The sequence below is a fragment of the Chroicocephalus ridibundus genome, chromosome 14 (assembly GCF_963924245.1).
Source record: "Chroicocephalus ridibundus chromosome 14, bChrRid1.1, whole genome shotgun sequence".
In the NCBI taxonomy this organism is placed as follows: Eukaryota; Metazoa; Chordata; class Aves; order Charadriiformes; family Laridae; genus Chroicocephalus; species Chroicocephalus ridibundus.
In genome coordinates, this window is record NC_086297.1 from 13,207,275 (window position 1) to 13,268,366 (window position 61,092).

A 61,092-nucleotide genomic window follows, 5' to 3' on the forward strand; every position below is an offset into this window, starting at 1 on the left:
AAAAGCCATGCCCAGGAAAGAACGAAAGTGCTCACAGAGCCAGGGCTGTGATATGCCAAAATCCCTTTGATTTTGGCGTGGTCAAAGCGGCAAAGGGAGGCAGACTCGTTTTTCCAGTGCCTATGTATAGAGCCGTGAGCTCATAGTTTCCAACGGCGGGGAGCATTCAAAGTATGGGAAACAGGAATTTCCACCCCGCCTTGGTGCTGGCAGAGAGCAAACTGAAGCTGGGGAGATGCTCAGCTGCCCCAAATCTGCTCTCGCTGGCCCAGATCACTCATTCAGCAATGGAGATGTCGGTGGCTGCAACCCTGGCACCTCCAGCAGCTTCAAGGAGGGGCCAGGGAGGGGGATGAGGATGCCTACCCCAGGGGTGACTGTGCAACCTCAGCCCCGGCACGATCTGTCTGGAGAGGTTTCAGCCTCAATTTCTGGACCATCCCAAGAAAACTGGGATAACGAGTGGAGTGGCTTGGTCCCTGATCTTAAGCGGGGGGTGTGGAAGGTGTTGACATGCTCCGGGTCTCCTTGCAGCGAGGGACAGGGCTTCACGGCTTGAGACATCCCCCCCGGGGCATGTCTCCCACCATGGGTGCTCTCTTTTGGCAGCTGCCCCAGTGCACGGGACGGCTCGGCGGGGCTGCACCTCCCCTGCTCCTTCCAGAAACCAGCCCCATGTTGTAACTGCTGCAACCGCTGCACCCACGAGCGACTGATACTGCTGCCCACGCCTGCAGCCCTGCCGCGACAGCCAGCCGCACGAAACCACCCCTCCTGCCCATAGAGGAACTCCAGGGCCCATCTCACTGGGGTTTGGGTGCCAGAGGTGCATCTCCTCTTCTGCCTGCCCCACGGATCCTGCAGAGCCCTGGGCATCTTCTTGGGGCGGGAGGACCACAGGGCTGGGAATGCTTGTGCGGAGCATCTCTCTGCCCCAAGGCAAGACTCCCCACTATGTCAGGGTTCTCCGGAAGGCTTTCCATGATGGAGACTCCAGGCCCTGCAGGGGCCATTGGGGCCCCTTGATGGTTCAAATCCAGGTCCCGTGGCTGCACTGCCACAGCCAGAGCTGGGGAAGGCGTGCAGGCGGGGCGCCTTGGGGTCACTGTGCCTGCTCTGGGAATCTCATCCTCACATCCCTGTGGAGCCGCTCAGCAAGCCTGAGTGTGGGCTGGCAGCCCCGTGGCCACTGGCCGGGCTGAGGGGTGGCAGGGGTGGCTGGAAAGAGTCGAGACTGTGGGAGGAGTGACCCACCCCGTGGCAGTTTTTTCAAGGTTTTGCAGGGGAGACACCTCTCAGCTTCTCGCCTGGGGGTCGAGCGAGGGATGGGCAGCACCCTGGGACACATGTAAGGCCACAGGGAACCTTCTCCATGTGTGTTTCCAGCCGGCACCTGGCCAAACAGTGACTCATGAGCCACCTGCGGCTGCTGAGATGGCCAAGCTCGGGGCTTCTGCCTGCCCTGAGCCCACAGGGCTCCTGCCGCTGCCTGGACTGCAGTTCCCAAAGATGCTGGAAACCCCCTCCAGGGCAGGTTCAAGGCAGCAGTGGCCCTCGAGCCTGCTGGAGTGTGTTTGCTGGGCTGTGTGCTGCCACACCGGTGCTTGGGTGAGTGTCTGATGGTGTAGGGCGGGGAGCGCAGGGCTGGAGTGCGGAGTGTTTGGGGGATGAGGAGAGGAGGGGGCGTAGGGATGAAGATGTGGCCAGGGCAAGGAACAGGGAGCTGTGGCGGCTGGAGGCAAGAATTGTTTGGCAGGAGCCCAGCCCTGGTGCAGGGTGCTGCCGGTCACCCTGCTCTGCAGCAACAGAGGGAATTTGGGCTCCCGACATCCCCTTTAGCGACTGTTTCATTGGGGTTTGAGCTCAGGGATGAGCCCGACTACAGGTGCCCATCACATGAGGGAAAGCAGGCAGGACCGTGCTGCCTGTCCCTGCCCTCTGACGCCTGACACTGGCTCCTCGCCCCCTCCCTGGCCAACCAGGCAAATATCAGGCCTTTAAAACGGGGAACGAGTTCCTCCGCATTCAATCCCCGGGAGCTGGCCCTGTCCCTGCTCCAGCTTCTGCGCAACGCGCCCGCATGACACGCGCAGCCCACACCTCCGTGTTAGATAGGTGTCCCAGTCCTCTCCCCAGCTGGTGCTCGGTGCTGGGGCACGGCCAGCCCCGCTTCTGGGGACAGCAGTGGAGTGCATGGAGGGGCTCCTGCCCTGGTGCCCTGCAGCAGGTAAGGGGGCTTTGGGGGCACAGAGGAGCTGGTGCACAGGGTCAGGGTCTCCTTCTGCAGCACGTTGGGGGACCAAGTCCCTGATCCCTCTTAAAGCAGAGCAGGAGCCTGCATCTTTCTTCTCTTTGATTGGGAGGGGATGGTTTGTTGTGTTCTTGTGACCGTCCTGGCGCAGGGGATGGCTCCCAAGGAAGAGGAGGTCAGCCAAGGAGGGGATGGCAAAACCTCCAGAGACAGCTGTGAGGATGCCCATGGGCACAGTCATGCGTGAGAAAAGGGGTGCAGGTTGGGTCGGGTCTGACAATGCTGCAAGGTCTGGAAAAACCTGCAGGTTTTATGAAGCTCCAGTTTTAAGAGAAAGGAGCTGAGCTGAGCATCCCTCCTCCCCTCTCCCCTCTCTCCTCTCCCCTTTCCCCTCTCCTCTCTTCCTCCGCCCTTCACCCATCTCCCGCTCCCTTCTCCCTTTTCCCCTCTCCTCTCTCCCTTCTTCCCGCTCCCCTCTCCCTTCCTTGAGCCGCCGCATGAACGCTCCCTGCCCTGGGAGACGCATGGCAGAGCTTCAGACCCAGCCCAGACGCGGGTCTGGGGATGCCAGCGGCCCCGCGCTCCCCCTGGCGCCCCAGGCTGGGGCAGGGGCCAGGCGGGATGGCTGGGCTCTGCCCTCCCCGCTCTGACTAAGAGGAGACGCCGGGCTCCGGGGCTTGCTGACCGCACCATGCTCCGGCGTGAGGAGCACAGCCTGGAGATGGCTGTGGCCTGGCCACCAGCCTGGGACATCCTCCAGCAGCCTGGAAGGAGCCTGGCGTGGGTGCTCGCTGCCTGCCCCGGGTCCAGCACGCCCCCTCTCCATCCCCGGGGGGTCCTGTGCTCCCACCTGTCCCACTGCCCTGGCCTCCCCCTGCTCCCGCTGGCCCCTCTGTGTCCCCTGGGATGGGAGCATCTCCCTTTCCATGGCAGGTTTCTTTGTGGGATGGGAGTTCCCACCTCCCGTGCACCTGGAGCTGGCAGCAGTGCACGGAGGCACTCCTGACACAAGCTGAACCTGCTTTATCTGTACCACGTGCTGAGCAGGTCCATCCAGGGGCTCGTGCATGTGATTTTGCAGCCGGGGATTGTTGCCCCCGCTGGCTCTGGAGTTGGGGTCCTCCCGTCTTGCCCCAAGGGCCACACTGAGAGGCGTAATGCTCCTGAAAATGCCCTGTCTTGTTGAGAGGATGCCTAGTAGCTGTCAACTGCATCTGTTAGGGGCAAGAGGGCAAAAGAAGAGAGCAGGGAGGAGGAGGAGAGATGAAGAGATGGATCATGCTAATTGTTTCAACCTTATTAACCCATCGTGCCTCTTCCTCGCAGCTGGGGAGCGCCTGTGTCCGACAGAGCAGGGATGTCTGAGGCCTCGTCCAGCAAGGAGGGACCCCCGGCCGAGTGCCCCGTGTGCTACGAGAAGTTCCACCCGCTGGAGGCCATGCACCGCCAGCTCAGCTGCGGGCACACCTTCTGCCACGACTGCCTGGTGAAGTGCTTGCTCTCCGCCAAGCTTGACGGCCAGGTCCAGAGCAGCATCATCTGCCCCATCTGCCGCTACGTGACTTTCCTCAGCAAGAAGGCGGCTCTATGGCCGCCCAAGGCAGGCACCAACCTCCGGGCCCTGGAGATGCCTCTGTCACCTTCCTCCTTGTCCCATCTGACCAAATTGGAGGCCAGCAACACCTTGGTGGTGCCCAGCCATTTTGTGATGCTGGTGCAGAGCTTCGACCGGTGCTGCAGCACGGGGAACAGCCCCATGGACTCGCAGGGGGTCCCAGGAGAGCTGGCGTGGGAAGCCCACATCTTTGTCATCAGTGACCATGGGATGCCACTGGTGGGTGTGGACTGCAGCTCCCTGGGGAGGAGAAGCAGAACGGAATCACGAAGCTCGGTGTCATCCAGCTCGGCCCTGGGGGTGAAATGCTGCCAGTCGCCCATCGCCCTCGCCGTCCAGCTCGTCTTGACGGTGGCCATGCTGGCGGCTGTGCTCCCTCGGCTGCTGCTGGTGAAGAGGGACTCGTAGCAGGGATGGGATCAGCTCAGATGCTGGAGGTGTCACTGATGCTGGGACAGAGCTAGGGCTGGGACCTCTCTCAAAAGATCCCATGAGAAAGTCCAGAAGCAGCTCCAGGTGAAGCTCTCTCTCATCTGGCCAGGGACTGAATGGACTTTCAGACCTTTCTGCAGATCTCCGGGTGCTCACAGTGTCGTCGCTGGCATTTTCTGCCTCTTTTGGTTAAAATGTGGCTGGTCAAACCCTGCTAGTGGGTTCCCCTAGTGTCTTAGCAGAGAGCATGGTTTCTCCTCCCGCACCCTGTTGAGGAGAAATAACTGGACTCCAGACGATCCAATGTGAATCAACAGAAGCCGTTTATTAAGCACCGATCATCATCTTTTATACCCTGTGTTGTAGCCGTACACGCGACTCGCTTATTTCTGATCAGCGAGTTACACTGTCCACATGCTGTGCATGCAGTTCGTTCACACATCAGATTGGTTACAAGAATTCTCATAGTAAATTGCTTAGTCATTAGCACAACATGTTTTCTACCTTCTCAGTTCCCGTTTTTCCCATGTACTAATTCCATCTTCTACCGCCTGTTTTGCTCTTAATCTAATCTCTCACAGTAGGGAGGCTGGCTCACATGGCCATTTTCTCTCAGATACATTCCTACAATACCCCCTTTTTCTTCTTGAGCCAGCCAGACCTTATGCATGGCATTTTCTATCATGTCAGTCACTTTGCGGAGAACACACGAGGCTGCCATAATCAATAATAATATAACCAACAATAGCATGAGCCCTTGCTTTAGTAAATCTGATAACCATCCCGTTATACCCCACGAGCTTAACCAATCATCTAAACTGTTTTTGACCACTTTTAATTTGGACATGTTATCCTTCAGCTCCCGTAACTGCTTATGAATGGATGATGAGTGGTCGGAAAGGTTCATACAACACATACCTTCAAAACCTTCACATCCATGACCCTGATCTAACAGCAAAAAAACAACAGCCGCTCAATTTTGCAACGTAGCATGCCGAATGCTATCAACATCAGTCAGCAAGCTAGATTTGGGTTGCCCATTGACGGTGCTGGGGGTTGTCCAGGCAAGGGATCAAGTTGCCCAGCAGAGGCACTAGGATGCACGCAGTCTGCACTGACTTGCCCAGGGGTGGCACTGGGTTGCCCACTGAGGGCCGTGAGTTCATAGGATCATAGAACGTCTCAAGTCGAGAAAGACCCATGAGGATCATCGAGTCCATCTCCCTGCTCCTTGCAGGACTACGGAAAACCAAATGATATGACTAAGCCACTCAACAGTTGCCCAAAAGCTGCAGCTGGTTGCCCAGGGGCTGCAAAACCTGCCCATGGAGGGCAGTAGGTTGTCCAGGGCAGGATCTAGGATGCCATGTGAGGGTATTTTCTTGCCCAGGGCTGGCCCCGGCTTGCCCATCCACAGCAATGCGTTGCCCAGCGGCTGCATCGGGTTGCCAGAGCGGCTGCAGGGAGTTGCCCGCGTAGAACCCGGTTATTGAGCACCCTGCGCCAGCGGCAACGCTGCCCTGGTTCTGTGACACAGAGGGCACTGGGGATGCTGCAGTGTCTGGCAGTGCTGCCACCCAACCTGACAGCACAGCACTGAGTAGCAGCCCCCCCCGCACACCCCCAAGCCTCTGCAGGGTGAGTATGTCCCTGAACTGGGAGGGAAAAAAACAGGTCATTCTCCTAATCACCCTCCATATCTCTTCTGTCCTCTAAATGTACCCAGATGAGGTGGTCGGGGCTCCTGTCGTGTGTCCGTGTTCAGGGGTGGCACAAAGTGGGTTTTTCCCTCCCTTTCCTAAACGTGTGTCTGTCAGTGTCTGAAAGGGCAGAGTTTATTTGTGGGGGTTGGAGCCAGGGAAGCTGCCTCCCACCCTCCCAAGGCTGTTTCTCAGGTATAAAGCGGCACGGAGCTAGGGAAAGCGCCGTCATTTATCCCTAGCCGGGACAAAAGGGCTGAAGGGAGCGGTTTGTGGGAAGCGGCACACACGGTGGTTTTTGTTGGACCTGAGCGCAGACATTTCGTCCTCGGTTCTGCCAAACTGCCTCGGAGGGTCGTGTTTGCGAAAGCTTCTTTTTCTGCTGCATTTGAGGGTGTGAGTTTCCCGCTGCCTGTCCCACAGCCACTCCCATCAGGGATCTTGCTGTAGCACACCCGTGTCCTCATCTTCCCCTGGGGCTCCGAGCCAGGCTGGGAGCAGTGGGGACGGGACGGTGTTAGGGGAAGGACACGTCAGGCTGGCTACAACAGCCGTATTGAGGGACTTATTCCTGCCCCTGGGTGACACTTGTAACCTCACAAGAGCTTCGTACCGAGCACCACGTACCCCTCCGGAGTGTTTGTCCTCAGATGAGTTGTGTTTGGTGGCCCCCTGCCTTATCTTGCTGATAACCATCGATTGACAGCCTCAAGCTGGAGAGGACAATATGCAATTCTTGGTAGCAAAATCTTCATGTGTGGCCATTCCTCCTAGGGCTACTGCAAGGCTGGTGTTTCCCAAGCGCTCTGAAAAGACTGTGGGCCATCTCCTTCCCACGCACACTGATCTTACACCAGGTGAGCCATCGACACCTTTCCTCCTTTGCAAGGCAAGAGGCGGCCCCTCTTTTGAGGCTGAAATAGGGGTGTGTGGGGGTCAAATTTGGATATAGTCCTGCAAAGCTCAGCTCACCTGCAGGCTCCTCACTCCAGCATTTAAGGCAAGGGAAGATAGAGGGGGTGAGGATGGAGTCCCTCACCCACCCACAAATGGTGCTGGGCCGGTAGCAGATGTGTGTCCAAAAGGGACGCAGCTCTCGGGGCTGGGAATGGAACTTTTACAGAGAAAATGACCTCTGGAGTATCAGAAGATCAGCAGATACGCCAGCCAAAAGAAACAAAGGAACAGCAGAGAAGGAGCAACTCCAGTTTGACTGGATTGACAGATTTAAGGAAAAGGAAGGCACGGTATCTGTCATTCTCCTTACGGCCGTGATTTGTTTTTCTCCGCCTTCCAAGACCTGATGCTAGATACTAACAACAAAGTCAAACGCTTTTATATACAAATGTTTGGGATGCTGTCAGGAGGGATTTGTTTTCAAGGGGTTTAGGCCTGTTCAGGCGCTGTGAGGGCGCTCTGTGCGTCGCTGTTTGTGTTTGCAGTTGCGGGTGTTGCTGTAAGAAGTAAGGCAAGTGCAGGAGGTTGCTGAGGTTGTCCTCTCTCTCCTCCTCTGTGCAGGACACGGACGGGACACACGAATAGCAGCGGTCGAGCATGGAGTCTGTCGGCTCTCCCTTACCAGCAAAGTTCGCCCATCCCAGAGCCATACCCACCAGGTTTCTCCCTGCCATCCACACCACGGCGTCAAGCTATAAGAACCGATTTCCTTACCGCCCCTTGCCTCAGAGCTACAGCCTCCCCTGGATGCCCAGCACCTACTACAAAACGGCTGCCAGCAAACCAACTTTGGCTGCCTTTTCCAAGAGTTCCCAGGGGATAACTGCCAGTGAGAAGCTTCCATCTGTTTCCACCAGAACGACCGTCTTCACCCGCTACACCCCTGAAGACTGGTACAAGTCCAACGTGACCAATTACAGGGAGTCGGAGACCTCCCAGAAGAACGCGGAGCGCCTGAGAGCCGATACCTCCCGCTTGATTGACGACAAATACCGGCAGACCAAGAAAACGCAAGTAGAAAGCACCAAAAACCTGGGAGTGCGCGCCAATGACATCGCATTTTGGAAATCAGAGCTCTGCCACGAGCTAGATGAGGTGATCGGGGAGACCAACGCGCTCACAGAGGTGAAGACCAGGCTGGAGAGAGCCTTGGCCGAGGCGGAGGCCCCTCTCCGGGTAAGCACCCGTCCCGGCGCGCTGCAAGCTGTAGCCTACTGCGGAAACATCTGCAGCCCTTCAAACGTCTCATTAAGTTTCACTGCAGCTCCGGAACGTCTAGAAAGCTTTTATTAAGAGGCCATTAGTTAAGTTAGTAGTAACCAAACCCCCTTGCCATCTGCTGGATCCCCTATCAGCACAGGCTGAGCACGTCAGAGCAGTGTTTGCTTAACTCAATATTTTTAGACGCGGTACATCCAGAGTCCTGATTTGGGAGACAAAAGCCCGTGTCTTACCACGAGGCTCTGGCGAGGTGGGCGTCAAGGCTGACACAGGTCCCCCGTTTCAGCTGTGGCTGCACCAGGGACACGTCTGCTCCCTCATGATGGTTTAATGCTGATGTTGCAGCTCGGCTGCTCCTTGTCAGCTAAAACAGCTGCCCCGGGCCACTTTTTTCCCCCTCTTGCATCTCCGTGCCCACCTAGAATTTCTTTTCTCACATTACTGGAGATGGGGACGGTCCCCATAGAGAGCCCTGCCCCTGCAGCCAGCGGTGATGGCGTGTCCCCAACAGGTCGCTCAGGAGTGCTTACTTCACCGGGAGAAGAGGATGGGCATCGACCTGGTCCACGACAACGTGGAGGAACAGCTCTTAACAGTAAGTTGGGTATCTCAGATCATGCGTTGAAGGTATTTTTACTGGATTTCAAAGTTATGGGATTTGGAGCACTGATCACCTGCCTCCAGCAGCCGGAGCATCACAAAGGCAATGGGTTTGTGCTGAAGTCAAGTGAGCTGAGAGCAACACGCGTCCTCCGGTGGAGCTGAATGTGTCTCAGAAATTCAGCCTGGGCATTTACACCGAAGTCAAGTCCATCTCCTCTTGTCCCGTACGGATGGGATTCCTCCTGGGGAGGAAAACATTTTGGGAGCAAAAAGGGCAGGTGCTGATCTGGGGATGGAGGTGTGTAGTGGTCCAGGGAACTGCTCTGCCTGTCCACACCAGGATGTGTCCCTATCCCTGCAGTGGGACTAACCACCACTTGACACTGAGGTCAAGGTGAAAAAATCCTTATTGACCCACCCTGAAAGGGAACGCAAAGGCCGTGGCTGCAGCCACAGCACCCTTCTGTCCCCTCCAGGGCGCTGGGCGCAGGCTCAGCTGCGAGTTTTCCTGCCTGTTTGCTTTGGGCAGGAAGACAAGCAGGCAAGTTCTTGCTGTGTGCAGGGCTGGAGAGGTCCAAGGGGAGGAGTGTGACCAGGACGAGTGAGTATGGACGCTGATGGGGTCCTCTTTTGCCTTTGCCCAGGAAGTCGATGTCATCAGGTCGTGCCGGGAGAAGATGCAGCAGGTCCTGGACAAGGCCAAAGCCCAGATCACGTAAGGAGGAGCTCCTTCTCTCATGTCGTAGGGCTGATGTGCATTTGTGGTCACAGCAGAACCCCAGCAGAACCCCAGCAGATGTGAATCCCCAGAAGAACCCCGTCTCTCCCCATACCCCGCAGGTGTAAAGCCCATGGAGGCTCCATGGCATGCGGGCGGTGATGCTCGTGGGAGGACAGAGCTGCGTGGCAGGGCGGGAGTTGCTGTGGGGAGTGGAACGGGGAGGAAGCCATTCCACCCGTACGTCCCCACCGATGGCTGCTGTTTGCATGTTGAAGGTCCAACCGGGCGTCCCAGCACAACCTGGAGAAGGATCTGGCCAACAAGCAGGTGGCCCACCGGATCGACGACAGGTGCCACCACCTGATGAACACCTCCCACGGCATCAGTTACTACCGAGGGGTGGAGCAGGTCGATGCCACGTGAGTGCACGCTGTCGGTCCCCAGCAGCAAGCTGTCCCCGGGATACGCGGTGCCTCTCCCTGGCAGGGAGCTGCTTGTCCCCAACCCAGATCCATCCCGCCTGGAGACACCTCCCTCAGAGCGGTCATTTCTCTCCGCTCCCCGGAAAGGGAGCACAACCCTCTGCTGACAGTTGGATGCCAAACATCCAGAGGGTGAAAGCCAGTCCCACCTCATTAAACATTCTACCAGGGGTTGAGAGATCAGCCTGCCAATTAATTCAGCGGAGCACCTCTGCTGAAACAGCTCACTAAGTTTATGCATATTTTCAAAGATGTGTCTTAGTTGTTGCTAGGCGATGTTTATACTTTTCAAGGACTCTTTTCAGCTTCCCATAGAAGTGAGGAGGAGCATAGGCAGAACAAGGGAAAGGCCAACGGAATATTCCGTACCATAGATGCCATGCTCAGGATATAAATGGGGGTTGGTGCGGGGTGGGAATATGCGGTCGGGGCTCGGGAAGGTGCCAGTTCACTGGGTGGTGAGAGTGACTTCTCTCATTATTATTATTATTATTATTATTGTTCATTTCTGTTATTGTTCTATTAAACTGTCCTTATCTCCACCCACGAGTTTTTCCCTTTCCCTTTCCCCTCCTTTTCTCCCTCTTCTCCCTTCTGGGGGGAAGCGGGAGAACTGCACCAGCGCATGCGTGGTCCTGGCTGCTGGCTGGGGTTAAACTATGACATACAGTCCAATTAAAAGTGTAGATTTAAGCTATAGTGAATCCACGCTGCTCCCTGGCAGGGTCCATGCCTGCCCACATCCAGCTTACCGGGGGCCTCTCCTTTTCCCCGCCAGGATCTCGGTGCCGCAGTCCTGGGCCAAGTTCACCAACGACAACATCCTCCGCTCCCAGAGCCAGCGGGCGGCCTCCGCCAAGCTGCGGGACGACATCGAGAACCTGCTGGCGGTGACGGACAGCCAGATGTGGCGGCAGTTCAACGCCGTGAACGTCGCCTTCACCAACCGCATTGCCGAGACGGCCGATGCCAAGAGAAAGATTCAGACCCACCTGGCCAAGGTAGCCTGAACCCCTCCCTTTTGGTGTGACACTGTCACTTCCCGGTGACACCTCCAAAGTGCGACCCTCCCCGCAGACCTGGCCCCAGCAGAGGAACGGTCACCACAAGAACCTGGTTATAGCATCATTTAGAATCATAGAGCCATAGGATGTGTTGGGTGTGAAGGGACCTCTCAAGGCCACCTATTCCAACCCCCTGCAGTCAGCAGGGACATCTTCAACTGGATCAGGTTGCTGAGAGCCTCATGCAGCCTGGCCTTGAATGTCTCCAGGGGTGGGGCCTCCCCCACCTCTCTGGGCAACCTGGGCCAGTGTCTCACCACCCTCAGTGCAAAGAACTTCTGCCTAATGTCTCATCTAAACCCGCCCTGCTCTAGTTGAAACCATTGCCCCTCGTCCTCTCGCTACATGCCCTTGCAAACAGCCCCTGCCCAGCTTTCTTGGGGACTTTCTTCTTGGAGCAGGATGAGTTGGCAGTGTAATTTCATCCCAAGGGATACTGCCCGTTGCTCATCCCAGCTGACAGCCTGCTAGCACAGGGATTTCCAGCAGAAAATGCCAGCGCTACTTGCATCAGCGCTAGTTACTTAGAGGCGCTGGCTGCCCTGCAGAAGGGCTTTACTGGGAGTCTGCTGGGGTGTCTGCTGTGGGGTTTGCAGATTTGCTGCTCCTCCAAGGACGTGTTTTCGGTCTCAGCACTCTGTGGTTGCTGCACAGGTATCGGTGTGTTTGCTCCGCCAAGCAGATGAAGTGGAGATCAGCGATGGGCAGCAGGCTCGCACCACTGGCTCTCATGGAAAGCTTCCTGAAAAGTGCTCGGCACACATTAACCGAGCAGAAACTGGGCTTGCAGCATCGCGGGCTGGTGCCACATCCTTCAGCGAGCAGCATCCACCAAAAACCTGCCCTCTGTTAGTTGCTAGTGATGGACGATCAGTTCCTGCAAGCAGTAATTTTGGGGAGCGGGTAATTCAGTAGATCCATCACTGCTCCAAAACCTCCTCTGATGTGACAGCAAGAGCAAAGAGAGGCTTTTCCCCGCAGAGAAATGGCTGCTGGATCTGTGCCTCCATCTATGGCAGAGTGAGAGCAGTCTGAGCCCGGGGTCTGCTGATTGAACTTGGTTTTTTTCTGCAGATGGATGGCAGAAAAGGGAAATCCCGTTGCCGCTGGAGAATATATTTTTTAAATTTATGCATGTGTTTCTTTCTTACTCCAGACACTGCAGGAAATATTCCAGACGGAGAGGAATATAGAAGCCATCCAAAAGGCCATTAGGGACCAGGGGCCTCCATTAAAGGTGGCTCAGACCCGGCTGGACCAGCGCACTCGGAGGCCAAACATGGAGCTGTGCCGGGACACTGCCCAGCTGCGGTAAGGCAGGAGCGCGGGGCCGGCGGGGACCTCGAGGGCTCACGGGTGGTAGCACTCGGGAGCATCGCTGGATGACAAAATTAACCATGGGGGGTTGGTTCTTTTTCCTAAAGAGTCCTTCCAGAAGTGCAGCGACATAATCAAAAGCAATGAGCGGGTATCCCAGCCTTTGGGTGCTGGGAGAGCTCTGCGCCCACAACGGAGGCTGTACCCCATGGCCGGGGGCGGCCTGATGCCACCCCATGAGGGGCTGGATTTTTCCTACTTGCGTCAACCCCGTCTTCTCTCCTGCCTGCTTCCCGGCGGCTGGATGGGCTCAGGTTTGAAGGACAAGCCCTTTACTCTCCAACAGGCTCATGCTGAGAGCTCTTAGGTCCTTCCTTTGGGGTAACCGCAAGGGTGCAGCTGCGGTGCAAGGTGCTGTGTCCAGTGCTGGGCTCCCCGGTTCCAGAAGGACAGGGAACTGCTGGAGAGGGGACAGCAAAGGGCTACCAAGAGGATGAGGGGACTGGAACACCTCTCTTGTGAAGAAAGGCTGAGGGATTTGGGTCTCTTCAGGCTGGAAGAAAGACGCCTGAGGGGGCACCTTCTCAACGGTTATCAATACTGAAAGGGGGGGTGTCAGGAGGATGGGGCCAGGCTCTTTTCAGTGGTGCCCGGGGACAGGACAAGGGGTAACGGGCACAAACTTGAGCATAGGGAGTTCCACCTAAACAGGAGGAGGAACTTCTTTGCTGTGAGGGTGGCAGAGCCCTGGCACAGGCTGCCCTGAGAGGTGGGGGAGTCTCCGTCTCTGGAGACATCCCAAACCCGCCTGGAGGCGTTCCTGTGCCACCTGCTCTGGGTGACCCTGCTCTGGCAGGGGGTTGGACTGGGTGATCTCCAGAGGTCCCTGCCAAGCCCCGCCAGCCTGGGATTCTGTGCACCACACGGAGAAGCAGTGAGGGCTGTGCTCACCTCCCCTGGGGACACTGGAAATCCTGTCAAGGACAGAGGGAGCTCTTTGGCATTGCACCCCGAGGGGCTGGGGAGGATCAGGCACCCTGAACTTCACACCTCCTCCTGGGAGCCCGCTGGGTGAGGCTCCCTGGGAAGCCTTTTCAAAGCAATTTAAACCCAGCCCCAGAGCCGGTTTAGCATCTCTCACACCATCCTTTGTTCCATCCTCCACTTGTTTCACCTTCGCTTTTAGCCTCTCCCAGCTGTCCTCTTTCGCTGCGTGTGCACCCGTGGGTGTGGGGAGGACCCTTGCCCGGGAAAATCCAGGAGGGGGAGCCAAGAAACCCACAAAACCAAACAGGAACGGGAAACCACAGCTGCTTGTCCCTCTGCTTGGTGGCACCTCCTTCTCTGGCAGATGCGGCTGCGCGTTGCCGAAGCCTTCGAGCAGATGTTCACTGAGCGCGGTGAAGGGGGAAAACCCATGCCCCAGGGGCCCATCAGCAGCGCCATGCTAGAAACCACCCGCGTGACGGGACTTCTAATGAGGGCTCCTTGCTGTTTTCCAGCCTTGTCAATGAGGTCCGTGACATCCATGAGACGGTGCAGACTCTTCAGCAGCAGCTGAGAGACAGCCAGGACACCTTGCAAATGCTGGTTCGTGCCAAGGCTGTCCTGCAGCACGACCTGGCCGTCAAAGCCAACTCCCTGTTCATCGATGAGGAGAAGTGCATGGCGATGCGCAAGACCTTTCCCAGCACCGCGCGGCTGCTGGGTCCCATCTAGGCTGGGCTCAGCCCACCCCACGGCATCCCTTACCGGAGTTATCAGTTTTCTCTATATGCTTTAAATACTGCATGATTAACTTTCCACTTCCTGATGGAAGCCTGGGTAGAAATTAAATTATCACTTTGCATGTCACATGGTCTAGCAGGAGTATTTTTTTTTCCCTTTGGTTTTTCTCTTTCCACTGCTCTTTCACAGCGTGCCAGAAAGTAACTGAAAATATCCTGGATGCAACTAAGAGTAAATCCACCCACGGGGATTCATTCCTACCCATTCGGTCTGTGATTTTAGGAGAAAAAGTGTCGTGTCCTCCTCCTTTGGAGTCTGATGTGGAAAAAGCACAGGGTGAAGCCATGTCTCGAATCACCTCCTTGTCCTCCATGGGCCTTAGCGTGGCTTTTAGGAGGATCTGCCCCATGACCTTCCCAGCCACAGAGGTGACGCCGACAGGTCGGTACCCTCCTTCCACCCTTTTTACAAATGGGTGCAATGTTTCCCTTTTTCCAGTCCCCGGGGACTTCACCTGATGCCATGACTTTTCAAATACCACCTTCTTCCAGGAACACCCCTTGATTCCTTTGGGGTATTGCACTGGTGTTTCCCTCCTGGCTCCTGTGACCTCAGGAGCCCCCGGCTCATCTCTCCAAGACTTCAAGTGTGAGGCAGCGTCACCAGCGCGTCTCAGAGCAACAGGCCCTCGCTGGCACCCCGTCCCTCCAACCTTGGCATCTCATCCCACAGGGACAGCCCGATATTGTCCCCCTCTCCCTTCAAGCCTTGTTTAAAGCTCTGTCAATGAGCCCCGCTACCTCCTGAGCAAAGACCCTCTTCCCCCTTGGAGGTGGGTGGGGAGACCCTGGCCCAGGTTGCCCAGAGAGGTGGGGGAGGCCCCGTCCCTGGAGACATTCAAGGCCAGGCTGCATGAGGCTCTGAGCAACCTGATCCAGTTGAAGATGTCCCTGCTGACTGCAGGGGGGTTGGACTAGATGGCCTTGAGAGGTCCCTTCCAACCCAACGCATTCTATGAGTCTTGGATTCTATGAGAGGTGAACCCCATCTGACACCAGCAAGCCTGGTGCCGTGTATGTCATCCCATTACCATAAAACCCAAAATGGTGTTGGTGACACCAGCCACGGAGCCACGTATTAATAGGCTGGTCCCACCTGTTCCTTCCAATGTCATTGCCCGCAACTGGGAGGAGAGGAAAAAACAACCTGCCTCCCAGATTCCCTCACCAACTGCCCCAAGGCCCTGAAGACTCCTTTGATGGGTTATCAAGCATTGGAACAGGCTGCCAGGGAAGTGTTTGAGTCACCAGCCCTGGAGGTACTTAAAAGATGGGTAGATGGGATGCTGAGGGACATGGTTTAGTGATGGTTTTGGCAGTGTTAGGTTGATGGTTGGACTTGATGATCTTAAAGGTCCCTTCCAACCGAGACAATTCTATGATCCTATGATCGAGACCCCTTGGATTACGCGTTGTGGCTTCATTGCCACCCACACGGGAGAACAGTAATGGGTAGTAATCCAAGGGCCATACCTCTTTTTGTTGCCTAAGAAAACCTTTGTATACGCGAAACAGTTTCAGTCACCTTTTCTGTCAGATCTCTGCCAGCAGAGGCACGGCTTTCCCGTGGAGGCCGGCTCCGTGTGGATATGCTATGATATGGGCAATGCTATGATTCTGTGATTCGGTCCGCAGCTGCAAGAGCTGGGAAAAGGAGAGGCGACGGAAAACAGCTATGAGAAGACAGAGGTGTCAGCCTGGCACGAGCCATTCACACAGCTCACAGTTCATCTAAAGCGGTAAAATGAAGCCAATGAGAATGTTTCCTCTGGATAAAGCGGGACACAGAGGTCATGGCAGCAGACTTGATGGGTATTTTCAGAAGCTGGAGAGAAAGCCCCTTGGGTTAGGGGGAGCAGCTGTGCTAACCACCCCCGGCTGGGCTGGGCTCCTCCTCTTCCAATGCCTTTTCTCAGGCTAAAGCCTGAAATAAGTGGGGAAGGACCCTCTCCCAGGAGAAGTTCCCAGTGTCACTGGTGCACGGTGCCCTGGTGCTGCGAGAGGCTGTGCCGTGGTGGGGCTGCTGGGGACACCGTGCATCTCCTCACCAGCACCCCCACCATGGTCTACCTGCCTGCCCCAGCGAGCCCTCTGCTCGCCCACGGGCTGGCCCAGCAGCACCACTGCCGCCACCGCCTTGTCCAATGAGGGCACCAGTTTGCCCAGGGGTGGCACTTGGTTGCCCAGGGGTGGCACTCAAATGCCCAAGGGCTGTTTGGGTTACCCATTGATGGTGCCCACTGAGGGCCGTGAGTTCCTAGGATCATAGAACGTCTCAAGTCGAGAGAGACCCATGAGGATCATCGAATCCATCTCCCTGCTCCTTGCAGGAGTACCTTGTTGCGTGAAAAGGGGCCAAGCGGTTTTGGCAGAAGATAAACCCCCTTGCGTTCTAAAACTCCTCACCCAGGTGGGAGGCCAGGTGCGTCTGGGTTTCAATTCTGAGTGATGTCCAATCCAGCACTATCAGTCCAGTCGCGTTTAATATGTATTAAACTATTACGATTTGGATACACTAATAGTGGACTGCACCTTCAGTCTAGTCGTGCTCCTGAACCAGCACGGCCTCTCTCTAGTCTTTGGTCGCGTTCAGTGAGAAAGCGAAATGACTGGCTACTTAAACAGCGTGGTTTATTTAAACAACAGATATACAGGTTCTTTAGGATTGCCGGTGATAAATACACAGTCTGCAAAGCACATGCCAATAAAGATATTGTTAAGTATACAAAATGCGCGACAAAATTACAAAGGATCCAGCCTGGCTATAAATGTAGGGTAGAGATTCTCTAGAGAAATTTCTAAAGTCCCCGAGAAAGCACTCGGTGTCATCGAAGTCTTACCCAAAGGCGTCCCTATGGGGGGGAAGAAAGGCTCAGCCCGTCGACTGATCCCCGAAAGCAGCGATGGAAGAGCTTAACCGAGTTAAGCTTTTCATCATAATCCAAAATCAAACGTACAAAACAATTGTCACAGCAAAGCACAATACAGTGAGTACTAGTAAAACGACAACAGGATGGAGCATCTTGTTCAAAAGTCCTGTAGCTGTTGGTGACCATCCAAAAAGGCTGTCCCACCATTCCTGTCCCCCATCTCTCTTGACCCTTCCCAGTACGTGGTGTATTTCTTCAACATCACGATGGACAGTAATCAGAATTCTTTGTCCATTTTCTTGGGCCTCTTTCAACAATCGCTTCACTTCATCGTGTTGCAGCAACTTTTCACTAGTGAGAGATTCATTCCGATAGGGGTGGGCAGCAAATCTCGAATCAACGTGTAATTAGATTGTAGCAATTGAAAAGATGTAACAGGAGCTGAAGAATTGAAGTCACATCCAATGACATTAGTAAAGTTACAAACACAAAGATTTGAATGATTACTTCTATCTACGCTATGTCAGCTACGCATACAAGAGTACAGGGAGACCTCAGCAAACACACCCTTTCCCAATATATACAAGCACAGTTTCTGGGGTTTCATCGGGATGTATCTCAAAGTGACAAACATTCTGGTTGGTGTCAAGACAAATGTCTTGTGCCTTGAGAGTATTACTCTCACAAATGAATCCTTGTTGATCTCGTGAAATGCATGCTTCAACATCAACAGTTTGCCATTTATTCTCATGTTGTTGTGCCCACACTCTGTGCTCTACCGGATGGAGTATGGCTCCATGGTGATTCAACCCCAGGGTGATGACTGGGTATATGGTGTACACTGAGGCAGTGCGTATCGTTAAGACAAAAGCTGTGGCCTTGCTTGAAATTAACCAGATACCACCAGGATTGAAATTTTTTCTCAAACTCAATTGCGTTATCCCATATTACTTTTTGGACTTCAGTGGGCAAGGTGCCTTGTTCACCTTCCTTTATGATTGTGGCTGTCATAGATTGCATCCACAGTTGGGCTTGGGTACAACTAAGAGCCAAAGAAACATTGTTTTGGGTTGTACCAAGTGCATTTGTGATCAGCTGATGGTCCTTTTCACCTGTTTCTTCCCACTGAGGCAATATATTTGTTAAAAGCCATTGGTGATTTCCCAATGCTGATCGAGAGGACTGTAGAGGATCTTTTAATTTGTCTAGATCACTAGTAGTTGTGACTAGTTTCTTTGCAAGTATCTATACTATTTAAGACTCCCAGTCCTGTTCCTAAGATACCAGTCACATCTCTCTTCAGTCGTTGTGAGGTGGCAACAGTTTGTCTGTCCACGTACAGTTCATCTAAGGTTCCTGTAAGACACAAAAGAAAAGGGAATCTGCTCGGTCTTCTTTGAGCGACGGGGTCAAAAAGAGGGCGAGATCCACCGGGTGCTGATCCGGTGTATCTTCCCTGAACAGTCTTTGGCTTCCCATGCATGGGGATTTTGGGGAGTAGCTAGCACCATTGGTACTGTGCCAATTTGAGGCATTTTCACTAACACAGGTTGCCCAGGCTGAAATTGTCCTAGGTATTTTCCTGGTTCATTGGGAACTTTTGGAGTGATGATATTGGCAGATACACAGAAAGCTTTCATTTTAGGACAGCCATCTCCACTCCATCTGTTATTAATTGATAGGTGGCATCATCCCATCGCAAATGCCAACCAAGTTCATGAGTTTTTGCAAAACGCTTAACCGATCCATTGGTGCATTCAACAATGCCATTAGCCTGAGGATAACAGGGAGTATGAAATACCCATCGAATCCCTTCTTCTTTGGCCCAATCTTGTACCACCGTAGCGGTAAAGTGTGAACCGTTATCACTTTGGATTGCCTCAGGAAGGGGAAGGGTGCTGTACCACCCTTGTAGGCCTTTCACTGTGTTGTCCCCGGTAGCTGATTTGAAGCTGGTGGCCATAGTGAGGCCAGAGATAATCTCCACTCCTACTAGGACGTCTCTTTTCTCACCTGATGATCTCAAGGGCCCAATATAATCAATTTGCCAGGAATGCCACAATGGTTTCTTGTCCCGAATGGGTAAGGGAGGCGCCTTACTCGGATGATCTTATGATCTTTATTGAGCCGTAGGCGACATTGTGAACAGGCAGTTACTACTTGTTCGCACAGTTCAGCTGATACAGGCCACCCCCGGGCTAGTCCTTCCTGATACACATCAGCACGGCCTGTGTGGCCACGCTTAACACGTAACCATTCGAGTAAGCGTTCCCATTCCCCACCATCATCTACAATGTCAATGTGCTGCAGCCGCGTGAGGCTATCTACCTGTTGGTTGAACTGAGCAGTGATCGAGTTCGAACGATCATGGCCTTTTACCCAACCAATGTGCAACGCTCTCTGCCCTCCTCTTTCTAACAGTTGCTTCCAACTATCTGTCTCCCAAATTGGGACTCTTTTCCCCTGCCAATTGTTGGCTGCCCAGTGTCCGATCCATTCAGTGGCTCCTTTAAAAACAGCATATGAGTCAGTGTAAATGTGAGTAGCCACATGTCGTGCAGCTAGTAGGACAGCTCTGAGTTCCCCTACTTGCGCGCTACCATCTCCTGTTTCAATTGCTCTTTCCCCCGTTGCTACTTCCAGTGCTACGGCTTTGTATTTCCACTTATTGTTCTCACGGTGAGACGACGCATCAGTAAACCACACTCCTGTAAGATCGCTGCCTTCTTTCAGAGGAGGTGCTGCTTGGATTGGAGATGGTCTGTTTGGTGGGGATTGGAACAATAGGGCACCATCTCTATCCTTCTGGAGCTTGGATACTTTAACACTGCCTTCAGAGACTGGCATGATTTCATTAATGCCTTCGAAATAAGCATACCACTTTCGAACTGTGGCTTTCGGGGCAATGCCGGCTGGTGGTGCTGTCCCTTGACGGACCACATCTAGGAGACGAAAAGGGCCCCGAACAACCACGCTTTGTTCTCTCCTTATCTGCTCTGCTCGTTGCAATGCTCGCACCAGGGACAGTAAACCCTTCTCAAGGTCTGAATATCTGCTCTCAGTATCATTGAAGGAGTGAGAGCTAAATTCTAATGGTCTCTCCGGTCCTGCTGGTCCCTTCTGCCACAAGTTACAATGAGAACCATGTTCACTGAAGCCCCATTCCACATGGACAGGGTCAGTTGGAGGGATGGGGCCAAGTTGTTGGAATAACCTTAGCTCCTTTATTAGCAATTCCAGTGCATCAGTATGTTGTTCCGTCCACTCCCAGGATCTACCCTTTTTGAGCAACCAATAAAGGGGGCAAGCAATGATGGAAAAGCCAGGGATGTGTTTACGGCAATAACTTAAAGTTCCCAGAACTTGCTGTAACTCCTTCGTGCTGGAAGGATTCTCTCCATGTTCTGTTTTTTTCAGGGTATCCTGAGGGACAGAAGCAGCTCCCTTAATCCACCAGACCCCCAGGAATTTAACTTCCTCTGCGCGTCCCTGACACTTTGCGTCTGGAATTTCCAATCCTAAATCCGATAATGTTTGTCGGATGTTTTGCATCATGTCTTGTGCACTTTCTTGGCTCTCTCCCCCTATTAGGATGTCATCAATATATTGGTATACCGTACATCCCTGTGAAACAGGAATCTCTGATGGCACTTTAGCTAAAGCATTAGGAGCAATGGTGGGGGAATGCTTGTATCCTTGTGGAAGTCGGTTAAAATATATTGGGCTCCTTTCCACGGGAATGCAAACCGCGCTTTGTCCTGCTCAAGGAGGGGAATCATAAAAAACCTGTCTTTTACATCTAAGGCAGCCATCCAAGGACGAGCAGCTCCTTTTATCATTGTCACAATTTCCATGATATTCGGAACTGCAGCGGTCAGGGGTGCAGTGTTGGCGTTTAACTTTCAGTAATCTACTGTGAAACGCCATTGCCCGGTTGGTTTCTTTACTGGCCACACCGGTGAATTATAAGGCGAGTGAGTGCTCTTAATGATGTTTCTTTTTTCTAAATCTGATGCCACCCCGTCTGCTCCTGCAAGTGCAGCTGCAGGCAGTGGGTACTGTCGGACGTTGGTAATTTTAGAGGGAGGCAAAGGTAGAGAAGTTTCTAACAGGCCCAATTTAACTGTGTCTAATCCTTTTTTGCGTCCTGCAAAACTCCACACAGTTCCATTCCATCCCTCGTGTAGTTTCGCAAACAACCTAGTACAGGGAATCACAGATGTTGCATTCTTCGCGTGCCAGCTGCGGCTGTATTCTACCTCAGAAGCATCTGGATTTTATGATTTCCTTACTGTGTGAACAATGCTGTATTTTTGTATTCTTGGCCAATTTAGCAACTATTGCACTTCCCTAAAACCAAATCATATGACTAAGCTGCTCAACAGTTGCCCAAACGCTGCACCTGGTTGCCCAGGGGCTGCAAAACCTGCCCATGGAGGGCAGTAGGTTTTCCAGGGCAGGATCTAGGATGCCATGTGAGGGTATTTTCTTGCCCAGGGCTGGCCCCGGCTTGCCCATCCACAGCAATGCGTTGCCCAACGGCTGCATCGGGTTGCCAGAGCAGCTGCAGGGAGTTGCCCGCGTAGAACCCGGTTACTGAGCACCCTGCGCCAGCGGCAACGCTGCCCTGGTTCTGTGACACAGAGGGCACTGGGGATGCTGCAGTGTCTGGCAGTGCTGCCACCCAACCTGACAGCACAGCACTGAGTAGCAGCCCCCCCCGCACACCCCCAAGCCTCTGCAGGGTGAGTATGTCCCTGAACTGGGAGGGAAAAAAACAGGTCATTCTCCTAATCCCCCTCCATATCTCTTCTGTCCTCTAAATGTACCCGGATGAGGTGGTCGGGGCTCCTGTCGTTGTGTCCGTGTTCAGGGATGGCACAAAGTGGGTTTTTCCCTCCCTTTCCTAAACGTGTGTCTGTCAGTGTCTGAAAGGGCAGAGTTTATTTGTGGGGGTGGGAGCCAGGGAAGCTGCCTCCCACCCTCCCAAGGCCGTTTCTCAGGTATAAAGCGGCACGGAGCTAGGGAAAGCGCCGTCATTTATCCCTAGCCGGGACAAAAGGGCTGAAGGGAGCGGTTTGTGGGAAGCGGCACACACGGTGGTTTCTGTTGGACCTGAGCGCAGACATTTCGTCCTCGGTTCTGCCAAACTGCCTCGGAGGGTCGTGTTTGCAAAAGCTTCTTTTTCTGCTAAATTTGAGGGTGTGAGTTTCCCGCTGCCTGTCCCACAGCCACTCCCATCAGGGATCTTGCTGTAGCACACCCGTGTCCTCATCTTCCCCTGGGGCTCCGAGCCAGGCTGGGAGCAGTGGGGACGGGACGGTGTTAGGGGAAGGACACGTCAGGCTGGCTACAACAGCCGTATTGAGGGACTTATTCCTGCCCGTGGGTGACACTTGTAACCTCACAAGAGCTTCGTACCGAGCACCACGTACCCCTCCGGAGTGTTTGTCCTCAGATGAGTTGTGTTTGGTGGCCCCCTGCCTTATCTTGCTGATAACCATCGATTGACAGCCTCAAGCTGGAGAGGACAATATGCAATTCTTGGTAGCAAAATCTTCATGTGTGGCCATTCCTCCTAGGGCTACTGCAAGGCTGGTGTTTCCCAAGCGCTCTGAAAAGACTGTGGGCCATCTCCTTCCCACGCACACTGATCTTACACCAGGTGAGCCATCGACACCTTTCCTCCTTTGCAAGGCAAGAGGCGGCCCCTCTTTTGAGGCTGAAATAGGGGTGTGGGGGGCTCAAATTTGGATATAGTCCTGCAAAGCTCAGCTCACCTGCAGGCTCCTCACTCCAGCATTTAAGGCAAGGGAAGATAGAGGGGGTGAGGATGGAGTCCCTCACCCACCCACAAATGGCGCTGGGCCGGTAGCAGATGTGTGTCCAAAAGGGACGCAGCTCTCGGGGCTGGGAATGGAACTTTTACAGAGAAAATGACCTCTGGAGTATCAGAAGATCAGCAGCTACGCCAGCCAAAAGAAACAAAGGAACAGCAGAGAAGGAGCAACTCCAGTTTGACTGGATTGACAGATTTAAGGAAAACGAAGGCACGGTATCTGTCATTCTCCTTACGGCCGTGATTTGTTTTTCTCCGCCTTCCAAGACCTGATGCTAGATACTAACAACCAAGTCAAACGCTTTTATATACAAATGTTTGGGATGCTGTCAGGAGGGATTTGTTTTCAAGGGGTTTAGGCCTGTTCAGGCGCTGTGAGGGCGCTCTGTGCGTCGCTGTTTGTGTTTGCAGTTGCGGGTGTTGCTGTAAGAAGTAAGGCAAGTGCAGGAGGTTGCTGAGGTTGTCCTCTCTCTCCTCCTCTGTGCAGGACACGGACGGGACACACGAATAGCAGCGGTGGAGCATGGAGTCTGTCGGCTCTCCCTTACCAGCAAAGTTCGCCCATCCCAGAGCCATACCCACCAGGTTTCTCCCTGCCATCCACACCATGGCGTCAAGCTACAAGAACCGATTTCCTTACCGCCCCTTGCCTCAGAGCTACAGCCTCCCCTGGATGCCCAGCACCTACTACAAAACAGCTGCCAGCAAACCAACTTTGGCTGCCTTTTCCAAGAGTTCCCAGGGGATAACCGCCGGCGAGAAGCTTCCATCTGTTTCCACCAGAACCACCGTCTTCACCCGCTACACCCCTGAAGACTGGTACAAGTCCAACGCGACCAATTACAGGGAGTCGGAGACCTCCCAGAAGAACGCGGAGCGCCTGAGAGCCGATACCTCCCGCATCATTGACCACAAATACCAGCAGACCAAGAAAACGCAAGTAGAAAGCACCAAAAACCTGGGAGTGCGCGCCAATGACATCGCGTTTTGGAAATCGGAGCTCTGCCACGAGCTAGATGAGGTGATCGGGGAGACCAACGTGCTCACAGAGGTGAAGACCAGGCTGGAGAGAGCCTTGGCCGAGGCGGACGCCCCTCTCCGGGTAAGCACCCGTCCCGGCGCGCTGCAAGCTGTAGCCTACTGCTGAAACATCTGCAGCCCTTCAAACGTCTCATTAAGTTTCCCTGCAGCTCCAGAACGTCTAGCCCGTGTCTTACCACGAGGCTCTGGCGAGGTGGCCGTCAAGGCTGACACAGGTCCCCCGTTTCAGCTGTGGCTGCACCAGGGACACGTCTGCTCCCTCATGATGGTTTAATGCTGATGTTGCAGCTCGGCTGCTCCTTGTCAGCTAGACCAGCTGCCCCGGGCCACTTTTTTCCCCCTCTTGTCATCTCCGTGCCCACCTAGAATTTCTTTTCTCACATTATTGGAGATGGGGACGGTCCCCATAGAGAGCCCTGCCCCTGCAGCCAGCGGTGATGGCATGTCCCCAACAGGTCGCTCAGGAGTGCTTACTTCACCGGGAGAAGAGGATGGGCATCGACCTGGTCCACGACAACGTGGAGGAACAGCTCTTAACAGTAAGTTGGGCAACTCAGATCATGCGTTGAAGCTATTTTTACCGGATTTCAAAGTTATGGGATTTGGAGCACTGATCACCTGCCTCCAGCAGCCGGAGCTTCACAAAGGCAATGGGTTTGTGCTGAAGTCAAGTGAGCTGAGAGCAACACACTTCCTCCGGTGGAGCTGAATGTGTCTCAGAAATTCAGCCTGGGCATTTACACCGAAGTCAAGTCCATCTCCTCTTGTCCCGTACGGATGGGATTCCTCCTGGGGAGGAAAACATTTTGGGAGCAAAAAGGGCAGGTGCTGATCTGGGGATGGAGGTGTGTAGTGGTCCAGGGAACCGCTCTGCCTGTCCACACCAGGATGTGTCCCTGTCCCTGCAGTGGGACTAACCACCACTTGACACTGAGGTCAAGGTGAAAAACTCCTTATTGACCCACCCTGAAAGGGAACGCAAAGGCCGTGGCTGCAGCCACAGCACCCTTCTGTCCCCTCCAGGGCGCTGGGCGCAGGCTCAGCTGCGAGTTTTCCTGCCTGTTTGCTTTGGGCAGGAAGACAAGCAGGCAAGTTCTTGCTGTGTGCAGGGTTGGAGAGGTCCAAGGGGAGGAGTGTGACCAGGACGAGTGAGTATGGACACTGATGGGGTCCTCTTTTGCCTTTGCCCAGGAAGTCGATGTCATCAGGTCGTGCCGGGAGAAGATGCAGCAGGTCCTGGACAAGGCCAAAGCCCAGATCACGTAAGGACGAGCTCCTTCTCTCATATCGTAGGGCTGATGTGCATTTGTGGTCACAGCAGAACCCCAGCAGATGTGAACCCCCAGAAGAAGCCTGTCTCTCCCCACACCTCGCAGGCATAAAGCCCATGGAGTCTCCATGGCATGCGGGCGGTGATGCTCGTGGGAGGACAGAGCTGCGTGGCAGGGCGGGAGCTGCTGTGGGGAGTGGGACGGGGAGGAAGCCATTCCACCCGTACGTCCCCACCGATGGCTGCTGTTTGCATGTTGAAGGTCCAACCGGGCGGCCCAGCACAACCTGGAGAAGGATCTGGCCAACAAGCAGGCGGCCCACCGGATCGACGACAGGTGCCACCACCTGATGAACACCTCCCACGGCATCAGTTACTACCGAGGGGTGGAGCAGGTCGATGCCACGTGAGTGCACGCTGTCGGTCCCCAGCAGCAAGCTGTCCCCGGGATACGCGGTGCCTCTCCCTGGCAGGGAGCTGCTTGTCCCCAACCCAGATCCATCCCGCCTGGAGACACCTCCCTCAGAGCGGTCATTTCTCTCCGCTCCCCGGAAAGGGAGCACAACCCTCTGCTGACAGTTGGATGCCAAACATCCAGAGGGTGAAAGCCAGTCCCACCTCATTAAACATTCTACCAGGGGTTGAGAGATCAGCCTGCCAATTAATTCAGCGGAGCTTTATGCATATTTTCAAAGATGTGTCTTAGTTGTTGCTAGGCAATGTTTATACTTTTCAAGGACTCTTTTCAGCTTCCCATAGAAGTGAGGAGGAGCATAGGCAGAACAAGGGAAAGGCCAACGGAATATTCCGTACCATAGATGCCATGCTCAGGATATAAATGGGGGTTGGTGCGGGGTGGGAATATGCGGTCGGGGCTCGGGAAGGTGCCAGTTCACTGGGTGGTGAGAGTGACTTCTGTCATTATTATTATTATTATTACTATTATTATTATTGTTCGTTTCTGTTATTGTTCTATTAAACTGTCCTTATCTCCACCCACGAGTTTTTCCCTTTCCCTTTCCCCTCCTTTTCTCCCTCTTCTCCCTTCTGGGGGGAAGCGGGAGAACTGCACCAGCGCATGCGTGGTCCTGGCTGCTGGCTGGGGTTAAACTATGACATACAGTCCAATTAAAAGTGTAGATTTAAGCTATAGTGAATCCACGCTGCTCCCTGGCAGGGTCCATGCCTGCCCACATCCAGCTTACCGGGGGCCTCTCCTTTTCCCCGCCAGGATCTCGGTGCCGCAGTCCTGGGCCAAGTTCACCAACGACAACATCCTCCGCTCCCAGAGCGAGCGGGCGGCCTCCGCCAAGCTGCGGGACGACATCGAGAACCTGCTGGCGGTGACGGAGAGCCAGATGTGGCGGCAGTTCAACGCCGTGAACGTCGCCTTCACCAACCGCATCGCCGAGACGGCCGATGCCAAGAGAAAGATTCAGACCCACCTGGCCAAGGTAGCCTGAACCCCTCCCTTTTGGTGTGACACTGTCACTTCCCGGTGACACCTCCAAAGTGCGACCCTCCCCGCAGACCTGGCCCCAGCAGAGGAACGGTCACCACAAGAACCTGGTTATAGCATCATTTAGAATCATAGAGCCATAGGATGTGTTGGGTGTGAAGGGACCTCTCAAGGCCACCTAGTCCAACCGCCAGCAGTCAGCAGGGACATCTTCAACTGGATCAGGTTGCTCAGAGCCTCATGCAGCCTGGCCTTGAATGTCTCCAGGGATGGGGCCTCCCCCACCTCTCTGGGCAACCTGGGCCAGTGTCTCACCACCCTCAGTGCAAAGAACTTCTGCCTAATGTCTCATCTAAACCCGCCCTGCTCTAGTTGAAACCATTGCCCCTCGTCCTCTCGCTACATGCCCTTGCAAACAGCCCCTGCCCAGCTTTCTTGGGGACTTTCTTCTTGGAGCAGGATGAGTTGGCAGTGTAATTTCATCCCAAGGGATACTGCCCGTTGCTCATCCCAGCTGACAGCCTGCTAGCACAGGGATTTCCAGCAGAAAATGCCAGCGCTACTTGCATCAGCGCTAGTTACTTCAGAGGCGCTGGCTGCCCTGCAGAAGGGCTTTACTGGGAGTCTGCTGGGGTGTCTGCTGTGGGGTTTGCAGATTTGCTGCTCCTCCAAGGACGTGTTTTCGGTCTCAGCACTCTGTGGTTGCTGCACAGGTATCGGTGTGTTTGCTCCGCCAAGCAGATGAAGTGGAGATCAGCGATGGGCAGCAGGCTCGCACCACTGGCTCTCATGGAAAGCTTCCTGAAAAGTGCTCGGCACAGATTAACCGAGCAGAAACTGGGCTTGCAGCATCGCGGGCTGGTGCCACATCCTTCAGCGAGCATCCACCAAAAACCTGCCCTCTGTTAGTTGCTAGTGATGGACGATCAGTTCCTGCAAGCAGTAATTTTGGGGAGCGGGTAATTCAGTAGATCCATCACTGCTCCAAAACCTCCTCTGATGGGACAGCAAGAGCAAAAAGAGGCTTTTCCCCGCAGAGAAATGGCTGCTGGATCTGTGCCTCCATCTATGGCAGAGTGAGAGCAGTCTGAGCCCGGGGTCTGCTGATTGAACTTGGTTTTTTTCTGCAGATGGATGGCAGAACAGGGAAATCCCGTTGCCGCTGGAGAATATATTTTTTAAATTTATGCATGTGTTTCTTTCTTACGCCAGACACTGCAGGAAATATTCCAGACGGAGAGGAATATAGAAGCCATCCAAAAGGCCATTAGGGACCAGGGGCCTCCATTAAAGGTGGCTCAGACCCGGCTGGACCAGCGCACTCGGAGGCCAAACATGGAGCTGTGCCGCGACACTGCCCAGCTGCGGTAAGGCAGGAGCGCGGGGCCGGCGGGGACCTCGAGGGCTCACGGGTGGTAGCACTCGGGAGCATCGCTGGATGACAAAATTAATCATGGGGGGTTGCTTTTTTTTCCTAAAGAGTCCTTCCAGAAGTGCACCGACATAATCAAAAGCAATGAGCGGGTATCCCAGCCTTTGGGTGCTGGGAGAGCTCTGCGCCCACAATGGAGGCTGTACCCCATGGCCGGGGGCGGCCTGATGCCACCCCATGAGGGGCCGGATTTTTCCTACTTGCGTCAACCCCGTCAACCCCTGCCTGCTTCCCGGCGGCTGGATGGGCTCAGGTTTGAAGGACAAGCCCTTTACTCTCCAACAGGCTCATGCTGAGAGCTCTTAGGTCCTTGCTTTTGGGTAACCGCAAGGGTGCAGATGCTGTGCAAGGTGCTGTGTCCAGTGCTGGGCTCCCCGGTTCCAGAAGGACAGGGAACTGCTGGAGAGGGGACAGCAAAGGGCTACCAAGAGGATGAGGGCACTGGAACACCTCTCTTGTGAAGAAAGGCTGAGGGATTTGGGTCTCTTCAGGCTGGAAGAAAGACGCCTGAGGGGGCACCTTCTCAACGGTTAACAATACTGAAAGGGGGGGTGTCAGGAGGATGGGGCCAGGCTCTTTTCAGTGGTGCCCGGGGACAGGACAAGGGGTAACGGGCACAAACTTGACCATAGGGATTTCCACCTAAACAGGAGGAGGAACTTCTTTGCTGTGAGGGTGGCAGAGCCCTGGCCAAGGCTGCCCCGAGAGGTGGTGGAGTCTCCGTCTCTGGAGACATCCCAAACCCGCCTGGAGGCGTTCCTGTGCCACCTGCTCTGGGTGACCCTGCTCTGGCAGGGGGTTGGACTGGGTGATCTCCAGAGGTCCCTGCCAAGCCCCGCCAGCCTGGGATTCTGTGCACCACACGGAGAAGCAGTGAGGGCTGTGCTCACCTCCCCTGGGGACACTGGAAATCCTGTCAAGGACAGAGGGAGCTCTTTGGCATTGCACCCCGAGGGGCTGGGGAGGATCAGGCACCCTGAACTTCACACCTCCTCCTGGCAGCCCGCTGGGTGAGGCTCCCTGGGAAGCCTTTTCAAAGCAATTTCAACCCAGCCCCGGAGCCTGTTTAGCATCTCTCACGCCATCCTTTGTTCCATCCTCCACTTGTTTCACCTTCGCTTTTAGCCTCTCCCAGCTGTCCTCTTTCGCTGCGTGTGCACCCGTGGGTGTGGGGAGGACCCTTGCCCGGGGCAATCCAGGAGGGGGAGCCAAGAAACCCACAAAACCAAACAGGAACGGGAAACCACAGCTGCTCGTCCCTCTGCTTGGTGGCACCACCTGCTCTGGCAGACGCGGCTGCGCGTTGCCGAAGCCTTTGAGCAGACGTTCACCGTGCCCCCCCGCCGAGACCCCGAGGAGCTCTGCCCTCAGCTTCCCCATGGATCTGCCACAAACAGAGGGGGTCTGAGCGAGTCTGAGCGCGCTGAAGGGGGAAAACCCATGCCCCAGGGGCCCATCAGCAGCGCCATGCTAGAAACCACCCGCGTGACGGGACTTCTAATGAGGGCTCCTTGCTGTTTTCCAGCCTTGTCAACGAGGTCCGTGACATCCATGGGACGGTGCAGACTCTTCAGCAGCAGCTGAGAGACAGCCAGGACACCTTGCAAATGCTGGTTCGCGCCAAGGCCGTCCTGCAGCATGACCTGGCCGTCAAAGCCAACTCCCTATTCATTGACCAGGAGAAGTGCATGGCGATGCGCAAGACCTTTCCCAGCACCGCGCGGCTGCTGGGTCCCATCTAGGCTGGGCTCAGCCCACCCCACGGCATCCGTTGCCAGAGTTATCAGTTTTCTCTATATGCTTTGAAAATTACAAGATTAAACTTCCACTTCCTGATGGAAGCCTGGGTAGAAATTAAATTATCGCTTTGCATGTCACATGGTCTACCAGGAGTATTTTTTTTTCCCTTTGGTTTTTCTCTTTCCACTGCTCTTTCACGGTGTGCCAGAAAGTAACTGAAAATATCCTGGATGCAACTAAGAGTAAATCCACCCATGGGGATTCATTCCTACCCATTCGGTCTGTGATTTTAGAAGAAAAAGTGTCGTGTCCTCCTCCTTTGGAGTCTGATGTGGAAAAAGCAGAGTGTGAAGCCATGTCTTGATTCAACTCCTTGTCCTCCATGGGGCTTAGCATGGCTTTTAGGAGGATCTGCCCCATGACCTTCCCAGCCACAGAGGTGACGCTGACAGGTCGGTACCCTCCTTTAAACCCTTTTTAAAAATGGGTGCAATGTTTCCCTTTTTCCAGTCCCCGGGGACTTCACCTGATGCCATGACTTTTCAAATACCACCTTCTTCCAGGAACACCCCTTGTTTCCTTTGGGGTATTGCACTGGTGTTTCCCTCCTGGCTCCTGTGACCTCAGGAGCCCCCGGCTCATCTCTCCAAGACTTCAAGTGTGAGGCAGCGTCACCAGCGCGTCTCAGAGCAACAGGCCCTCGCTGGCACCCCGTCCCTCCAACCTTGGCATCTCATCCCACAGGGACAGCCCGATATTGTCCCCCTCTCCCTTCAAGCCTTGTTTAAAGCTCTGTCAATGAGCCCCGCTACCTCCTGAGCAAAGACCCTCTTCCCCCTTGGAGGTGGGTGGGGAGACCCTGGCCCAGGTTGCCCAGAGAGGTGGGGGAGGCCCCATCCCTGGAGACATTCAAGGCCAGGCTGCATGAGGCTCTGAGCAACCTGATCCAGTTGAAGATGTCCCTGCTGACTGCAGGGGGGTTGGACTAGATGCCTTTGAGAGGTCCCTTCCAACCCAACGCATTCTATGAGTCTTGGATTCTATGAGAGGTGAACCCCATCTGACACCCGCAAGCCTGGTGCCGTGTATGCCATCCCATTACCATAAAACCCAAAATGGTGGTGGTGACACCGGCCATGGAGCCACGTATTAATAGGCTGGTCCCACCTGTTCCTTCCAATGTCATTGCCTGCAACTGGGAGGAGAGGAAAAAACAACCTGCCTCCCAGATTCCCTCACCAACCGTCCCAAGGCCCTGAAGTCTCCTTTGATGGGTTATCAAGCATTGGAACAGGCTGCCAGGGAAGTGTTTGAGTCACCACCCCTGGAGGTACTTAAAAGATGGGTAGATGGGATGCTGAGGGACATGGTTTAGTGATGGTTTTGGCAGTGTTAGGTTGATGGTTGGACTTGATGATCTTAAAGGTCCCTTCCAACCGAGACAATTTTATGATCTTATGATCGAGACCCCTTGGATTACGCGTTGTGGCTTCATTGCCACCCACACGGGAGAACAGGAATGGGTAGTAATCCAAGGGCCATACCTCTTCTTGTTGCCTAAGAAAACCTTTGTATACGCGAAAGAGTTTGAGTCATCTTTTCTGTCAGATCTCTGCCAGCAGAGGCACGGCTTTCCCGTGGAGGCCGGCTCCGTGTGGATATGCTATGATATGGGCAATGCTCTGATTCTGTGATTCAGTCCGCAGCTGCAAGAGCTGGGAAAAGGAGAGGCGACGGAAAACAGCTATGAGAAGACAGAGGTGTCAGCCTGGCACGAGCCATTCATACAGCTCACAGTTCATCTAAAGCGGTAAAATGAAGCCAATGAGAATGTTTCCTCTGGATAAAGCGGGACACAGAGGTCATGGCAGCAGACTTGATGGGTATTTTCAGAAGCTGGAGAGAAAGCCCCTTGGGTTAGGGGGAGCAGCTGTGCTAACCACCCCCGGCTGGGCTGGGCTCCTCCTCTTCCAATGCCTTTTCTCAGGCTAAAGCCTGAAATAAGTGGGGAAGGACCCTCTCCCAGGAGAAGTTCCCAGTGTCACTGGTGCACGGTGCCCTGGTGCTGCGAGAGGCTGTGCCGTGGTGGGGCTGCTGGGGACACCGTGCATCTCCTCACCAGCACCCCCACCATGGTCTACCTGCCTGCCCCAGCGAGCCCTCTGCTCGCCCACGGGCTGGCCCAGCAGCACCACTGCTGCCACCGCCTTGTCCAATGAGGGCACCAGTTTGCCCAGGGGTGGCACTTGGTTGCCCAGGGGTTGCACTCGGATGCCCAAGGGCTCTTTGGGTTGCCCATTGATGGTGCTGGGGGTTGTCCAGGCAAGGGATCAAGTTGCCCAGCAGAGGCACTAGGATGCACTGACTTGCCCAGGGGTGGCACTGGGTTGCCCACTGAGGGCCGTGAGTTCATAGGATCATAGAACGTCTCAAGTCGAGAGAGACCCATGAGGATCATCGAGTCCATCTCCCTGCTCCTTGCAGGACTACCTTGTTGCGTGAAAAGGGGCCAAGCGGTTTTGGCAGAAGATAAACCCCCTTGCGTTCTAAAACTCCTCACCCAGGTGGGAGGCCAGGTGCGTCTGGGTTTAAATTCTGAGTGATGTCCAATCCAGCACTATCAGTCCCGTCGCGTTTAATATGTATTAAACTATTACGATTTGGATACACTAATAGTGGACTGCACCTTTAGTCTAGTCGTGCTCCTGAACCAGCACGGCCTCTCTCTAGTCTTTGGTCGCGTTCAGTGAGAAAGCGAAATGACTGGCTACTTAAACATCGCCGTTTATTTAAACAACAGATATACAGGTTCTTTAGGATTGCCGGTGATAAATACACTGTCTGCAAAGCACGTGCAAATAAAGATATTGTTAAGTATACAAAACGCGCGACAATATTATAAGCAATCCAGCCTGGCTATAAATGTAGGGTAGAGATTCTCTAGAGAAATTTCTAAAGTCCCCAAGAAAGCACTCGGTGACATCGAAGTCTTACCCAAAGGCGTCCCTATGCAGGGGAAGAAAGGCTCAGCCCGTCGACTGATCCCGTAAATCAGCAAGGGAATTCTTCGCGATGGTGTCTTCCCTGGCATCCCCTCTCTCTTGGGCTATTTTTAGACTATTTTTTTATCTTCAAAGTGGAGTTTGAGTGACTTTAGTCATACGTACTTTTAGTATGATTAATGTACTCAAGGAGGAGTGTTCGCACCTCGCGGGGCGGGTAGTCTCCGGGATGGAGGTGTGTTTTGGTACATTGTAGTGAGCAAAGTTCGCGCAAAGGACAGCATTTCATCAACATTTGACGAAATGTTGGCTCGGGTAGCGTGTAGGCCGCTTATCTGTTCCGTAGTACCATCTCGTCCCCATATCTGCTATTCGTCACAAGGGAAGGCCACGGAACAAGTGCGTTCCGTTCCATCCCTCCTGTAGTTTCGCAAGTAACCTAGTACAGGGAATCACAGATGTTGCATTCTTCGCGTGCCAGCTGCGGCTGTATTCTACCTCAGAAGCCTCTGGATTTTAGGACTTTCCTTCATGTGTGAACAACGCTGTATTTTTGCACTCTTGGCCAATTTAGTAATTCTTCCACATAATCCACCCCATGACTACCGTCACTCAAGCTCCACGATACTCAATACTGATGGGGAATATCACATGTCCTCTTGTGGCGAGGGATATCAAGTGCAAATACACCTTGTGGGGTGATTAAGTGAGTTAAGCTTTTCATCATAATCCAAAGTCAAACGTACAAAACAACTGTCAAAGCAAAGCACAATACAGTGAGTACTAGTAAAACGACAACAGGATGGAGCATCTTGTTCAAAAGTCCTGTAGCTGTTGGTGACCATCCAAAAAGGCTGTCCCACCATTCCTGTCCCCCATCTCTCTTGACCCTTTCCAGTACGTGGTGTATTTCTTCAACATCACGATGGACAGTAATCAGAATTCTTTGTCCATTTTCTTGGGCCTCTTTCAACAATCGCTTCACTTCATCGTGTTGCAGCAACTTTTCACTAGTGAGAGATTCATTCCAATAGGGGTGGGCAGCAAATCTCGAATCAACGTGTAATTAGATTGTAGCAATTGAAAAGACGTAACAGGAGCTGAAGAATTGAAGTCACATCCAATGACGTTAGTAAAGTTACAAACACAAAGATTTGAGTGATTACTTCTATCTACTGCTATGTCAGCTACGCATACAAGAGTACAGGGAGACCTCAGCAAACACACCCTTTCCCAATATATAGAAGCACAGTTTCTGGGGTTTCATCGGGATGTATCTCAAAGTGACAAACATTCTGGTTGGTGTCAAGACAAATGTCTTGTGCCTTGAGAGTATTACTCTCACAAATGAATCCTTGTTGATCTCGTGAAATGCATGCTTCAACATCAACAGTTTGCCATTTATTCTCATGTTGTTGTGCCCACACTCTGTGCTCTACCGGATGGAGTATGGCTCCATGGTGATTCAACCCCAGGGCGATGACTGGGTATATGGTGTACACTGAGGCATTGCATATCGTTAAGACAAAAGCTGTGGCCTTGCTTGAAATTAACCAGATACCACCAGGATTGAAATTTTTTCTCAAACTCAATTGCGTTATCCCATATTACTTTTTGGACTTCAGTGGGCAAGGTGCCTTGTTCACCTTCCCTTATGATTGTGGCTGTCATAGATTGCATCCACATTTGGGCTTGGGTACAACTAAGAGCCAAAGAAACATTGTTTTGGGTTGTACCAAGTGCATTTGTGATCAGCTGATGGTCCTTTTCACCTGTTTCTTCCCACTGAGGCAATATATTCGTTAAAAGCCATTGGTGATTTCCCAATGCTGATCGAGAGGACTGTAGAGGATCTTTTAATTTGTCTAGATCACTAGTAGTTGTGACTAGTTTCTTTGCAAGTATCTATACTATTTAAGACTCCCAGTCCTGTTCCTAAGATACCAGTCACATCTCTCTTCAGTCGTTGTGAGGTGGCAACAGTTTGTCTGTCCACGTACAGTTCATCTAAGGTTCCTGTAAGACACAAAAGAAAAGGGAATCTGCTCGGTCTTCTTTGAGCGACGGGGTCAAAAAGAGGGCGAGATCCACCGGGTGCTGATCCGGTGTATCTTCCCTGAACAGTCTTTGGCTTCCCATGCATGGGGATTTTGGGGAGTAGCTAGCACCATTGGTACTGTGCCAATTTGAGGCATTTTCACTAACACAGGTTGCCCAGGCTGAAATTGTCCTAGGTATTTTCCTGGTTCATTGGGAACTTTTGGAGTGATGATATTGGCAGATACACAGAAAGCTTTCATTTTAGGACAGCCATCTCCACTCCATCTGTTATTTAATTGATAGGTGGCATCATCCCATCGCAAATGCCAACCAGGTTCATGAGCTTTTGCAAAACGCTTAACCAATCCATTGGTGCGTTCAACAATGCCATTAGCCTGAGGATAACAGGGAGTATGAAATACCCATCGAATCCCTTCTTCTTTGGCCCAATCTTGTACCACCGTAGCGGTAAAGTGTGAACCGTTATCACTTTGGATTGCCTCAGGAAGGGGAAGGGTGCTGTACCACCCTTGTGGGCCTTTCACTGTGTTGTCCCCGGTAGCTGATTTGAAGCTGGTGGCCATAGTGAGGCCAGAGATAATCTCCACTCCTACTAGGATGTCTCTTTTCTCACCTGATGATCTCAAGGGCCCAATATAATCAATTTGCCAGGAATGCCACAATGGTTTCTTGTCCCGAATGGGTAAGGGAGGCGCCTTACTCGGATGATCTTTATTGAGCCGTAGGCGACATTGTGAACAGGCAGTTACTACTTGTTCGCACAGTTCAGCTGATACAGGCCACCCCCGGGCTAGTCCTTCCTGATACACATCAGCACGGCCTGTGTGGCCACGCTTAACACGTAACCATTCGAGTAAGCGTTCCCATTCCCCACCATCATCTACAATGTCAATGTGCTGCAGCCGCGTGAGGCTATCTACCTGTTGGTTGAACTGAGCAGTGATCGAGTTCGAACGATCATGACCTTTTACCCAACCAATGTGCAATGCTCTCTGACTCCTCCTTCTAACAGTTGCTTCCATCTGTCTCCCAAATTGGGACTCTGTTCACCTGCCAATCGTTGGCTGCCCAGTGTCCGATCCATTCAGTGGCTCCTTTAAAAACAGCATATGAGTCAGTGTAAATGTGAGTAGCCCCATGTCGTGCAGCTACTAGGACAGCTCTGAGTTCCCCTACTTGCACGCTACCTTCTCCTGTTTCAATTGCTCTTTCCCCCGTTGCTACTTCCAGTGCTACGGCTTTGTATTTCCACTTATTGTTCTCACGGTGAGACGACGCATCAGTAAACCACACTCCTGTAAGATCGCTGCCTTCTTTCAGAGGAGGTGCTGCTTGGATTGGAGATGGTCTGTTTGGTGGGGACTGGAACAATAGGGCACCATCTCTATCCTTCTGGAGCTTGGCTACTTTAACACTGCCTTCAGAGACTGGCATGATTTCATTAATGCCTTCGAAATAAGCATACCACTTTCGAACTGTGGCTTTCGGGGCAATGCCGGCTGGTGGTGCTGTCCCTTGACGGACCACATCTAGGAGAAGAAAAGGGCCCCAAACAACCACGCTTTGTTCTCTCCTTATCTGCTCTGCTCGTTGCAATGCTCGCACCAGGGACAGTAAACCCTTCTCAAGGTCTGAATATCTGCTCTCAGTATCATTGAAGGAGTGAGAGCTAAATTCTAATGGTCTCTCCGGTCCTGCTGGTCCCTTCTGCCACAAGTTACAATGAGAACCATGTTCACTGAAGCCCCATTCCACATGGACAGGGTCAGTTGGAGGGATGGGGCCAAGTTGTTGGAATAACCTTAGCTCCTTTATTAGCAATTCCAGTGCATTAGTATGTTGTTCCGTCCACTCCCAGGATCTACCCTTTTTCAGCAACCAATAAAGGGGGCGAGCAATGATGGAAAAGCCAGGGATGTGTTTACGGCAATAACTTAAAGTTCCCAGAACTTGCTGTAACTCCTTCATGCTGGAAGGATTCTCTTCATGTTCTCTTTTTTTCAGGGTATCCTGAGGGACAGAAGCAGCTCCCTTAATCCACCAGACCCCCAGGAATTTAACTTCCTCTGCACGTCCCTGACACTTTGCGTCTGGAATTTCCAATCCTAAATCCGATAATGTTTGTCGGATGTTTTGCATCATGTCTTGTGCACTTTCTTGGCTCTCTCCCCCTATTAGGATGTCATCAATATATTGGTATACCGTACATCCCTGTGAAACAGGAATCGCTGATGGCACTTTAGCTAAAGCATTAGGAGCAATGGTGGGGGAATGCTTGTATCCTTGTGGAAGTCGGTTAAAAGTATATTGGGCTCCTTTCCACGGGAATGCAAACCGCGCTTTGTCCTGCTCAAGGAGGGGAATCATAAAAAACCTGTCTTTTACATCTAAGGCAGCCATCCAAAGACGGGCAGCTCCTTTTATCATTGTCACAATTTCCGTGATATTCGGAACTGCAGCGGTCAGGGGTGCAGTGTTGGCATTTAACTTTCGGTAATCTACTGTGAAACGCCATTGCCCGGTTGGTTTCTTTACTGGCCACACCGGTGAATTATAAGGCGAGTGAGTGCTCTTAATGATGTTTCTTTTTTCTAAATCTGATGCCACCCCGTCTGCTCCTGCAAGTGCAGCTGCAGGCAGTGGGTACTGTCGGACGTTGGTAATTTTAGAGGGAGGCAAAGGTAGAGAAGTTTCTAACAGGCCCAATTTAACTGTGTCTAATCCTTTTTTGCGTCCTGCAAAACTCCACACAGTTCCATTCCATCCCTTGTGTAGTTTCACAAACAACCTAGTACAGGGAATCACAGATGTTGCATTCTTCGCGTGCCAGCTGCGGCTGTATTCTACCTCAGAAGCCTCTGGATTTTAGGACTTTCCTTCATGTGTGAACAATGCTGTATTTTTGTATTCTTGGCCAATTTAGTAATTATTCCACTTCCCTAAAACCAAATCATATGACTAAGCCGCTCAACAGTTGCCCAAAAGCTGCACCTGGTTGCCCAGGGGCTGCAAAACCTGCCCATGGAGGGCAGTAGGTTGTCCAGGGCAGGATCTAGGATGCCATGTGAGGGTATTTTCTTGCCCAGGGCTGGCCCCAGCTTGCCCATCGAGAGCAATGCGTTGCCCAATGGCTGCATCGGGAATAACCTTAGCTCCTTTATTAGCAATTCCAGTGCATTAGTATGTTGTTCAGTTCAACGGCCTCAAGTTGCCCAGGGCAGGGGGTGGCCAAGGAGGTGACCCCAAAACGTCACCTTGTGCGAACTTGGTTGGAAGAACAAAGCTCCCCATCAGGCTCCTGGCAGGTCCCAAGGAGGCAGAGATGTGGTGTGATGTTCTGCATCCTCTGCTCCAGGCTTGTGCTCATCTTTTCTCACGCCGATGTCTAGGCTTTTCATACGACCGTGAATCAGCGAGCGTGCGCAGGGCTGTCTCCTACTTGCTTGTATGCCCATTTGCTTGTGCATTTGATTGAATTTGAATCCTTCTACCTTTTCTGAGCTCACGAATGCTGTGATTACATGTCGTCTGTGGCTTCACCTCGTGGATGCGCAGCACGGCCTGCCCCGAGCATCTGTGGTTTGGTGGTTGTGACTCATCACGAGAGCGCAAGGAGGGATTTGTAATGGTTTATTCATGCCCCGTTTATTGTTTGGAAAGCTCAGTCAAACGCTGCTATGGTTAGACTGAATAATTCATCTGCCAGTTCTCTTTCTGATCTCTTTATCGGTTTCTCTCTTTGTTAAGAGCCTCGTGTTCGGAGGTGAGGATCCCCTAGGTCTAGAGGCAATATTCCATGCTTGATATCTTTGGAACCCAAAACTTTGAGGTTAGATTTGCAGTAGGTCTGGTCTTGCTGAAGGACTGAGGGTGTTTTCAAGAGAGCCCGGCTTCATCTGCCCTGGGTCAGTTAGACGTTTGGGTCTGGGTGTTGCTCTCTACGTCTCGTATGGGGTATGCGAGAAATGCACCTTCCCTTGCGCCATTTGCCTAATCCTTAAAAAAGCACCTAAGATAGTGCAGATAAAGGAGAGGCCTATTTCTTCCGACTGACTGTAAAAGAAAGTTATGGAGGATGCAATGTCTAAACTCAGGTGAGGTGACTCCTGTTCAGCGTGTCCCCCATGGGCCAAATTGGGGCAGGTGGGCTCCTATCACACATCACGTGTAGCTCCTGAGCATCCCGAGCTCCAGGGCAATACTGTGTGAGGTATATCCGTGTAAAATGGCATTTGTGTCTCCACACAGCGGGTCTCGCTGGTTTAACTCCATCATTTTCTCAGTGCCCTTGAGAAATTTGGTGAAATGTCTTCTTGTAGATGAGACCTGACCCCTCAGTGGGGCTGGAGGTGGGATGTGCTCTGGTATCCGTCAGCACAAGGGTGCCAGAGGGATGGGAATGGCCACCCTGCCTTTGCACCAGGACAATGAGGGGGTGGTTGGCAGGACAGGGCAGAGGTTTGGCTGTGCCTCCCCTCGCTGCAGCCTGCCCTTGTCCACTTGCAGTTGGCTCAAACTCATCCCCTAAGTTTATTGATAGAGAAGCCAGGCTGGAAAAGGAGATGGGAGCTTCAGCAGAAAACGCAGGTTCTGGGAAAACCGTCACTAACCCCCTCCAGAATGTTAAAAAAATGCACATGAAACACATAAATAAGGAATGATTCACTTGAGGTAGCTGTCACTGATTTGTACAAAATATTTGGACTGTTGCTCATGCCTCTTCCAGGGCAATAGGATACACACAACATGCTTCCATCTCAGGGAAAGGAAAGGTTTCACAACACGCATTTTTAACAGTTTTTCTATGAACAGCTGCTGTGTCAGAACTGGGCGCAGGACGGGACGGCACATACTGACCTGCTGACAAGGCAAAGTGGTTTCTCGAGCCTTCGCCAGCACGTGCAGACAGTCCCGGCTGCACTGCAGCATCACAGAATCACAGAATGGTTTGGGTTGGAAGGGAGCTTAGAGATCATCTAGCTCCACCCCCCTGCCCTGGGCAGGGACACCTCCCACCAGCCCAGATTGCTCCAAGCCCCGTCCAGCCTGGCCTTGAACCCCTCCAGGGATGGGGCGTTGACTCAGCTGTGGGCTGGTTCTTCCCTGCCTTATGGTCTATTTACTGCAGAACATCTCATGAACATCTCAAAGGTCATCCCACCTTAAACCAAAGCACAGGAGAGGCGTCAGGTCCTGCTGGGGCAGCCTGCTGATGGATTGCGTTTTTGTAGCCATTGAAGGACAGCAAGGAAGTGACGCAAATGTTGCAATTAACCCCAGATTTGAATTTGGCATTGCCCCTTATTTATATGTGGATATTTGCCCTGCTGGGCTCACCTGTCTGCCTGCAGAGTGCAGAGAGGTGCCTGTCAGCAGACTGGGGAGATGGGTGTTTGTCCTGGTTCTGGCAGGGATAGGGTTAATTTTTCCTGGTATTCCATGCCATGTGAGTCATGCCCACCCTGAGCTGCGGGGAAGGGGGCAGGAAGTCGAGTTTTGGAGTGGCGGAGAGCAGCGGTTCCATAATCGTGTTTGTATATTCCTCTGTCCGTGTTATTGTTGTTGGTTGCTTGTTCCCTTTGCTGTTCTGTTAAACTGCCTTTGTCTCAACCCAAGAGTCTTGCCTTTTTCTTCTGATTCTTCCTGTATCAGGAAGGCCCGAGCGAGCGGCACATGGTTCTTTGTTGCCGTCTGAGGCTAAACCACGACAGTCCTTTTTGGCGCCCAACGTGGGGCTCGAAGGGTTGAGATAACGACAGAATCCAACTAGAACGTGGAAAAACAAAATTTTTGTATGCATTTATTTTATTAGGTAAATAGTCGCTGGTCATCATGTTGCTTGGTTTGTTCTCATGGCTGTGTTATATAAATTCCTATGTGGCTTACGTACTCCCTGCAATGCTGTTTACCGTGTCTGGAAGAGGGATGAGGATTATCATTCTGCTGTCCTGTGCGATATCTGTTTATGATATGATAACATCACTGTTCAGACAGCTATTTTGGGGTGTTTATGTGGTTTTGCTGTCCTGTCCATACATTGGGCACCGTCTCCTAGAATTTATTAATAATTACATCCAGTCTGTGGGGGAAACAGGGGGGGACACTTTCCCCAGCTCTTTTGCCTACCTTTTCTCCTTTGGGTCAGGTATGACAACTTTTGAGAATGTTTAACATCCTTGGGATACTCAAACCAGCACGTTCCTAGTGTTATGTCTCCTGAATACGTTCCAGGTCTTGTTTAGGATTAAGCGACTATTTAAGACTACCACCCGGAGATCTGCTCCGAGGCTGGATAGTCAGGGGTGGCATGGCATGTGGGAGAGCATGGGCAGGTACCTAGAGAACTTCTCACCTCCAATGGTCTGGGACTTCACCCCTGAACAATTACAGGACCCTGATAAAGTGGTAGAATATTTGAGGGGAAAATGCTGTGGCTATTCTAGAGAGGCACAACTCACCGCGCTGTGCTGGGCCCTGGCCAGTATCTATCAGGCACTGCTCAGAATTATGCAGCACCCTCAGGGGGAAGAGATGGAAACCAGACCGGCAGACACTGCAGCTACTGCAACCCCTGCGATGGACACTGCAGCTACTCTGACCCCTGTGGCAGCCACTGTGGCTACTCCAACCCCTGAGGCAGCCACTGCAGTTACTCCAACCCCTGTGGCAGCCACTGCAACTACTCCAGCCCCCATAGCAGCCACTGCCACTGAACCGGGGAACCAACCCGTGCCAGTATCAGTTGCCCCCATACAGAAGAAGAAGTACACAAAGAAATCGGTTCGCTTAGTAAGAGATGATGATGAACCAGGGCCATCATGAGAGCAGGAGGAAGAGGCAGAACCAGAGATAGTTACTCCATCCCTATCCTTGAGTGAGCTACGGGATATGCGAAAAGATTTTAGCCGACTTTCAGGCGAGCACATTGTCACCTGGCTGCTCCGGTGCTGGGATAACGGGGCCAGTAGCCTGGAATTAGAGGGTAGGGAGGCCAGGCAGCTGGGATCCCTGTCTAGGGAAGGCGGCATTGACAAGGCAATTGGGAAGAAGACCCAAGCCCTCAGCCTCTGGAAACGACTCCTGTCAGGCGTGAGGGAGAGGTACCCCTTCAGTGAGGATGTTGTATGTCAACCAAGCAAGTGGACTACCATGGAAAGAGGTATCCAGTACCTGAGAGGATTAGCCGTGCGGGAGATGATTTATTATGACTTGGACAATGCACAGTTACCCACAGACCCTGATGAGGTGCAATGCACAAGGCCCATGTGGCGGACGTTTGTACGGAGCGCACCATCGCCATATGCCAACTCCCTGGCAGTAATGGAATGGAAAGGTGAAGAGGGACCAATGGTGGATGAGGTGGCTGGCCGGCTCCGGCAATATGAAGAAAGTCTCTCTTCCCCCCTTGTCTCAGCTGTGGAGAAACTGTCGCGGAAGGTCCAGCAACTTGAAGAGAATATCTCCTACTCCCCACCTGCACAGGCCAGCATCTCAGCTATTAGAAGCAGGCATTTCCCCACTCAAGAGAGAGTGTGCAGAGGGTACACACCACGAGGCACCCTGTGGTTCTACCTGTGTGACCACGGAGAGGACATGAGGAAGTGGGATGGACAGCCTACTTCGATCCTGCGGACACGGGTACAGGAGTTGCAAGGAAGGACAACCACAAAAGGGGATCCCTCCAGGAAAAGTGCTGCCCCAGTTTCCAGTGGGCCGTTCCCCAGACAGAGCAGAAGGCCTGATCTTGCTTCTGATCCTCTGGAAGGAACTTCCAAGTCATTTATGCAAGAAGTGAGTAACGGATACTATGACCAGTATTAGAGGGGCCCTGCCTCCGGCCAGGTGGAGGAAAGGGACAACCGGGTTTATTGGACGGTGTAGATTCGATGGCCTGGCATATCAGACCCACAGGAGTATAAGGCTCTAGTGGACATGGGTGCACAGTGTACTTTAATACCATCAAGCTATAGAGGGGCAGAACCCATCTGTATTTCTGGGGTGACAGGGGGATCCCAAGAGTTGACTGTACTGGAGGCGGAAGTGAGCCTAACTGGGAATGAGTGGCAAAAGCATCCCATTGTGACTGGCCCAGAGGCTCCATGCATCCTTGGTATAGATTACCTCAGGAGAGGGTATTTTAAGGACCCAAAAGGGTACCGCTGGGCCTTTGGCATAGCTGCTTTGGAGACAGAGGAAGTTAAACAGTTGTCTACCTTGCCTGGTCTCTCGGAGGATTCTTCTGTTGTGGGGTTGTTGAGGGTCAAAGAACAACAGGTGCCGATTGCTACCACAACGGTGCATCGGCGGCAATATCGCACTAACCGAGACTCTCTGATTCCCATCCATAAGCTGATTCGTCAACTAGAGGTTCAAGGAGTGATCAGCAAGACTCGCTCACCCTTTAACAGTCCCATATGGCCGGTGCGAAAATCTAATGGAGAGTGGAGGCTAACTGTGGACTATCGTGGTCTGAATGAAGTCACGCCACTGCTGAGTGCTGCCGTGCCGGACATGCTAGAACTGCAGTACGAACTGGAGTCCAAGGCAGCCAAGTGGTATGCCACGATTGATACAGCGAATGCATTCTTCTCAATCCCTTTGGCAGCAGAGTGCAGGCCACAGTTTGCTTTCACTTGGAGGGGCGTCCAATACACCTGGAATCGATTGCCCCAGGGGTGGAAACACAGTCCCACCATTTGCCATGGACTGATCCAGACTGCACTGGAACAGGGTGAAGCTCCAGAACATCTGCAGTACATTGATGTCATCATTGTATGGGGAAACACAGCAAAAGAAGTTTTTGAGAAAGGGAGTAAAATAGTCCAAATCCTTCTGAACGCTGGTTTTGCTATAAAACGAAGCAAGGTCAAGGGACCTGCACAGGAGATCCAGTTTTTAGGAATAAAATGGCAAGATGGACGCCGTCAGATTCCAATGGATGTGATCAACAAAATAGCAGCTATGTCTCCACCAACTAGTTAAAAGGAAACACAGGCTTTCTTAGGTATTGTGGGTTTTTGGAGAATGCGTATCCCAGATTACAGTCAAATTGTAAGCCCTCTGTATCAAGTAACCTGGAAGAAGAATGATTTTAAATGGGGTCCTGAGCAACGACAAGCTTTTGAACAAATCAAACAGGAAATAGTCCATGCAGTGGCCCTGGGGCCAGTCCGGGCAGGACAAGATGTTAAAAATGTGCTCTATACCGCAGCCGGGGAGAACGGCCCTACCTGGAGCCTCTGGCAGAAAGCACCAGGGGAGACTCGAGGTCGACCCCTAGGGTTTTGGAGTCAGGGATACAGAGGATCCGAAGCCCGCTACACTCCAACAGAAAAAGAGATATTGGCAGCATATGAAGGGGTTCGAGCTGCTTCGGAAGTAGTTGGTACAGAAGCACAGCTCCTCTTAGCACCTCGACTGCCGGTGCTGGGTTGGATGTTCAAAGAAAGGGTCCCCACCACACATCATGCAACTGATGCTCCATGGAGTAAGTGGATTGCATTGATCACACAGCGAACTCGAATGGGAAACCCCAGTCGCCCCGGAATTCTGGAAGTGATCATGGACTGGCCAGAAGGCAAGGATTTCGGAATGTCACCAGAGGAGGAGGTGACGCGTGCAGAAGAGGCCCCACCGTATAATAAACTGCCAGAAAATGAGAAGAAAGATGCCCTGTTCACTGATGGGTCCTGCCGGATTGTGGGAAAGCATCGAAAGTGGAAGGCTGCTGTGTGGAGTCCTACACGACGGGTTGCAGAAACCAGTGAGGGACAGGGTGAATCGAGCCAGTTTGCAGAGGTGACAGCCATTCAGCTGGCTTTGGACATTGCTGAGCCAGAAAAATGGCCAGTACTTTATCTCTACACTGACTCATGGATGGTGGCAAATGCTCGGTGGGGGTGGTTACAGCAGTGGAAGCAGGGCAACTGGCAGCGCAGAGGCAAACCCATCTGGGCTGCTGACCTATGGCAAGATATTGCTGCCCGGATAGAGAATCTGGTTGTGAAAGTACGCCATGTAGATGCCCATGTACCGAAGAATGGGGCCACGGAGGAACATCAGAACAACCAGCAGGTGGATCGGGCCGCTAGGATTGAAGTGGCTCAGGTGGATCTGGACTGGCAACGTAAGGGTGAACTATTCATAGCTCGGTGGGCCCATGACTCCTCAGGCCATCAAGGGAGAGATGCGACATATAGATGGGCTCGTGACTGAGGGGTGGACTTGACCATGGACACTATTGCACAGGTCATCCATGAATGTGAGACATGCGCTGCAATCAAGCAAGCCAAGCGTTTGAAGCCTCTTTGGTATGGAGGGCGATGGCTGAAATACAAATATGGGGAGGCCTGGCAGATTGATTATATCACACTGCCACAAACCCGTCAAGGCAAGCGCTATGTGCTCACAATGGTGGAAGCAACCACTGGATGGCTGGAAACATACCCTGTGCCCCATGCCACTGCCCGGAACACTATCCTGGGCCTTGAAAAGCAAGTCCTGTGGCGACATGGTACCCCAGAGAGAATTGAGTCGGACAACGGGACTCATTTCCGAAACAGCCTCATAGACACCTGGGCCAAAGAGCATGGTATCGAGTGGGTGTATCACATCCCCTATCACACACCAGCCTCTGGGAAGATAGAACGATACAATGGACTGTTAAAAACTACACTGAGAGCAATGGGTGGTGGGACTTTCAAACACTGGGATACACATTTAGCAAAAGCTACCTGGCTAGTTAACACCAGGGGATCTAACAATCGGGCTGGCCCTGCCCAATCAAAACTTCCATGTACCGTCAAAGGGGATAAAGTCCCCGTAGTGCACATGAAGAATATGCCAGGGAAGACAGTCTGGGTTAGTCCTGCCTCAGGCAAAGGCAAACCCATCCGTGGGATTGCTTTTGCCCAAGGACCTGGGTGCACTTGGTGGGTGATGCGGCAGGATGGGGAAGTCCGATGTGTACCTCATGGGGATCTGATTTTGGGCGAGAATAGCCAATGAATCAGATTGTGTGCTGTTAATTGCTAAGTAACACTGTCACTGTATGTCCTCATTGCTATAATTGCTATCAGTTGTACTACAAGTAAGGCACAGGGATGATGGGATAAGAACTGATCTCAGCAGCTGGCACCCAGCAGTTTCCTCAAGATCTACATCTTCAGCCCACAGACTGTATGCATGAGCCACACCGGGTGCACCACTCACAAGCTCCGAAAAATACAGCATGCAACAGACCAGCACCACCCAGCATCTCACCTGCCCTGAGAGACTGTTCTAACAGATGGAGCCCAAAGCCGTGGATTAAAAGAACTCAACGGACACTTTGGAGGGATGACCCATAAACTAAGGCCATTATATGTGTGTATATATATATATATATATAACAGGGGAAAGTGCTGGCAATTCATTGGAACCTGCTGGGCATGGCATAGATGGTATGGAATAAGGGGTGGATAATGTCCTGGTTCCGGTGGGGATAGGGTTAACTTTTCCTGGTATTCCATGCCATGTGAGCCACGCCCACCCTGAGCTGCCGGGGGAGGGGGCAGGAAGTTGCTGCTTAAAAGTGGGCTGGGGCGTCCCGGGTCCAGCTGGTCGGCGAGCGGTGGGGAGCAGCGGTTCCGTAATCGCGTTTGTATATTCCCCTATCCGTGTTGTTATTGTTGTTGTTTACCTGTTCCCTTTGCTGTTCTGTTAAACTGCCTTTGTCCCAACCCAAGAGTCTTGCCTTTTCTTACGATCCTTCCTGTATTAGGAAGGCACGTGCGAGCGGCACGTGGTTCTTTGTTGCCATCTGAGGCTAAACCACGACACACTTCCCTGGCAGCCTGTTCCAATGCTTGATAACCCATCAAAGGAGACTTCAGGGCCTTGGGAAAGTTGGTAAGGGAATCTGGGAGGCAGGTTATTTTTTCCTCTCCTCCCAGTTGCGGGCAATGACACTGGAAGGAACAGGTGGGACCAGCCTATTAATACGTGGCTCCGCGGCTGGTGTCACCAACACCATTTTGGGTTTTATGGTAATGGGATGACATACACGGCACCAGGCTTGCTGGTGTCAGATGGGGTTCACCTCTCATAGAATCCAAGACTCATAGAATGCGTTGGGTTGGAAGGGACCTCTCAAGGCCATCTAGTCCAACCCCCCTGCAGTCAGCAGGGACATCTTCAACTGGATCAGGTTGCTCAGAGCCTCATGCAGCCTGGCCTTGAATGTCTCCAGGGATGGGGCCTCCCCCACCTCTCTGGGCAACCTGGGCCAGGGTCTCCCCACCCACCTCCAAGGGGGAAGAGGGTCTTTGCTGAGGAGGTAGCGGGGCTCATTGACAGAGCTTTAAACAAGGCTTGAAGGGAGAGGGGGACAATATCGGGCTGTCCCTGTGGGATGAGATGCCAAGGTTGGAGGGACGGGGTGCCAGCGAGGGCCTGTTGCTCTGAGACGCGCTGGTGACGCTGCCTCACACTTGAAGTCTTGGAGAGATGAGCCGGGGGCTCCTGAGGTCACAGGAGCCAGGAGGGAAACACCAGTGCAATACCCCAAAGGAATCAAGGGGTGTTCCTGGAAGAAGGTGGTATTTGAAAAGTCATGGCACCAGGTGAAGTCCCCGGGGACCGGAAAAAGGGAAACATTGCACCTATTTTTAAAAAGGGTTTAAAGGAGGGTACGGACCTGTCGGCGTCACCTCTGTGGCTGGGAAGGTCATGGGGCAGATCCTCCTAAAAGCCACGCTAAGGCCCATGGAGGACAGGAGGTGATTTGAGACATGGCTTCACCCTGTGCTTTTTCCACATCAGACTCCAAAGGAGGAGGACACGACACTTTTTCTCCTAAAATCACAGACCGAATGGGTAGGAATGAATCCCCGTGGGTGGATTTACTCTTAGTTGCATCCAGGATATTTTCAGTTACTTTCTGGCACGCCGTGAAAGAGCAGTGGAAAGAGAAAAACCAAAGGGAAAAAAAAAATACTCCTGCTAGACCATGTGACATGCAAAGTGATAATTTAATTTCTACCCAGGCTTCCATCAGGAAGTAGAAGGTTAATCATGTACTATTTATAACATATAGGGAAAACTGATAACTTTGGCAACGGATGCCGTGGGGTGGGCTGAGCCCAGCCTAGATGGGACCCAGCAGCCGCGCGGTGCTGGGAAAGGTCTTGCGCATCGCCATGCACTTCTCCTGGTCGATGAACAGGGAGTTGGCTTTGACGGCCAGGTCGTGCTGCAGGACAGCCTTGGCACGAACCAGCATTTGCAAGGTGTCCTGGCTGTCTCTCAGCTGCTGCTGAAGAGTCTGCACTGTCTCATGGATGTCACGGACCTCGTTGACAAGGCTGGAAAACAGCAAGGAGCCCTCATTAGAAGTCCAGTCACGCGGGTGGTTTCTAGCATGGCGCTGCTGATGGGCCCCTGGGGCATGGGTTTTCCCCCTTCAGTGCGCTCAGACTCACTCGGACCCCCCCTGTTTGTGTCAGATCCATGGGGAAGCTGAGGGCAGAGCTCCTCGGGGTCTCGGCGAGGAGGCACGGTGAACGTCTGCTCGAAGGCTTCGGCAACGCGCAGCCGCGTCTGCCAGAGCAGGTGGTGCCACCAAGCAGAGGGACGAGCAGCTGTGGTTTCCCGTTCCTGTTTGGTTTTGTGGCTTTCTTGGCTCCCCCTCCTGGATTTCCCCGGGCAAGGGTCCTCCCCACACCCACGGGTGCACACGCAGCGAAAGAGGACAGCTGGGAGAGGCTAAAAGCGAAGGTGAAACAAGTGGAGGATGGAACAAAGGATGGCGTGAGAGATGCTGAACCGGCTCTGGGGCTGGGTTTAAATTGCTTTGAAAAGGCTTCCCAGGGAGCCTCACGCAGCGGGCTGCCAGGAGGAGGTGTGAAGTTCAGGGTGCCTGATCCTCCCCAGCCCCTCGGGGTGCAATGCCAAAGAGCTCCCTCTGTCCTTGACAGGATTTCCAGTGTCCCCAGGGGAGGTGAGCACAGCCCTCACTGCTTCTCCCTGTGGTGCACAGAATCCCAGGCTGTCGGGGCTTGGCAGGGACCTCTGGAGATCACCCAGTCCAACCCCCTGCCAGAGCAGGGTCACCCAGAGCAGGTGGCACAGGAACGCCTCCAGGCGGGTTTGGGATGTCTCCAGAGACGGAGACTCCACCACCTCTCGGGGCAGCCTGGGCCAGGGCTCTGCCACCCTCACAGCAAAGAAGTTCCTCCTCCTGTTTAGGTGGAAATCCCTATGGTCAAGTTTGTGCCCGTTACCCCTTGTCCTGTCCCCGGGCACCACTGAAAAGAGCCTGGCCCCATCCTCCTGACACCCCCCCTTTCAGTATTGATAAGCGTTGAGAAGGTCCCCCCTCAGGCGTCTTTTTTCCAGCCTGAAGAGACCCAAATCCCTCAGCCTTTCTTCACAAGAGAGGTGTTCCAGTCCCCTCATCCTCTTGGTAGCCCTTTGCTGTCCCCTCTCCAGCAGTTCCCTGTCCTTCTGGAACCGGGGAGCCCAGCACTGGACACAGCACCTTGCACAGCAGCTGCACCCTTGCGGTTACCCCAAAGGAAGGACCTAAGAGCTCTCAGCATGAGCCTGTTGGAGAGTAAAGGGCTTGTCCTTCAAACCTGAGCCCATCCAGCCGCCGGGAAGCAGGCAGGAGAGAAGACGGGGTTGACGCAAGTAGGAAAAATCCGGCCCCTCATGGGGTGGCATCAGGCCGCCCCCGGCCATGGGGTACAGCCTCCGTTGTGGGCGCAGAGCTCTCCCAGCACCCAAAGGCTGGGATACCCGCTCATTGCTTTTGATTATGTCGCTGCACTTCTGGAAGGACTCTTTAGGGAAAAGAACCAACCCCCCATGATTAATTTTGTCATCCAGCGATGCTCCCGAGTGCTACCACCCGTGAGCCCTCGAGGTCCCCGCCGGCCCCGCGCTCCTGCCTTACCGCAGCTGGGCAGTGTCCCGGCACAGCTCCATGTTTGGCCTCCGAGTGCGCTCGTCCAGCCGGGTCTGAGCCACCTTTAATGGAGGCCCCTGGTCCCTAATGGCCTTTTGGATGGCTTCTATATTCCTCTCCGTCTGGACTATTTCCTGCAGTGTCTGGCGTAAGAAAGAAACACATGCATAAATTTAAAAAATATATTCTCCAGCGGCAACGTGATTTCCCTTTTCTGCCATCCATCTGCAGAAAAAAACCAAGTTCAATTAGCAGACCCCGGGCTCAGACTGCTCTCACTCTGCCATAGATGGAGGCACAGATCCAGCAGCCATTTCTCTGCGGGGAAAAGCCTCTCTTTGCTCTTGCTGTCACATCAGAGGAGGTTTTGGAGCAGTGATGGATCTACTGAATTACCCGCTCCCCGAAATTACTGCTTGCAGGAACTGATCGTCCATCACTAGCAACTAACAGAGGGCAGGTTTTTGGTGGATGCTGCTCGCTGAAGGATGTGGCACCAGCCCGCGATGCTGCAAGCCCAGTTTCTGCTCGGTTAATCTGTGCCGAGCACTTTTCAGGAAGCTTTCCATGAGAGCCAGTGGTGCGAGCCTGCTGCCCATCGCTGATCTCCACTTCATCTGCTTGGCGGAGCAAACACACCGATACCTGTGCAGCAACCACAGAGTGCTGAGACCGAAAACACGTCCTTGGAGGAGCAGCAAAGCTGCAAACCCCACAGCAGACACCCCAGCAGAGTCCCAGTAAAGCCCTTCTGCAGGGCAGCCAGCGCCTCTGAAGTAACTAGCGCTGATGCAAGTAGCGCTGGCATTTTCTGCTGGAAATCCCTGTGCTAGCAGGCTGTCAGCTGGGATGAGCAACGGGCAGTATCCCTTGGGATGAAATTACACTGCCAACTCATCCTACTCCAAGAAGAAAGTCCCCAAGAAAGCTGGGCAGGGACTGTTTGCAAGGGCATGTAGCGAGAGGACGAGGGGCAATGGTTTCAACTAGAGCAGGGCAGGTTTAGATGAGACATTAGGCAGAAGTTCTTTGCACTGAGGGTGGTGAGACACTGGCCCAGGTTGCCCAGAGAGGTGGGGGAGGCCCCACCCCTGGAGACATTCAAGGCCAGGCTGCATGAGGCTCTCAGCAACCTGATCCAGTTGAAGATGTCCCTGCTGACTGCAGGGGGTTGGACTAGATGGCCTTGAGAGGTCCCTTCCAACCCAACACATCCTATGACTCTATGATTCTAAATGATGCTATAACCAGGTTCTTGTGGTGACCGTTCCTCTGCTGGGGCCAGGTCTGCGTGGAGGGTCGCGCTTCGGAGGTGTCACCGGGAAGTGACAGTGTCACACCAAAAGGGAGGGGTTCAGGCTACCTTGGCCAGGTGGGTCTGAATCTTTCTCTTGGCATCGGCCGTCTCGGCGATGCGGTTGGTGAAGGCGACGTTCACGGCGTTGAACTGCTTCCACATCTGGCTGTCCGTCACCGCCAGCAGGTTCTCGATGTTGTCCCGCAGCTTGGCGGAGGCCGCCCGCTGGCTCTGGGAGCGGAGGATGTTGTTGTTGGTGAACTTGGCCCAGGACTGCGGCACCGAGATCCTGGCGGGGAAAAGGAGAGGCCCCCGGTAAGCTGGATGTGGGCAGGCATGGACCCTGCCAGGGAGCAGCGTGGATTCACTATAGCTTAAATCTACACTTTTAATTGGACTGTATGTCATAGTTTAACCCCAGCCAGCAGCCAGGACCACGCATGCGCTGGTGCAGTTCTCCCCCTTCCCTCCAGAAGGGAGAAGAGGGAGAAAAGGAGGGGAAAGGGAAAGGGAAAAACTCGTGGGTGGAGATAAGGACAGTTTAATAGAACAATAACAGAAACGAACAATAATAATAATAGTAATAATAATAATAATAATGACAGAAGTCACTCTCACCACCCAGTGAACTGGCACCTTCCCGAGCCCCGACCGCATATTCCCACCCCGCACCAACCCCCATTTATATCCTGAGCATGGCATCTATGGTACGGAATATTCCGTTGGCCTTTCCCTTGTTCTGCCTATGCTCCTCCTCACTTCTATGGGAAGTTGAAAAGAGTCCTTGAAAAGTATAAACATCGCCTAGCATCATCTAAGAGACATCTTTGAAAATATGCATAAACTTAGTGAGCTGTTTCAGCAGAGGTGCTCCGCTGAATTAATTGGCAGGCTGATCTCTCAACCCCTGGTAGAATGTTTAATGAGGTGGGACTGGCTTTCACCCTCTGGATGTTTGGCATCCAACTGTCAGCAGAGGGTTGTGCTCCCTTTCCGGGGAGCGGAGAGAAATGACCGCTCTGAGGGAGGTGTCTCCAGACCGGATGGATCTCGGTTGGGGACAAGCAGCTCCCGGCCAGGGAGAGGCACCGCGTATCCCGGGGACAGCTTGCTGCTGGGGACCGACAGCGTGCACTCACGTGGCATCGACCTGCTCCACCCCTCGGTAGTAACTGATGCCGTGGGAGGTGTTCATCAGGTGGTGGCACCTGTCGTCGATCCGGTGGGCCACCTGCTTGTTGGCCAGATCCTTCTCCAGGTTGTGCTGGGCCGCCCGGTTGGACCTTCAACATGCAAACAGCAGCCATCGGTGGGGACGTACGGGTGGAATGGCTTCCTCCCCGTTCCACTCCCCACAGCAGCTCCCGGCCCCCCGCGCAGCTCTGTCCTCCCACGACCATCACCGCCCGCATGCCATGGAGACTCCATGGGCTTTACGCCTGCGGGGTGTGGGGAGAGACAGGCTTCTTCTGGGGGTTCACATCTGCTGGGGTTCTGCTGTGACCACAAATGCACATCAGCCCTACGACATGAGAGAAGGAGCTCCTCCTTACGTGATCTGGGCTTTGGCCTTGTCCAGGACCTGCTGCATCTTCTCCTGGCACGACCTGATGACATCGACTTCCTGGGCAAAGGCAAAAGAGGACCCCATCAGCGTCCATACTCACTCGTCCTGGTCACACTCCTCCCCTTGGACCTCTCCAGCCCTGCACACAGCAAGAACTTGCCTGCTTGCCTTCCTGCCCAAAGCAAACAGGCAGGAAAACTCGCAGCTGAGCCTGCGCCCAGCGCCCTGGAGGGGACAGAAGGGTGCTGTGGCTGCAGCCACGGCCTTTGCGTTCCCTTTCAGGGTGGGTCAATAAGGATTTTTTCACCTTGACCTCAGTGTCAAGCGGTGTTTAGTCCCACTGCACGGACAGGGACACATCCTGGTGTGGAGAGGCAGAGCGGTTCCCTGGACCACTACACACCTCCATCCCCAGATCAGCACCTGCCCTTTTTGCTCCCAAAATGTTTTCCTCCCCAGGAGGAATCCCATCCGTACGGGACAAGAGGAGATGGACTTGACTTCGGTGTAAATGCCCAGGCTGAATTTCTGAGACACATTCAGCTCCACCGGAGGAAGTGTGTTGCTCTCAGCTCACTTGACTTCAGCACAAACCCATTGCCTTTGTGAAGCTCCGGCTGCTGGAGGCAGGTGATCAGTGCTCCAAATCCCATAACTTTGAAATCCAGTAAAAATAGCTTCAACGCATGATCTGAGTTGCCCAACTTACTGTTAAGAGCTGTTCCTCCACGTTGTCGTGGACCAGGTCGATGCCCATCCTCTTCTCCCGGTGAAGTAAGCACTCCTGTGCGACCTGTTGGGGACACGCCATCACCGCTGGCTGCAGGGGCAGGGCTCTCTATGGGGACTGTCCCCATCTCCAATAATGTGAGAAAAGAAATTCTAGGTGGGCACCGAGATGACAAGAGGGGGAAAAAAGTGGCCCGGGGCAGCTGGTCTAGCTGACAAGGAGCAGGCGAGCTGCAACATCAGCATTAAACCATCCTGAGGGAGCAGACGTGTCCCTGGCGCAGCCACAGCTGAAACGGGGGACCTGTGTCAGCCTTGACGCCCACCTCGCCAGAGCCTCGTGGTAAGACACGGGCTTTTGTCTCCCAAACCGGGATTTTGGATGTACCGCGTCTAAAAATATTGAGTTAAGCAAACGCTGCTCTGACGTGCTCAGCCTGTGCTGATAGGGGATCCAGCAGATGGCAAGGGGGGTTTGGTTACTACTAACTTAACTAATGGCCTCTTAATAACAACTTTCTAGACGTTCCGGAGCTGCAGTGAAACTTAATGAGACGTTTGAAGGGCTGCAGATGTTTCAGCAGTAGGCTACAGCTTGCAGCGCGCCGGGACGGGTGCTTACCCGGAGAGGGGCGTCCGCCTCGGCCAAGGCTCTCTCCAGCCTGGTCTTCACCTCTGTGAGCGCGTTGGTCTCCCCGATCACCTCATCTAGCTCGTGGCAGAGCTCCGATTTCCAAAACGCGATGTCATTGGCGCGCACTCCCAGGTTTTTGGTGCTTTCTACTTGCATTTTCTTGGTCTGCTGGTATTTGTGGTCAATGATGCGGGAGGTATCGGCTCTCAGGCGCTCCGCGTTCTTCTGGGAGGTCTCCGACTCCCTGTAATTGGTCACATTGGACTTGTACCAGTCTTCAGGGTTGTAGCGGGTGAAGATGGTCGTTCTGGTGGAAACAGATGGAAGCTTCTCGCTGGCAGTTATCCCCTGGGAACTCTTGGAAAAGGCAGCCAAAGTTGGTTTGCTGGCAGCCGTTTTGTAGTAGGTGCTGGGCATCCAGGGGAGGCTGTAGCTCTGAGGCAAGGGGCGGTAAGGAAATCGGTTCTTATAGCTTGACGCCGTGGTGTGGATGGCAGGGAGAAACCTGGTGGGTATGGCTCTGGGATGGGCGAACTTTGCTGGTAAGGGAGAGCCGACAGACTCCATGCTCCACCGCTGCTATTCGTGTGTCCCGTCCGTGTCCTGCACAGAGGAGGAGAGAGAGGACAACCTCAGCAACCTCCTGCACTTGCCTTACTTCTTACAGCAACACCCGCAACTGCGAACACAAACAGCGACGCACAGAGTGCCCTCACAGCGCCTGAACAGGCCTAAACCCCTTGACAACAAATCCCTTCTGACAGCATCCCAAACATTTGTATATAAAAGCATTTGACTTGGTTGTTAGTATCTAGCATCAGGTCTTGGAATGCGGAGAAAAACAAATCACGGCCGTAAGGAGAATGACAGATACCGTGCCTTCCTTTTCCTTAAATCTGTCAATCCAGTCAAACTGGAGTTGCTCCTTCTCTGCTGTTCCTTTGTTTCTTTTGGCTGGCGTATCTGCTGATCTTCTGATACTCCAGAGGTCATTTTCTCTGTAAAAGTTCCATTCCCAGCCCCGAGAGCTGCGTCCCTTTTGGACACACATCTGCTGCCGGCCCAGCGCCATTTGTGGGTGGGTGAGGGACTCCATCCTCACCCCCTCTATCTTCCCTTGCCTTAAATGCTGGAGTGAGGAGCCTGCAGGTGAGCTGAGCTTTGCAGGACTATATCCAAATTTGAGCCCCCCACACCCCTATTTCAGCCTCAAAAGAGGGGCCGCCTCTTGCCTTGCAAAGGAGGAAAGGTGTCGATGGCTCACCTGGTGTAAGATCAGTGTGCGTGGGAAGGAGATGGCCCACAGTCTTTTCAGAGTGGTTTGGAAACACCAGCCTTGCAGTAGCCCTAGGAGGAATGGCCACACATGAAGATTTTGCTACCAAGAATTGCATATTGTCCTCTCCAGCTTGAGGCTGTCAATCGATGGTTATCAGCAATATAAGGCAGGGGGCCACCAAACACACCTCATCTGAGGACAAACACTCCGGAGGGGTACGTGGTGCTCGGTACGAAGCTCTTGTGAGGTTACGAGTGTCACCCACGGGCGGAATAAGTCCCTCAATAGGGCTGTTGTAGCCAGCCTGACGTGTCCTTCCCCTAACACCGTCCCATCCCCACTGCTCCCAGCCTGGCTCGGAGCCCCAGGGGAAGATGAGGACACGGGAGTGCTACAGCAAGATCACTGATGGGAGTGGCTGTGGGACAGGCAGCGGGAAACTCACACCCTCAAATTTAGCAGAAAAAGAAGCTTTCGCAAACACGACCCTCCGAGGCAGTTTGGCAGAACCGAGGGCGAAATGTCTGCGCTCAGGTCCAACAGAAACCACCGTGTGTCCCGCTTCCCACAAACCGCTCCCTTCAGCCCTTTTGTCCCGGCTAGGGATAAATGACGGCGCTTTCCCTAGCTCCGTGCCGCTTTATACCTGAGAAACGGCCTTGGGAGGGTGGGAGGCAGCTTCCCTGGCTCCCACCCCCACAAATAAACTCTGCCCTTTCAGACACTGACAGACACACGTTTAGGAAAGGGAGGGAAAACCCCTTGGGAACGGCCCAGGGCTACTTTTCCCTGCATTTCCAGCTGAAATAAATGCCCCTGCATCCCCCTTGGGATAAGCCATCCCAGGGCGACACTTTGTGCCACCCCTGAACACGGACACACGACAGGAGCCCCGACCACCTCATCCGGGTACATTTAGAGGACAGAAGAGATATGGAGGGGGATTAGGAGAATGACCTGTTTTTTTCCCTCCCAGTTCAGGGACATACTCACCCTGCAGAGGCTTGGGGGTGTGCGGGGGGGGCTGCCACTCAGTGCTGTGCTGTCAGGTTGGGTGGCAGCACTGCCAGACACTGCAGCATCCCCAGTGCCCTCTGTGTCACAGAACCAGGGCAGCGTTGCCGCTGGCGCAGGGTGCTCAGTAACCGGGTTCTACGCGGGCAACTCCCTGCAGCCGCTCTGGCAACCCGATGCAGCCGCTGGGCAACGCATTGCTGTGGATGGGCAAGCCGGGGCCAGCCCTGGGCAAGAAAATACCCTCACATGGCATCCTAGATCCTGCCCTGGACAACCTACTGCCCTCCATGGGCAGGTTTTGCAGCCCCTGGGCAACCAGGTGCAGCTTTTGGGCAACTGTTGAGTGGCTTAGTCATATAATTTGGTTTTCCGTAGTCCTGCAAGAAGCAGGGAGATGGACTCGATGATCCTCATGGGTCTTTCTCAACTTGAGACGTTCTATGATCCTATGAACTCATGGCCCTCAGTGGGCAACCCAGTGCCACCCCTGGGCAAGTCAGTGCAGACTGCGTGCATCCTAGTGCCTTTGCTGGGCAACTTGATCCCTTGCCTGGACAACCCCCAGCACTGTCAATGGGCAACCCAAATCGAGCTTGCTGACTGATGTTGATAGCATTCGGCATGCTACGTTGCAAAATCGAGCGGCTATTGATTTTTTGCTGTTAGCTCAGGGTCATGGATGTGAAGGTTTTGAAGGTATGTGTTGTATGAACCCTTCCGACCACTCATCATCCATTCATAAGCAGTTACGGGAGCTGAAGGATAACATGTCCAAATTAAAAGTGGTCAAAAACGGTTTTGATGATTGGTTAAGCTCGTGGGGTATAACGGGATGGTTATCAGATTTACTAAAGCAAGGGCTCATGCTATTGTTGGTTATATTATTATTGATTATGGCAGCCTCGTGTGTTCTCCGCAAAGTGACTGACATGATAGAAAATGCCATGCATAAGGTCTGGCTGGCTCAAGAAGAAAAAGGGGGTATTGTAGGAATGTATCTGAGAGAAAACGGCCATGTGAGCCAGCCTCCCTACTCTGAGAGATTAGATTAAGAGCAAAACAGGCGGTAGAAGATGGAATTAGTACATGGGAAAAACGGGAACTGAGAAGGTAGAAAACATGTTGTGCTAATGACTAAGCAATTTACTATGCGAATTCTTGTAACCAATCTGATGTGTGAACGAACTGCATGCACAGCGCGTGGACAGTGTAACTGGCTAATCAGAAATAAGCGAGTCGCGTGTACGGCTACAACACAAGGCATAAAAGATGATGATCGGTGCTTAATAAACGGCTTCTGTTGATTCACATTGGATCGTCTGGAGTCCAGTTATTTCTCCTCAACAGGGTGCGGGAGGAGAAGCCATGCTCCCTGCTAAGACACTAGGGGAACCCACTAGCAGGGTTTGACCAGCCACATTTTAACCAAAAGAGGTAGAAAATGCCAGCGATGACACTGTGAGCACCCGGAGATCTGCGGAAAGGTCTGAAAGTCCATTCAGTCCCTGGCCAGATGAGAGAGAGCTTCACCTGGAGCCAAAAGGTCATGGTCTGGAGTCTAGGACACCCTGGCTGCATCCTTAGGGTGGTGGTCAAGGTGCTCGGGGACCCTTAGTGCACCTTTGGGGTTGCGGTCTGTATGTCCAGGGACCACAGCTGTCTACTCCGGGTGGGGGTCTGGGTGCCAGAGGACCCTGCCTGTGTCCCCAGGGTGGTGCTACGGGGATCTGACCCCCACACCAGTATCTCCCTACATTCCTCCTCCTCAGCAGCAGCCTCACCAGCTTGCCCACCGCCTGCCAGGACATGAAGGTGTTCACCTTTTCCTGGAGCTTCTCATGGCGCTGGAGAAGCTGCCCCACCTTCACTCCGGTGTCCCTGCTGGAGACGGGGCGTGCTGCCTGCGCCTCTGCCTCCTCCTGCCCCATGTGCTGTATCGCCCTCAGCTTGTGTTTCTGCAGGAATGGGAGAAGGGATGGGCTCTGAACTGGGATGGATGCAGCCAAGGAGCCCAGGTGCCATGGAGGCTTGATGGCCCCAGCCAGTCCGGGGAGGCACCACATCCAGCTCCTTCAGCTTGTGCTCTGTTTCCTGCAGTCCCAGGTCCTCAGCTCCATCAGCTCCTGCTGATGGATAAATCCTGCTGATTTATCTCCTGCAGCATGGGCCTGGCCAGCAGGGGCACGGGCAGGCTTAGCCTCCACAGGGCCACTCAGGGGATGTCCCTTGTCCCTCAAGCCCTAATGCTCCCAGCCCCTTTGGCTCCCCTGCAACCCCCTCGGGTCCTTCTACCCCAGCTGCAGGAGGATCTGGGCGCTGACACCCACCTTCCCATCAGTTCCAGCCACCCCCACCTTTCCAAGGGCTTCGTCCAGTTACCTGGTCTGGGAAGGGTGGTGCTGGCAGACTCCGGGAGCAGCCCCCCGTATTGTCCAAGCAGTGTGGACCCCTGAAGAGGGAGTGTGTCTCTGGAAGCACCTAGGGGATGGGCAAGAGCCTCTACCCCTGAGATGCTGCTCTCATTCGCTTTGATCAGCGAGTTCTGCTGACCCCACTCCTTCCCTCCCCAAGGAACAAAAACTCTGCCATTTTGGGGTCGCTATGCCCAAGAGCCTCCAACCGTCACATTGCCCACCACTCCTCGCCTGCTGACAAATGACTGGTCCAGCAGGGCACCTTCCCCAGTTGGCTCCCTCAGCAGCAGTGTCAGGAAGGTCTCTTCCACACACTCCAGGAACCCCCTAGACTGGTTCCTCTCTGCTGCTGTTTCCAGCAGCCATCTGACAAGTTGAAGGCCCCCAAGATCAAGGACTAGCCATTGTGAGACTTCTCCCACCCACTTCTAGGCTGTTTCATCTGCCTTGTCATCCTGCTTGGCTGGCCTGGCACAGACTCCCCCCAGGGTATCTGCCTTGTTGGCCTTCCCCGATTCTTACCAATAAACCCCCAACCATCATTAAACTCCAGACAATCCAAACCCTCCCTAACATACAGCGCTACCCCAACGCCTCTCCCTCCTTGCCTGTCCCTCCTCCTGAACAGCCTGTAACCTTCAACAGCCACACTCCAGCCATGGGATTCATCCTGCCAAGTTTCAATAATGGCAACTAGGTTTAGCATTCTGGCAGCACAGTGGCTTCCAGCCTCTCCTGTTTGGTGCCCGTGCTGCAGGTGTTGGTGGAGCGGCACTTCAGCTGGGCTGTCGGCCATGTCACCTTCTTCGAGGAACGCCCCTAGGTTCCTTTGGGGTATTGGCACTGGTGTTTCCCTCTTGGCTCCTGGGACCTCGGCAGCCCCTGCCTCATCTCTCTATGACTGCAAGTGTGCGGCAGCGTCACCAAAGCGTCTCAGAGCAACAGGCTGCGGGCCCTCGCTGGCACCCTGCTCCTCCAACCTTGGCGTGTCGTCCCACAGCTTGTCACGGGCAAGCCTGATACTGTCCCCCTCTCCCTTCAGGCCTAGTTTAAAGCTCTGTCAATCGGCCCCGCCAGCTCGTGAGCAAAGACCCTCTTCCCCCTTTGACAAAGGTGAACCCCATCTGACGCCAGGAAGCCTGGTGCCGTGCCGGCCATCCCACCATCGAAATGTTGCCATAGGGGACCCTCTGTTGCCCTCAGAAAGGAATCGCCTACGACTTTAACCCCTCTTTTCTTCCACGAGGTGGCCATGATACGTGGGGCAGGCCTTTCTGCCTCTGCCAGCACCTCCTCAGCCTGGCCGCGGCAGGATACAGGATCCCCTCCACACTGGGCATTTTCTAGCGGCCATTCCCGTTCCTGTCTCGGGGAGGGCAGAACACGGTTCCACCTGCCTCTCCCCGCCTCAGGCTCCCTGGCGCTCCTCAGCCCTTCTCACGGCCCTCGCAGCCCTGCCGCCAGCCTGAGCAGATCGTCTCCCGTTCCCCCCCGCCGCGCCGCTGCCCTCTCGGCTGCCAGCCCTCTCGGGGACGGGCTCTGGCGCTCTCTGCAGCCCCAGCGCTGGCCGGGCCGCCGCCTCCCTCCCGCCGCCCGGGCGGACACCACACGGCGTCGCGGCGGGCCGGCCAGGGCCGAGCTGCTGCCGCGCGGGGACGGCCCCGACTGACCACGCCCTCCCCGCACGACAGGACGCCACGTCCCGTCTGGCGCGCGCCCCTTCCCGCCCTTTCCCCCCCCGCCCCGTCTGGCGCGCGCCGCTTCCCGCCCTTTTTCCCCGAGTTGAGGGGACTCGTGCGCTGCGGGCTGAGGGAGAAGCGGGGAGCGGGGAGCCGGCGGGCGCGGCAGGGGGCAGAGGCGGCCATTTCTTCAGTGCTCGCCCACGGGACTTGGCACACTGTACTTTATTATAGAGAACAAGTCCTGTGAGGAGCGGCTGAGGGAGCTGGGGTTGTTCAGCCTGGAGAAAAGGAGGCTGAGGGGAGACCTTCTCGCTCTGTCCAGCTGCCTGAAAGGAGGGCGTAGAGAGTTGGGGGTTGGTTTCTTCTCCCAAGTAAGAAGCGATAGGATGAGAGAAAATGGCCTCACGTTGCACCAGGGGAAGTTTAGGGTGGTTATTAGGAAAAATTTCTTCACAGAAAGGCTTACGAAGCATTGGAACAGGCTTCCCAGGGAAGTGGTGGCATCACCGTCCCTGGAGCTATTAAAAAGCTGGGCAGACGTGGTGCTGAGGGACATGGGTTAGTGGTGGTTTTGTCAGTGTTAGGTTGATGGTTGGACTTGTGATAAATGATTTAATCGCAAACAGGATTCCAATTAGAATTTATAATTTATTAAAGGAATA

The 61,092-nt window shown here is 53.6% G+C and overlaps 3 protein-coding genes across 3 annotated transcripts; all 3 read left to right on the plus strand.

The window, feature by feature from the left end:
* Positions 1 to 3,608: 3,608 nt before the first annotated feature.
* On the plus strand, positions 3,609 to 4,274 carry LOC134523560 (RING finger protein 222-like). Its single transcript, XM_063352575.1, has one exon. It carries the CDS (start codon positions 3,609 to 3,611, stop codon positions 4,272 to 4,274), a length of 666 nt encoding a protein of 221 aa, XP_063208645.1.
* A 3,278-nt stretch (positions 4,275 to 7,552) lies between these two features.
* Positions 7,553 to 14,067, plus strand: LOC134523469 (tektin-3-like; the record flags this gene model as incomplete). Its single annotated transcript, XM_063352422.1, has 7 exons — positions 7,553 to 8,131; positions 8,688 to 8,771; positions 9,424 to 9,494; positions 9,776 to 9,919; positions 10,761 to 10,983; positions 12,203 to 12,357; positions 13,866 to 14,067. Coding segments are annotated over exons 1-7 (1,458 nt in total), but the record flags the coding sequence as incomplete, so codon positions are not given.
* Positions 14,068 to 23,382: 9,315 nt separating this feature from the next.
* Positions 23,383 to 29,788, plus strand: LOC134523476 (tektin-3-like; the record flags this gene model as incomplete). Its single annotated transcript, XM_063352431.1, has 7 exons — positions 23,383 to 23,961; positions 24,356 to 24,439; positions 25,092 to 25,162; positions 25,433 to 25,576; positions 26,402 to 26,624; positions 27,842 to 27,996; positions 29,587 to 29,788. Coding segments are annotated over exons 1-7 (1,458 nt in total), but the record flags the coding sequence as incomplete, so codon positions are not given.
* Positions 29,789 to 61,092: the final 31,304 nt, after the last annotated feature.

Bases quoted from the DNA above. Each gene is read 5' to 3' on its own strand.
- LOC134523560 (XM_063352575.1), top strand. From the start codon at position 3,609: ATGTCTGAGGCCTCGTCCAGCAAGGAGGGACCCCCGGCCGAGTGCCCC.